General features: G+C 40.7%; 1 long non-coding RNA gene across 1 annotated transcript; it reads right to left on the reverse strand.

The window, feature by feature from the left end:
* Positions 1-36,905: 36,905 nt before the first annotated feature.
* On the reverse strand, positions 36,906-45,491 carry LOC143844206 (uncharacterized). The gene is made up of 3 exons (XR_013233859.1): positions 45,347-45,491; positions 42,877-42,971; positions 36,906-36,970 (listed from the first exon to the last, which is right to left on the reverse strand). It is a non-coding gene; the product is annotated as an uncharacterized LOC143844206 (long non-coding RNA).
* Positions 45,492-72,089: the final 26,598 nt, after the last annotated feature.

A 72,089-nucleotide genomic window follows, 5' to 3' on the forward strand; every position in this document is an offset into this window, starting at 1 on the left:
TCTGTCCAGCTTCTGCTTAAAGACCACCGGTAAGGGGAGCTCACCATCTCCTAAGGTAGCCGATTCTTCTGCTGAATTATTTGGCTGTGAACATTGTTCCCTATCTAGCCGGTACCATTCTACATGTAGTTTAAACCTATTACTGTGGGTCCTATCCTCTGCCCTCTTTGAAATACTTATAGACCCTTTACGCACTGGGAACTTCACTGCCCCAGCTCGTGTGCAGGAGCACAAATCAGGGGGTGGATGAGGTAAAGGTAAAGGTATCCCCTGTGCAAGCACCGAGTCATGTCTGACCCTTGGGGTGACGCCCTCTAGCGTTTTCATGGCAGACTCAATACGGGGTGGTTTGCCAGTGCCTTCCCCAGTCATGACCGTTTACCCCCCAGCAAGCTGGGTACTCATTTTACCGACCTCGGAAGGATGGAAGGCTGAGTCAACCTTGAGCCGGCTGCTGGGATTGAACTCCCAGCCTCATGGGCAAAGCTTTCAGACGGCTGCCTTACCACTCTGCGCCACAAGAGGCCCTTGTGGATGAGGTGCACCAGGCCAAATGCTCCCCCACATGGATGCAGGAAGAGGTGGGGCAACCTGCCACGACTAAAACTCTATACTCCAGTGTGTAAACAGTCAGATCGAGTCATCACGTCCCCCTCAACCTCCTCTTTTCCAGGACAAACATTCCCAAGTACTTCATTCTTTCAGCATTGGGTTTGGTACCCAGGTCCCAGATCATCCTTGTGGCTCTTATCTGTACCGTCTCAATTTTGTCCACATGCTGTTTGAAGTGAGACCTCCAGAACTGCACACAGTACTCCAGGTGCAGTCTGACCAATGAAGTATTCAGCAGGACAATAGGAAATCTTGGGATTTCAATGTGATGCCTCTGTTGATACAGTCCCAGACTGCATTCACCTTTTTTACTGCTGCATCTCAGATTTAGCTTAAAGTCCACAAGTATCCCCAAAATCTCATTCACACAGACTTCTGCTCCTCAGAAGTGTATTTCCCACCTAGGATGGATGCTTCTTGTTTTTGTGATCCAGTGGTGAACTCTGCACTTATCCTTATTGGATTGCATCTTGTTCTCATTTGCCCACTATTCCACTGTGCGTAGATGTCAACGAACACTCTCTCTGTCTTCTGGGGTACTCACTACTCTTCCCACTTTGGTGTCATCTGCAAATTTATTGAGGAGTCCCTCCATTTCCTCATCCAGGTCATTGATAAAAATGTTGAAAAGTACCAGACTCCATACCAAGCCCTCCAGTGTTGTTGTTGTTGTTTTACTTCCCTCAACGTTTCTTCTACATTTATTTGAGGAGGACTATCCATATTCACCTCCCAATCTATATTTGGCCACTTGTAATTCGATTCCATATATAGCCATGTTTGCTCCAAGTTGTCGCAGTCTACCACTGCCTGCTGTCAGGGTTCTTCTCATCTTGTAGGAAAACATGGGAAATCTAAAGCCAACAGGAGGTGGTAGAGGAGGAGGAGGAGGAGGCAGATCAGTAGAACTGGTAGCAGTACTTCAATTTTTCTCCTCAGGGGGGGAAAAACATTTGAAGTATCCATATTCAGTTACTAACACAATTTAAAAAATGCCAGCAACTCTGCATTTTGTTTCACATTAAAAGTATGTTCTCCTGTTATTGCCTTTTTTAAAAGTATCTCTCATGGAACACTCGGAATGCCGATTAGCTCCCTTTACGTATTATTTATGACCATTTCACTTGCCTGAAAGTAGAAACAGCAAGCACTTTGATAAATGAATTGCAAGTAGGTTTTGGTTTACTGTTGACGCTTCCCTAAGTGACTTAGCACTCTCTCTTGTAGCACACACAAAAATAAGAAGCGCTGGGACTGAACCTGAATAATAAATGTTTTGCAAAGGGGCTTTCCAACACCCACCCGCTTGCCCTTCCCTCAGTCATCCACAGACCTCAGGTTGCTGGTCCTCACCATCCCCCTGGGGGAAAGGGGGGGTTTGTATAGAGCCAGGGGGATTTAATGGGAATAGGGGGGGGAGATGTTTTTTTTTTAAATGATATTTGTATTGTTTTTAATTGTTGTAAATCATGGCGAGCCAGCAGAGCTGGGAATTGTGATAAATAAATGTAATTAATAAATACACTGTGTAATTGTGGTAAATCAATGTAATTAATAAATACACTGTGTAATATATACATGTGCATATTTAAGTTTTATACAAACATGCATCCTTCAAATGATGTTTGACTGACTAAAAACCAGATGGGGAAATTGAGATATTTTACCATACTGTATCGTTTGCTCTTTATAAGCACAAGTTATGATTCTTGTCTCAATATCTTGTACCATACAAACAGTTGTCAAAGACTTGCTGCCTGTGCTCTTGGTTTGCAGTTGAATGCGCACAGTGCTATGCATGTAGAACTACATGCATGTTTATTAACTCCCAGACCCAGCCAGCTCGTGGTGGTTTGCATAAAAATCTTTTAAAAACCCATATAAAACACAAAACAGTGGCAAAATTTCAAACTGCAGAATATCCCTCCACTCTCCCACCCCCACCCGCCATTCGCAACAGCCATCGTGAATGTGGATATGTCCATCTGATCAGCATACCTGTAAAAGGCAAGGTCCTTGCCTGGACCAACGGAGTGTATGTCTATATACCTGTGATCAGATAAAACATGTTCAGCTGAAATTATACCAATCAAGGAGACAGCCTGCCACTGTAACCTTGCCGTGTCTCTCTAAATAATCAGTATTTGATTAATTTCCAAGCAAATAGGGCTCCATTTGGTTGTTTTATCTTAGATTATCCCTAATGCTTTCAGCATGCTGCAGATAAAACTGTTCATGTAGTATACAGCACTTGAAAAAAAAAATCTATTTAGCCATATTAGTTTGTGTTTTTATTGAAGTATTTTATAATTTTAATGTTTTTAATTGTTGTTTTATGTATGCTATCTTGGGGACACTGATAAGGTGGAAAGGTGGCATGACAATGCTTTAAATAAATAAAATAAACTGTCAATAACGATAATAATAATAATGATTATGATTATGATCATTGTTGTTGTTGTTAGTTGTGAAGTTGTGTCCAATCCATTGCGACCCCATGGACAATGATCCTCCAGGCCTTCCTGTCCTCCACCATTCCCTGGAGTTCCTTTTAAGCTCGCACCGACTGCTTCAGTGACCCCATCCAGCCACCTCATTCTCTGTCATCCCCTTCTTCTTTTGTCCTCAATCGCTCCCAGAATTAGGCTCTTCTCCAGGGAGTCCTTCCTTCTCATGAGGTGGCCAAAGTATTTTGAGTTTTATCTTCAGGATCTGACCTTCTAAAGAGCAGTCAGGGCTGATCTCCTCTAGAACTGACCGATTTGTTTGCCTTGCAGTTCAAGGGACTCGTACGAGTCTTCTCCAGCACCAGAGTTCAGAAGCCTCAGCACCAGAGTTCAGAAGCCTCAATTCTTTGACGCTCGGCCTTCCTTAAAGTCCAACTTTCACAGCCATACATTGCAACTGGGAAGACTATAGCCTTGACCAGACACACTTTGGCTGGCAGGGTGATGTCTCTGCTTTTTAGAAGAAGAAGAAGAAGAGTTGGTTCTTATATACTGCTTTTTAGGATGCTGTCATAGCTTTCCTCCCCAGGAGCAAGTGTCTTTTAATTTCTTTGCTGCAGTCCCCATCTGCAGTGATTTTGGAGCCCAGGAAAATAAAAGCTGTCACTACCTCCATTTCTTCCCCATCTATTTGCCTGGAATTGAGAGGGCTGGATGCCATGATCTTCGTTTTCTTGATGTTGAGTTTCAAGCCAACCTTTGCACTCTCCTCTCTCACCCCATCAAAAGGCTCTTAAGTTCCTCTTTGCTTTCTGCCATTAGAGTGGTATCGTCTGCATATCTGAGGCTGTTGATATTTCTCCCTGCAATTTTAATCCCAATTTGTGACTCATCTAACCCCGCCTTTCTCATGATGTGCTCTGCATACAAGTTAAATAGGCAAGGTGACAGTATACAGCCTTGCCAAATTTCTTCTCAATTTTGAACCAATCGGTGATTCCATGCCCGGTTCTCACTGTTCCTTCTTGACCTGCATATAGGTTTCTCAAGAGACAGATAAGATGCTCTGGTATTCCCATCTCTTTGGGAATACCCAAAGAGAACTTGCCACAATTTGTTGTGCTCCACACAATCAAAGGCTTTAGCATAGTCAATGAAGCAGAAGTAGATGTTCTTCTGGAACTCCCTAACTTTCTCCATGATCCAACGTATGTTGGCAATTTGATCTCTAGTTCCTCTGCCTCTTCGAAATCCTGCCTTTACTTCTGGAAGTTCTCAGTCCATATATTGCTGGAGCCTAGCTTGTAGGATTTTGATGATGATAGTAATAATAAATGATGATGATGATAGTAATAATAAATTGGAATGTAAACTCTTCCAAAGTATATCTACCATATAATCATATCTCCAGCAGGCAGTTATAATTGTTAAAGTAGGCCTGCCCAATTTATAACCCACTAAACTGAATGCATTCTTTAGGGAAGGCATGTTGACTCTTCTTCCTATGATACAATCTTGCTTCCCTCTTTATGTACATTGAGTGGTCTGGGCATAAATGACTCACCAGGACTGGAATCCAAATGGTATCTGAGGCTATCAAGCTTCTGCTACATTCAATAAATGTTTGGCAATGTGTTGTGGAATATGTGTAGTTTTAGGATTTAGCAATGCTATAATCTCATTTTAATAAACCATGTATTTTCCATGGTTCCTCACATTTAAAAAAAGTTAAAAATCAAATAAACTATAGTACATCAATCAACAAGGCTATATATGTAGCATTCATGTGAACAGAAAACAGGTACATAAATGCAATTATTAGAGAGTGTTTAGATATACATAATAGAAAATGTACTCTGCTGAGTATTTTAAAATATTTTCATTAATGTTAAATGGGAAAATGTAACTGTATTTAGCTGAAATTCTGTATAATTGGTATTTGCGGCAACAGAGATAATAGGGGTACATGAGCAAATGGAAAGCAAGGATTCTCTTGATAGCTTTTATGTTTGCTGAAAGTAGGCAAGGTATGTTTATTTGCTCACAGAATTAGTATTTTTAGAAACTGCTAATGAAGGATAAGGACTTTAAGCCACACTCATTAGTAGCTTACAAAGTCAACATTATTTGTTTTCAGTTACTGTCATTCAAGGTTTTATGTTTTCTGTTGTAAGTGGCCACAGTCCACCAGAAATCCAGATGAATGGGATCTTGGCAAGAGCAACCATTCATTTGAATAAGCTTGCCTAGAAGAACTCCCAAGCAGACTGGGCCCATTAAGAGATTTTTAGAAAGAAATTTCACATCTCAACTAGCATTGTCAGTGAGCCATATCAATTTATGTCTGTAAAAAAGAATTGCCAGTTTATTCTCTATAGCCCTTTGTAGAGAAATAAACAGTTTAACAGCATCGTTCATTTTAATCTGAAATGTTGTAGTCACCATGCCAGGAATTTAACTCTGATTGGAATTCTCCAGTGTGCCTGATGGTACACAGGGCAAAATGCCAAGAAAATGAAGCGTAGGAGAAGAACTCTTTGAGGAAAACTGTGCTAAAGACCATAATAGGTCATGGGGACACTCTGGGCATTTTAAAGAAACCCAACCATTTCCTTACATCTGTGAACTGTTGCAAGATGTTTCATAAAGATGATCTGTGGATGCAAATAATAGATTCTGCGTAAGAATCAAGAACTATTAGAAGTGGAAAAGAAGACTATGGTAATGGATAGAGATATGCACTAAAACAAGTTGTCCCCAACCCCCGGTCTGAGGACCGGTCCTGGTCCGTGGATCAGTCGGTACTGGTCCGTAGCTCCTCCTCGTCCTCCTCCCCGGCTTCTGCCTCGCGGGCTCCCCTGCCACTCTGCCAACAGCTCACTTTTGGTGCTCTCCGGTGGCCGCCATGGCTGGGGTTCCCCCATGGCATGGCACTGCACAGCTACTGCTGGCAGCGCCCCCAGTGGGTGGCAGGAAGTCAGGGATGCCAGTGAGAAAGCTAGTGGAGCCGGGGCTCAGGTGGCAGTGGCGACATCCCTTGGCAAAAGACTACCCCACCCTCGGGCCTCAGTAAAATTGTCAAGCGTTGACCGGTTCCCAGTGATAAAAAGGTTGGGGACCACTGCACTAAAACAGCTGTATTTATTTTTGCTTAATTTTGATCTCTTATAATTTTATTTAGTTTCTCTTTTTTACTATAATTTTTTTGTTTTCTAAAAAATATTTATGATTCATTTAAATGGGAAACATGTTTCTAGCCAGCTTGGTGTAGTGGTCAGGAGCATGGACTTCTGTTCTGGCGAGCCAAATTCAATTCTGCACTCTGCCACATGCATCCAGCTGGGTGACCTTGGGCTCGCCACAGCACCGATAAAGCTGTTCTGACTGAGCAGCGATATCGGGGGTCTCTCAGCCTCACCTACCTCACAGGGTGTCTGTTGTGGGGAGAGGAAAGGGAAAGCGACCGTAAGCTGCTTTGAGACTCATTCAGGTAGAGAAAAGCGGCATATAAGAACTAGCTCTTCTTCTTCTTCTTCTTCTTCTTCTTCTTCTTCTTTGTCTATTAAACTGGAATGAAATTCTTAGGACTTATTCCCTCACCAAAGGGATGCCTTTTGCCAAATTTCTGACTGACAGAATATTCATTTAATACTTAAAATTTTACCAGCAACCACATGTAGGAATTTAGCAGTCACAAAAAACCTTGCTTGAACTCCCTAGAAAAGATAGCATTATAAGCATGCATAACCAAATGGCCAAGCTGAAAATATACACAGCTTTGATCTACTACCATTGTTTTCTGGGATGGTAACAAAAAGCTGAGGTTCTTAGGTAACAAAATTTCCCTCCCCTAAACAAGGTATGTTGTTTTTCATCTTCAGGTGCTGCTGGCTAGTTACAGCATGTGCTTGTATTTTTCTTTGAGTCTCTTTGTTTCCTGAGCAACGATGTATCTTCTTTTCAGTTGGATCTTTGCAAGGCAATCACACAGAGCACTTCCAGCTAATCATCTCTAGAGATAAGCCACAGAGAACTGCAGTTTTCTTTCCCTTTCTGCTTTGGGAAGGGTGGAGCCCTTTTATTCTTTGCAACTAAGTATGGCTGGAAAAATAAAGAGCTGGGATAACTTTTTTCAGCTGTTTCTGGAATTCCTCTCCTTGTCCCAATTTGCTTGAAATGTAGATGTAATTCACAGGACAGGCACTGCATTTTTTTTGTCATTTTGGTGAAAAACATCCACTACAGCCCTCACCTCAAAGTCCCCTATTAAAAAATTATATATGTGCAATTACAGTGGCTTGGGGCATCTTGTTCATGGGTTCATAGAATTCCTTCCCTTGGCCCAGTTTGCTTGAAACTCAGCAATGATTTTAATACCACTGAATGCCACACCCTCTGTCTGGTCTGATGAATCCTAAGAAAATTCTGTATGCCTGATTCTTTGGTGGTGGGAAATGCCATCAAGTCACAGCTGACCTGTAGGGTTTTTCAAGGAAAGATACAGTGCGGGGCAGTTTGCCATTGTGACACCTCATCACTACCCTGGTATTCCCTGGAGGTCTCCCTACCAAATCCTAGCCAGGGCAGACCCTGTCTAGCTTCCAAGATCTGACAAGATTGGGCTAGCCTGGGCGTTTTGCTGCCCCCCTCCCCCCAAATAAATTAAGCCCCGGTTAGTTCAATAAGTGTATTGAAGAATAAAAAGGATTCAGTTTGAATTTTGGTTTGTTTCTGTAGCTTTTAAATTCAGGCAGTGCAGTATGATTTTCAATTAGGAAAATGGACAGAAGTGCCCCTAGCATGCTGTAGAGAAGGGCAGAGCACCTGCTACGCATGCAGAAGGCCCCAGGTTCAATCCCTGGCATCTCCAGTTAAAATGACCAAGTAGTCAGTGATTTGATATGAGCTCTACCTGAGACCCTACAGAGCCACTGCCAGCTTCGCATATGTTAAAAATGTTAATCTCCAACATCACATCCCTAATAATAAGGATTTGTAACATATTTCCTTATTTACTTTCATCCCTTTATTTTATTATTTATTACTAAAGCAGAAGTAGAGAGATGACAATTATTTAGAATTATTTGTACTCCTGCATGGCAGAATTTTGATTCTGCAACTAAAGATGGTGCTTTTTGTTGGTAATTCTTTTTTAGTCACTCATTGTACTCTTCATTCTGTATTAGGCACTTGGATCGACATCTTAGATGATGCTATCATTCAAGTTCCAGATAATTAATCAACTTTTTCTTTTATTTTTGTTTACTGCCCTAGTCTTACTGTGTCTACAGAACATCTTGGCTTACAGCTTTTAAAGATTCTTGCTGGGAAGTTGCTCCCCAGAAGATTTTAATCAAATGATCGGCCACTCTGGAAGCACTTTCTTTTTCTTCATTTGTAAACATTTATATTGTGGTTTTATCTGCCAGTCATGGTTTTAAGACCTTTCCAACTGTGCTGTTATAGCTTGAACCAGAGATGTGAGAGGGAAGAGACTGCAAAACTAGAAAGGACAGAAGGTTGCAGGACCTGTAAACGTGTCAGACTGCTCTAATAATATAACAAAAAGTAGCCACAAATATTTGTTCACATGAAAATATGCATATTAACTCTGGGAGCACCAGTGACCCTTTTAATTTAGTATCGGGATCAGGGAATATCCATGCAATTAAAAATTAGAAGCCTAATAAGTTGAATGCTTGTAGCTGCTGAATATTTTTGCTATTACTCTAGAATCCATTGCATTAAAATGTAGTTAACATTTTGAACCAATTTTCAATATACTTTTCATAGATGCAGGTCATTTGCAAATCATTGTACCCTGCAATGGCTTCTGTGTTAACACTTCTCTCTATGCTTGTGAACTGTATTTTTTTTTCCTTTTTGTAATGAAGAGACTTCAAGATCTCTCTGGGCTAATTAGCTTGTTAGTGCATACTTGCAGAGCTAGAATTCTGCTTGTGGATTTGAACTCTGATAATGTGCTTGGAGAAGAGTAGTGACATTCTAAGATCCTCTATTCATATTTCCTCTATCCATGTGTAGCCTTAAGATCCAGCTGTGCAAGAGATGCCTAGTTTCTTTCATATACATATAGCAAATAGATATAGAAAGACTTTCATGCCTCATTAAGAGTATGTCAAGCCATACAGAGCAGAAGGTCAAGCCACTGATGGATAGCAGTGAATGACCCAATGTGATGAATTTAACACTTTAGTAAATATAATCCACCTGTCCAGCAGGTAAGAAGAAGAGGAAGACTGGTTATATGTGTTGGTGTTTTTTAGATTCTGCTAGTGGGTTGATGGAAGTCACTTTTCTGACAGCTGTAAGTATAGTTGTCCCTAGGAGGGGAACATGGAACATGTCTAGACCTATTTTGTAAAAAATTGAGCCTTTTGTTTTTTGCACTGCATATGGAATAAATGTATATAAAACTTTTGACATACAGACAGGATTAATTTCTAATTATGCTTTTTTCACATTAAGTTTTTGCTTGTCCAAAGGAGGATGGTTTCTGTCAATTCCCCCTTCCCACTGAGTGTGGTGATTTAGTTTCAATGTGGAAAGTTTAGTGCTAAATGCTCAAACATTCAATGCCTGCACATCACTGCCAGGTAAGACTATATATTACCTGGCACACATTCATATTGCCTCATGTGATTGCAAGAATGGACCACATCGGTTTTCCAGATAAGGTAAAGTGATTTTGTCAACCAACCAGTGGAATTAGTTGTTTTCAGGAGTCTTCTAACACTTGACTATATATGATGAGGCTAACTTGTGATTTCCTGTCTTGAAATGGATTATAGGATACATGATTGGCAGTAATGATAACTAGCTATGTGATCCACTCCATCCAAAATTTCACCAATATGTTCAGAACCCAAGTTACCAAATTAAATCATGTATATATTAAAAAGGTAAAGGTATCCCCTGTGCAAGCACCGAGTCATGTCTGACCCTTGGGGTGATGCCCTCTAGCGTTTTCATGGCAAACTCAATACGGGGTGGTTTGCCAGTGCCTTCCCCACTCATTACCGTTTACCCCCCAGCAAGCTGGATACTCATTACCGACCTTGTAAGGATGGAAGGCTGAGCCAACCTTGAGCCGGCTGCTGGGATTGAACTTCCAGCCTCATGGGCAGAGCTTTCAGACTGCATGTCTGCTGCCTTACCACTCTGCCCCCCAAAAAACTATGCCAAATTACGGAAGTTACTAAAAGGTGGAATTTATAGTAAAATCATGACTTGCAATAGAGAATAGAGCCTCTCTTCAAATGGAAGGGAGACTTAGTTTGACTATAAGAAATTATACAAGTAATAAAAAATTCATTGTTGGGGGATTTGTTAAAACCAGATCATGGATCTCAGCTTTAAGTAAATTTATTTTAAACCTTCTGAAGCAGACATTGCAAAACTTCACATTCTAATGAGAGGGCTAAAAACATATATTTCAAAGAAAACAGTACTCATAAATTACTTTTATGACACATGAGGTTATTGACTGCTGTGCAGGGAGCACAGAGTAATGGTGCTAATATGCACTCTAGCTTGATTTTCTCAGTTCCCAACATGCTCTAATTCCACACTACAAATCTTTAAATGGCAGTTATATTTTAATTAATGTGATTATGTGCTGCCATTAGCAAACCCTGCCCCAGCACATTTCTCCTGCCAAACCCATGGATGCCAGTAAACCATTAACATAAAAGGGCTGTTTGCTTATTAAATTTGTCCTCATAAATAGGCAACGGTTACAATTGTTGATTTTCCAGTGGAAAAAAAAACACCCCTGAAAGAACACAAGCACGGTGCGCATGAGCCATTGGTTGCAATTATCTTGTGTAATTAAGTCTAATTTATAAGCATCCCCCCCAAAATAGGAAAGTAACAATTTTCGTTAATTAACAAGAGCATTTGTAAAGCTCATTAACTGCATCATTCACCATCCTTGTGGAGAGATTGGTCCATCCGGTTATTATGATGGGACACGTTGCATATGTGTATTTGCTCAATAATCAATGTGGAAGGCCTAATGATTGAAATGGGAGATAGAAATGGATGTTATATTACAGTAAAAAGAAGATCTACTGTTTTCATTTATCTTTACAGCAATGTAAGTGCTTTGTCATTATCTTGCACATACGGTTTCATTATTCTGATACAGCACTCTGTTACATTGCCTCATACCATCATCCCTACAAGCCTGCAGGGTACAAGAGCACTTATCTTTCCTGATGACTGTTGAATCATTTAAAACAAGTTATTAGTGAAACAATTAAAATGGTATTGGTTCACAATTGTATTTATAGCTGGCAGGCATAATGAAACATTCTGAATAGGAGTATGTAGGGGGGTTACTTCACTGAATAGGTATGAAATGCTGTTAATCAGAGACAAGAGAAGCCTCTAAAGAAAAACTAAATTGCAAGAGCACATTAATTGTATCTGCACATTTCATTTAATTGAGAAGAAAGGGAAGGTAAAAATCATATTATCAATGTTTTATGAACACGACAAAATAGGGAAATTACTGTGTCATTTGTCACATATCTTCAGTCGGAAATAAAAATTAAAAAGGTAGCATTTAACTTTAACAGGAACAGGCCAAATTTATCATGTTACTTGTGCTAAATTCAAGCAATAAAGCAAAAAATGGAAGAAGACGCTATCATGAGTCTCTGGACAAGCATTTTCCAGGGCAATAACCTGTTATTCTGTGCTAAACATATGATTTAAAAATGAATGACAGAGTGAATGAGAGCTAAGACATGATATCCTATATGGTATGATATATAGTATATTACCCAGTTTTACCATTCTTTAATTAAGTAGAATCTGTGGATGTTTAACTTAGATTTTGGTACTTCGTTTTCCCACGTAAAGAGTTTGTTCCACTTCCTGCTTGGCACATTTTTTCTCACATTATCAGCTACCCAAATTCATTAGAATGTCTCAATATTTAAATACCGTATTTGCCGGCGTATAAGACGACTGGGCGTATAAGACGACCCCCCAACATTTCCACTCAAAATATAGAGCTTGTTACATTACATTCCAGTACTATGGGCCACTATGGGCAGCTATGTCTATCCCAACTGAAGTGCACCCAGCGTATAGGACGACCCCCCCACTTGGAGGCATGGTTTTCAGGGGGGAAAAGTAGTCTTATACGCCAGCAAATACTGTATTATTTATAAAATGGCTGTGTGATGGGTTTTCTTGATTTCAGTGTTTGTCAACTAGTTGTATAAATCTGAAAAATTGGGGAGGGGGGCAAATGATTGAAACTATGGGTTGCCAGCAATGAGTCCCAATATTGGCCCCTATGGTAGTGTAGCCAGACTTTGTAGCATGCAGTCACCGTGAAGGTGGCATACAAGTAACACACAAACACACAAACAATGGATTTAGACACGGTAGGCTATGGCAGTATGGTAGCCCTGAAAAACAGTATAACAGATTGTAATGGTAATATATGTGTGCTCAGGCTGAGTTGTTTAATTTCCACATCAGTACCCGTGGCTCCCATGAACATATGGGTAAGGCTAAAGGTATATATATCAGTGCAAATTGTCCCTTCAATCTCAGTAGATTCCTAATTTCCCTAATTACTTCTTCTGCCTAAAGGTTTTGAATGAACACATAAATTTTCAGTTGTTTGGGGGTTCATTAATGTTCAAGGAGCCCTGTTTCATCCCTTCCTTAGGACTTTCCCCAAAATCATCATTTGGTTGCTCTCCTAAATATTATTCCTCCTATTTTAAGGCATGGCGCTTCTTTAGTTGATTGCAACTGTTCCTGATATGCAGATTGCATTGCATACTTACCACAAACAAGATCCTAAAGAAAGAATGTTGATACCGGTTTATTCTTGGTCTTTCCAATAAACAGTGCAGTTTAAAATAGAGTTCAAAAGCCTCAATTCTTTGACACTCAGCCTTCCTTATGGTTAAGGTGACCAGATTTTAACATTGGTAAAGCAGGACGCCATTAACCGGGGGGGGGGGTCTTGATTAAATATTTGGTCTATATGGAGCAACAAAACGTTTCATAGAATGCAAAAATAGTATTGTAATATATATATTTTAATTTCAACATAAGTACAATTTGCCAGGTGCCCCCAGATGTCCCTCCAAAAGTGGGAAAATCTGGTCACCTTACTTATGGTCCAACTTTCACAACCATAAATTGCAACTGGGAAGACCATAGCCTTGACTAGACTCACTTTATTGGCAGGGTGTTTTGGGATAGGAGATAATTAATCTGAGCATTACAGCTACCAGACTCTCATTACAGAAAGTGCTCCTAGAAAGTACACATAAGCGAATGAAACTGGTTGCTAGTATATCTATGTATCATAGTATATCTATGATATTGATTCATTAATAGTTCTGTACCTTCCATAAACAATAGGAAGAAACCATTCAATACCCACAAACAGAACCAGCTATTAAAATTAATTTAAAACTGCTATGACGTGGGTTATACAAATACATGATTTTTTAAAATGTTGTTCCAAAGAAAAAACAGTAATGAAAAGCATTTTTTTCTTTAAAAAGGAGAATTGTGCATTACAAGTAAGATCACCATGTCAAAAGAATGTAATAAAATATTGCCTTGCAGGTGAATACCTGTCGCCACAAAGACACACAGACACTGTTCCTTGGCATTTAAATAGGCCGCAACTTTATTGTAACACATAACCAAGCATTGGAGAGCATGGGGGTGAAGGAACCAGCCGTCTCGTGGCCCACCTGCCACGAGGAAGCCAATCATTACTCCAACAGGCATGCCCGGGGCCCTCCGGCATCCTGACGGGCTCCCCGAGCCCCCAATGGCCTGTTGGGTGTCCAGGGAGGTGACCCCCATTTTGAGAACTCGTTGAGGCATGAACCTCTGCCGAGTTCCCTAGTCACCCGGAAATGCGGGTTTTGCCGGCAAGGCTCCTCCTCCATGAGGGATGGCCACCCAGCACCGCTTACACACAGCCTCTTATGGAGGCCCCCTTTCTATAGGAGGCCCGTACGCAGGCTAGGCCTGCTCCCATATGGTTCCTCCCCCATGCCCAAATCCCGCAAGTTGTGACAATTAATCCAACTGAACAAATTGTTAATTCATTCTTATTTTTGATCTTACTTTAACAACATTGCAATTACAAACTTTTCCAATACCATTATTCTTATTATTTTTTGACAATCGTAGTAATAGGGAGGGAGGGTGGGCAACCTCAATGGCAGGGAAGAGTGAAAGAGACGCGCGCCTCTTTTCCCTCTCCCTAAATGGGCAACGAAGGGGAGCCTGGGAGGAGAGGCTTGAAATCCCTCCCAAGCCTTCCCCGGCCCCCCGGCCCCCAAAGGATCATGGGACTTGAAGTCCCAGGCAGCCTCTTCATGGTGAAGGCTTCCCCGCGGCAGCAAATGCGCCCGAGGTAAGTCCCGATCGCCCTTAACTTAAAGTGTAAATAGAGACCAAAAGGCTAAGAAGAAGAGGACATTTCAAATATTCTAGGAATGGTAAGAAAAATACGCATACACTTGACAGTGGTGTGCAAAGATATGTATCCTTTAGCAATACAGCAGCTCAGCCTGTAAATACAGCATCTTTGTTATCACAGCAACTTCTTTTGTGTGGCTCTTATATGTGAAAAAAGAAACTTGCCATTTGCCCATACAAACTAAGGGAATGGCTTGAGGGAATTTCAAATTTATTTTCTGCAACCAAAATTATTCTTACATTGGCTCTTGTTCACGTCAGAAGCCTTTCTTTGATCCAAGATACTTTCATCCAATGGAAAGAGCCCTTCTCATCGGATGAAGACCCATTTCTCTGGGCTCCTTGGATGGAGGAAGGCTTCAGATAGAGCTGAACACAGTAGGAAGGATACAAGCCATTACTTCTTGTTAATGTCCCTGCAGACATTTGTTATGGTTGCATAGAAATCTAGATGTGAACACCACTTGGCAGAGTTTAAAAGGTTTGTCTAACCTGAATTAGCTCCCAAAGCCTAGCAGAGGAAGTATACTGTCTAGCCTGATACACAGTGACACCAATACACTGTTCCCTAAATCACCCCTGCTCTGATCTAACTTCTCTGCTGGAATGACTTGATGGGAACTTAAATCCATGTGTGCTGCTGCTGGATGTTGTTTAACAGGAAAAAGCGAACTTGCAACCACCACTGGGAATCATTCTTTGCTTATATGGGAAGGACTCCCAGCCACTGACTTTAACTCCCATGACCTTATTCTCCCGCTCTTAAGGCTTTAAGGAACTTGGCTAGTCAGGGGGGAAATCCCTCCAGAGTCCTGAATTTAGGTTGGCAAGGCTGTCAGCTACTGAGAGCGTATGAGACCTAGGGCAGAAGGCCAATTAGGATCGGAGAGGCACATTTTTTTAAACTTCTCTGTAAATATCAGACTTCCACTCCAACATGTGTTCTTTGTCAAGCTCTTTCTGCTGCTGCTAGGTACACCTGCTCAAAAAACACTCCCTTTTGCTCCTCTCTCTGGTGAAACCCCCAATGCGTGGAGTGTTTAGCTCTACCTTTTCCCCTCAATTAGAAGTGCAGCGTACTTAACAAAGCTGCTGCTACCCTTCTCTCTGATTCAAACCTTTTTCTCTTACAACTCCCTGTCCACTGAGGGGCAAGTTCAGAAGATTAAAGAGGGTGTGCTTCGTGCTGGCGTGAAGAGCATTCCTTCAAAGCTCTTTTCATTCAGCGTGTTGGTCTGTTACATTTATGCCCTGTTAACCTTGTATAAAAAGAGCATTTCTTAACCTTTGGCTGGGATACTAAGAAAAACAGCAGCCTCTAGTGTTTTGATAGGAAGGGCCTGTTCAAATGATTTTTGGAGGCTTGCATTCATTGTATTAAGAGGAGGCATTTCTTTAATTCATGCTGTCTCCCAAGTCAATCTGGCGAGTGGATTTCAGCTCTCTCACATGCTGTATACTCAACTGTGTTACCACGAGAACCCCCCCCCAGTTTATCATGCAATTGTTTTTTTTATTTCAGATTTATAGCAAATAGCATGATGCAGCTGACTCATATGGATGACAATATGTTATGAAACAAAAGGATAATAAATGTTCATATGCTGGTACCAATATACCACCTTACACTTTCCATTCCGGCTAGTATTAATCATGGGATTCTTTCAAACACATCCACCTTGTTTATATTTTCATTTCTACTCACAGAAGGAATAAAAATTTGATTGCTGGAACAACACAATATAGCAATAAGCACTGTAAGGCCAAAAATAAAGGTGGGGGAGAGAATTGGCTTAGGATGCAATATGCTCTTTCCTTGCATATAAATCTTACACGGATGTGGATTGTTTGATTTACTTTCCATATCAAAAGCAATATCTTTCTATGCAAATAGTTTTGAATGACAGAACAGAGTATAACGTGATCACTACTTTAAACAGGTATGTAATGTTTTTAAAACTAAAATCTCTTATATTTAAAATCGACATGAACTTGAACGGAAAGTTCGACTGGGTCAGAACAAGGGTTGAAATGTGGTGCAATTCTGCACATGCTTGATTGGGAGTAAATTTATTCAGTTCAACAGGGCTCACTTTTAGATAAAGAAGGCTTTTCTGGTAGTGGTAGTCACCAGTCCTGACTACCTGCACTTTTGGAGGGGAGGGGGCTTTTCCAAGTCATTAGAGCAGGGGTAGTCAAACTGCAGCCCTCCAGATGTCCATGGACTACAATTCCCATGAGCCCTGACAGCGTTTGCTGGTGGGCCGCAGTTTGACTGCCCCTGCATTAGAGAATAGCCCTGGAAATCAGTGTACTGATCCTCTGGGGAAGGGCAGAGTATAAATGAGCTTTGGGCTGATCCTGCGTTGAGCAGGGGGTTGGACTAGATGACCTGTATGGCCCCTTCAAACTCTATGATTTTATGATTCTAAATACTAAAATTAATAAATAAAAATAAAATGAGTAATGGCATTGTTTTTGTGGGATATATTTTTACCAAAAGTCGTAAGAGGCAGGATATAAATCCAAGTATAAATCCAAAAGACTCACTGGAAATACATATTCATAGAACTGCAGCCCTTCTCTAGTGTTATGTTTCCAGCAGGTGTCAAATAAATACCTCCAAGAATGCTGTAAGGCAGTGGTCCCCAACCTTTTTATCACCGGGGACCACTCAATGCTTGACAATTTTACTGAGGCCCGGTGGGGGGGGGTAGTTTACTCCTCTACTCTCAACCACTGCCCTAACGCTCTCTGATCGCCATGGTAATGTTTAAACATCCCTTCAAAATAAGATACAGACACGCCACAACAATGAACATAAGGAACATTTTATTTTCATGGAAATTTTAACTCATAACAATGACAAATCAATGGGAACCCTGAGCTTGTTTCTCTGCAACGAGATAGTCCCATCTGGGAGTGATAGGAGACAACCGAAGTGTGTTGTAAAGAGCCGGGGGGGGGGGAGAAGGCGTCCTTCGCGGTCCACCTCCAATTAGTCGACAGACCACATGTGGTCTGCGGACCACAGGTTGGGGATCGCTACTGTAAGGGGTATCTGAAGGCAAAAGACCTCTCCTATAATTAATCTCTGGCATTCAGTGTAGAATGGTGTACTGCCTCTATACCTGGAGTCTCTACCTAGCTAACATGACTATGTTATTGGTGGATTTGGAAGCAACATGCATAGATTTCATCACTTGAATACAGAGTCAAAGAAGTTTATGGCAGAATAGTGATGAAGGATTAATACCTTTAAATGAACAATCCACAACTTTGTAGGCTCAATTGCAGTTTATCTTGTTAAAGATAGTCCATGTTAGTATTCAGAGATCCTTCTTACACTTGCCAGGGTCTCTTGGCCTTATTAATTCAAATCTTACTTTCAATGTATGCATGTAGCCAAGATAATTATTAGAAGGAGACATCAAAGCAGGCATATTATAGTCCTATTCCATTTTCTGCTGATGTGAGTGATCTGCCTCTTCTTTGATGTTGTATGCTTCTACAGTGAAAGTACAGAGGATAAAAATACTACACCATGTAATCTGGCATTTATCCCATGAGAGCAAAATTCCAAATTGTGACACAAGTCAAGAAGTAAGGGGGGGGGGAAACAACTTAAAAGAACCCCATGCTTTATAAAGTGACACACTTTGCATTTAAATACCATCAAACATCATTTTCCATTATAAATTTAGTCCCTGATAGAACATTCAAAGAATTCCTGTAAGTTTAATTCAAAGAATATAACAGCAATTCTTTATAAAATAAAAAAGCCATGTTTACTGGTAGTTACATTAAGAATGTGTCTTAGCCAATGCATACCAAATTCTTTCTTTAAGACAAAACAACACAAAATAAATTATTTAAGTTATATGGGCAGGTTGTTTCAGTTGCTGCCAGGTTGCTTTAAACCACATTGGTATGTGACAAACCTTATATCAACTTAAGAAAACATTAAGAGACATTTCTAGTTATTATAAATGGGGATACTATGCATTAGCATACCAGCATGGCATGGATTCATATGGATGTAAGAAAAGCCATCCTACATTTCTTTGACTAAAATGTGAAATAGCCATTCTCTCTTTCTCTCTCTCTCTCCATCTATGCTAGTGCAGGAGTTTATTATTTCCTTTTTGAAGGAATTACAAAGAATGTTTTGTTAAATGTGACATAATATCTGTCCTTTCTTACTATAGTGGACAATAGAAAGACTTTCCCAGGGCCACTGAAGTTACTTAGAATGCTGCTAGGGTTAAAGATTTGGGTTAAAGATTTGACTGCTGTGTGTTCCAGGCCTTTTGTATAGACAGGTGAACTAGTTCAAATGAAATTAAGGATGATTTAGAAATTCTCATCCCTAATGGGATGACCAGAAAACACCTCATTACGTCTCATGCAAAAGTACACCAATCCTTTAATCTTGTATGCATTATTCAATGTCATATACACAGATCTATAACATAAATTTTATATATAAGGCAGGCAAACCACAGTCCCATTTTTTGAGGGGGGGGCTTTCATCATTCCTAATAATTCTGTGTCAAACTTCTTCCTTGCATCATGATAATCCCCCCTGGAGGGAGCCACAGAAGACCCAGTTTCCTTAATGCAGGCCTTCTGAGGGCCTGGGTCAGGCCAGGGCTTGGCGACACCAGGGATGGTGGTGATGGTGGGCATAATCGGGGATTTTCCCCAAAGCCCTGTCACCTCCATCACGGGCATTCTACCCCATGCATAATCAGTCCATGGGGCTATGCTACCCATAAACAGGGCTACAAGTCTTGGGCTCTGTTTTGTTCAATTCTAAACAAATCCAAGATATGCACCAACTTATGCATAGCAATCCAAATATATGGATATGGATGTGTTCATAGAAGGGGAAAGCTACTAGAAAGATATTCTGTAAATCCTCTCAAAATGGTTCTTGAGGTGTTCCAAATGTTGTTGCAATAGCCAAACCAAAAAACTGTACTAGCAATTTCTGAACTGCTGGAAATCAATGGCAGAACACCTCTGTTTCATAAAGATGGTCCAGAGTTCAATTTCTGGTGTCACCAGTTAAATGATCTCAGTTAGCAAGTCTTGAGAAAGATCTTTTTCTGTAAGTGACCCGAGAGTTTCTGTTAGTCAAAAGCTCGAGCTTGAAGTTCTAATGCTCGGACTTGATACAAGAAAGCTTTTGTGTGTTCATGTTCAGTTAGGATTGCCAGGCCAAGGCTGGAGATATTGTCAGAAACTCTATGATTTCTGGTAATTTCTAAAGCTCTGTGAATTGTACCCAGTACTGTCATAGAAAATATTGAATTTTTTCCCCTTCCTGTCACCACTTGGCGCAGTGGCAGGCAATGGCAGCAATTGGGAGTCTCTCATTGTATCAAAACTGAGCCTCTTGTGGTGCAGAGTGGTAAGGCAGCAGAAATGCTGTCTGAAGCTGTCTGCCCATGGGGCTGGGAGTTCAATCCCAGCAGCCAGCTCAAGGTTGACTCAGCCTTCCATCCTTCCGAGGTCGGTAAATTGAATACTCAGCTTGCTGGGGGGTAAAACGGTAATGACTGGTGAAGGCACTGGAAAACCACCCCGTATTAAGTCTGCCATGGAAACACTAGAGGGCGTCACCCCAAGAGTCAGACATGACTCAGTGCTTGCACAGGGGATACCTTTACCTTTACCTTTACACTTTATCAAAAGGCCTGGCAACCCTAAATCCAATTGTGAAATTCATAGAGTTCTGGTTACTTCTATACAAACAAATGGATATGTTTTTTTTTAAGTTTACCTCAAAATCTAATACAACTGGTCTACAGGCTCTTCCAATAGTGGAGGCTTGGAAATGCACATAGGTGACCAACATTCTTTTCACGTTTATGATATCTCCATTTTACTGCATCTCTAGACATATACCCAAAGTCAGAATTAGGCTAAAGCACATCCAATATTTTGGTTTTATTTCTAAATACTAATGTGTGTATTATGAATGTTATGATCTATTATTATTCTAGGTAAAGCTATCTTGAAAGCCCCTGCTAGGTTAAGAGTTAAATCCTTATAGACTTGACAAAGAAAGCCTAGGAACACACTTAACAATAAAAATATGTATTTCTCCCCCTCCCCCTGCTTTTTGAGTAAACTCTATGGAAACCTACATAAATGGCATATAAAGCTTTCATGAATCAGGCCTGAGGCTACACATTTAAGTGGTCCCCACTGCATTTGCACACACAAACAGTTGCACCGTATATTAAGAACTGCAATAATAGGCAAATAGCTGTAAAATATTAGCATGATTTCATTTTCACTTGAAATGTTTCCTTGGCTAGCCCGACAACCGATTTTGAAGAAATAGAGAAAGTGTCAAAAAACTGCTTGTATGTTGGCATGGGGAATGAAGCTTGGGGGGGGGGGGTGATAAGAAGGGAGAAAGCTGTTTTGCATAGGATTATTTTTTAAATACATGTCGAAATAAAGCCGCTGAGAGAGAAAAAGTCTAGCTGGCTGCTTATGCGGAATATTCCACGCAGAATCCTGCTTGTTATCAATTAATTCAACTGACTCCCTCATCAGTTCCCCCTCCCCTTCCTGATGGTTTTATGACCTAGACCCAGGCGATCCCCTTAGGCAGTCCATCTGATAATTGACACATTTTCTAACTCAGGATAGTGATGCCCAAGTCACTGCTTTCAGGCCGTGACTCCAGCTTATTGGAGTCTGCAGCAGGGGCTCCTTTTATCCCTCATACATCAGAATACACTGACAGCTCTCCCAAGCAGGGACGAAGCGGATCTCTCCCTCAGGAAAATGTATGCAAACACCTCCAGAAAATTGTACTGGTTGCCAGGCATCACAATGGTGACATCTTTATGATAAACACGGTATGCAGAAGAAGGCCTAATAAAAGAATAACAAATTATTACATCCAGAGGGCAATTTTACAAGATTAACTGGTGTAATAAATTACTGCCTGAGTCAGAATGCTGTGCTACCTTTTAAGGTATTTCACAGTGCTGAAGAAATTTGCTGGCTTATAAAACACACACACATACACAGAGAATGCAGAGCAGAAAATAGTAAACCAATTCTTGCATTTTTCTAAGGCCAGTCATGAGAACAGTGTGTGGTATTTGGCTGTCTGCATGCAAAGACTTGCTATAAAATAGAGCTATGCATACAGCATCATGCCAAGATGACTATGTTTGTCATATTTTTTTTTATATGGCTACTGGACATTCAGTACTGGTACAATCTACATAATATCAATTCGAACAAAAAAGCCTGTAGCACTTTATTCCTAAAACTATTTTCTTACATTAAAAATTACAAAGAACTGCCAGGAGCCAAATATCTTTCATTCTAATTATCAAATATTTTGATTCCTTACCCCTGCGTGTGCTTTCAAGAAAACACAAAAGCCTAACCTCCCAATTTCCCCCCAGTCCCCTTTCTTTCCTGCTCTATTTAACTGCCAGCAGTCCCTTTTTTCCTCTCTTTAGAAAAGAAATGCAGATTGTTATTCCTTTCATTTTAATTTTTCCAAGAATCTGTTTTCAAAAAAAGGTCCTCTTTGTGTTTGTCTTTTTATTTTTGTCTTTAAAACAACATGAAAAAAGAACATTACATTCTGAACATAAGGGACTATATGTGTGCTATTTTTACACATGCAGCAATGAGAGCTCAGATTTGCATTTCAACTGTAAATGAAGGAGATATATTTAGGTTCCCCCCCCCCCGGTTATTCCAGTCACAATCCCAAGATTTCCCACAAACCATAAAAGACAGAGCCTGCATTTGAAGTTCAAAGGTCATGGCTGTTTTGCAGTTTATCATAAGTTCCCATGTGCTACTCAGGCATAACACATTAAGAGGAGAACATAGCTGCAAACCCATAAGCCATAGTCCTTTACTAGTGGTTATGGTGTCCTATTAATTCAGTATTCCCAGCTAGGTATGAAATTACTTCTCTATGACAGCTAGTCAGTTTCTTTGCCTAGGAGAGGGCATGAACTGGGGGTGATTCGTGCATTACCAATTGCAAGGATACTTGCAAGGTATCACTAGAGTACAGAACTCACTATTTCACCTTAGGAACCCTCTCAATACAGAAATAATCAGTTATGCAGGATGAAAGAGGAAGCAGATCTTTCTTTAAACGGAATATCATACAATTTTAGGTCAATGCATAAGCCTGCTATGATGAGGAACCTAAGAACCATCCTTTATGTTACTTTGGACTAAGTTTCTCAGATTTTCAATAGTCGTACCAGTCCTGAAGTTATTGTGTTATCAGCTTGAAGGTTGTATTCACACATTGTGTGAATAATTTGCAACGTGACTTGTCCATGCAAGAAAATCCCATTGGGAATTATGGCTCTTGTGCGCCAACAGCAAAATATTCAACAATATGTGGAAGCAACCATGGAATACTAAGGATACTGATGAATTATATCTCAGTGGGCAGAATGAAATCTGAATCCACAACACTGTGATTGTGATGGAATGATGAATTCCAAGTCCAATATGCAGAACTATTTCTTGGCCTGTATGTGATTGCTTTAGCCTCTCAAGTAATCGCACAAATCATGACAGCCAATTGTACATTGGCTAGAGGGAAGTAGTCATTCAGACTGCTGGTGTCTCCATGCAATCTTGGCTTGATTACAAGTCTTCTGACAGCAGTACAGACTGAGAAGCACTGAGTCGCCGATGGCTGGACCTGCAGCTTGATGCTCTTCAGATTTCTTTGCTACATGGCTAGATGTCGGGTCAGTTGGTGATCAATTTACTAATTTATCAGCTGCATAAAGTAAAATGGGTGGGGGGAGATGTCATGTATAAACCTTTATGGCTTCCCAATTTCAGACAAAGAAATACCTTCTAACCAGTATTTGAGTGCAAGGTGAAAAGTTTGTGTTAGATAAATGAAAGCTTTCCCTATGTTTTTTTTTCTTTTGACCAACTGAAGAGCATCAAGTTCAAAACTAATGATACTCCTGAAGTCTGTAAGTACTAGGTTCAGTTTGCAAAGCTCATGTGACTTTTAATGCTGCCCTTCAAGTCAAGGCAAACATTCTAGTCCCAAGTATTTCTGGCTCAGCTGATAATGTAAATTGGATATGAATTCTTCCCAGTCTTCCTCCTTCTATCCTTGTTACAACAGTGGCAACAATTTAGGTCTCTCTGGAGGTTTTCAGTAAGACCCTCTTTTTGATGTCCTTCCAGTATAGCAGCACCCCAGGCACCAAGGACCCTGAGTCCTTCATCCAGAAGTTAGGTATTTTAAAACCCTTACAATTTCTGTGATTCCTGCACCAAGGTCACTATCCTAATGCTCTGAATTTTGGAACAGGACTGTGGAAAAGAGTTATTTTCCCATAGTAGGGGAAAAAGTGCTCAGTTTGTGAAACTCATTTCAGAATCATCATTTAAAATGCACAGGACAATGTCTTTAATACATTACTGACATCATCAAAAACACATGAGTAGCTCATTCTGTCAACAATGCAAAAATCAAATCTACAATTTTGTGAGAAAGGTTCATACAGATTCAAGTTGCATACAATTTTAGTTAGTTTTTAAAATAACTCCCAGACACAAATATCAACTCTGTATATTGACCTTGAATGATACTATTCCTGAATGATGCTATTCTCACATCAGAAAATGAGAAGCTTTTCAACTTATCAATAATGATAACAACCAATTTTCTGCCAATAAAATATATATGTATGTAATTAATTAACTTTGGTCTAAAAAGACCATACTAAGACTTAATTCTTAATGAACAGCACTCCTTGCAACTCTGCACACATGTGAACACAGTCCAACCCCCAAAGATAACCCCTATTAAATGTGCTGTTTCATGCTATACTGGATTCATGCATTTTACCTATTTCCAATGCAAACTTACTGCAAGAATAAATCATTCATATGGGAAAAAGCTACTGGAGAGGGCAACAAATTGACATTTGCATATCAAAGTCCTGTGCATATTAGGCAAATGTACCTTCTTACTAAATACATAGTGCTTGGCAAATAGATCTAAGGAGATACTTGCAGAAGACCTTTGTATCACAAATATAAAGGAAAGGAAATGCCTCCCAATCAATGACCATTCACAAGAAAATTGCACTCAGGGAAAAAGGTAGCTCATCAGCAGATTTCTTATCAACTTCACAGGCAGTTCCTATAAACCCTGCTGTAGCTGCAAAGGCAAATAAGAAACTGGGGAAATGCCAGTGACTAGACTACTATAGATAGCTGCTTGGGGAGAATGGGAGATGTGCTGGAATTTTTTAAATGTAGCCCAGAATAGTCAAATGTGGCCTACAATCAAGCAAGACAAAGAAGCAGTGCCTGAAGTTATGTCTGCCCAAGACAACTGCACATAAATGTGATTATATACCTGAATTTTACCATTAGAGGATGGTTTAGCAGTGACTCACACAAAGATAAAGTACATCACCTATTCTGAGCAGATCTCAAAGAAGCAAGGGAGGCTGTCTTTCAGTCATAACCATGAGAATATGCTCTATAAGGAGAGAATAGGACTAGCTCTATAAGACTCAGAGTCCAATAAACTAGAATACTTAATAGACTTGCTCACAAAATCACTATAGAGGGAAATGGGAGGTCTGAATAGGGATAGACGGTTGCATGCCTGGCAAAAATTCTGATGGTGATTCTGAAGTGAAAAAATAAGGACTGCAATGAGAGAAAGAAAAAGAATAACTGGATCCACAAACATTAGTAGATTCTGAGCAAATCTGTTTAGAATTCCACTGTGCAGCATACGAAAGAGACATAATCCCTAAATTCTGTCAATAATGCTGTTTTGGTCTGACTAGTCTTGAAGCAGGCCACAGGGGAAGTGACCATGGCCTTGGATCCCGAATGATCCTTTGGCTCTGGTGTGTACAAAGGAAATGTTGTGGTACCCATTTGAAAACTACCATAAAGCTATTAAATACAGTATTTGTATGAATGGAGAGTTGCAACAAAGTCCAACATTACTTCAAAAAAATTAAAGTTTTACTCAAAGGGAGACGGAAAAATGTCAAATCTCTTCAGGATGCTTTGAAATTATAAAAATCCACAGTAATGGAATCTCAGACAGAATGCAAACCTCAGTTTATAAAAGTTACCACTAAATCTAAGAAGATGCCAATATGAACAGAAGGCACAGACAGCTGTAAAAGACAAGGTGGTTTCCATTAGAAATCTTCTCCATATGACGTATCCAAAAATAAGCAAAACAAATATAAGTTGATCATAAGGGAGGTGAAAAGTGAATATGAAGAGCACAAAGAAAGCAATTATAATTTCTTCAAGTACATCATAACTAGAAAACCAACCAAAGAGATAGTAGGGCCCTTGGACAACAAATAAGTTTGTAAAGATACTAAAGAAAGATAGGGAGATGACTGGGAAAGAAAACAAATTATTTGAAGTTGTTTTCACTGCACAAAATGCAAAGCAGTTACCCTTGCTGGAGATGTTGTTTTCTAGGAGGCTATCAAAAGGTGATGAGACATGCAGTTATATGGCTAATGAACAAATTGAAAACTAACAAGTCACTGGGTCTAGATGACATACCCCAAGGGTTTTTTTCAGGAACCAGAATGTTAAATTGTTGATCTCCAGAAGATTAGAAGGTAGCAATTACAGATCTTAACATTCTTTGTGGATAACTTTGCAAAAAAATTGCATTACAGATACAGGAAAAGGACCTAGTGAGGAAGAATCAGTAAGGCAGCCCTGTTCTAGCAACAGGGATGGCCCAAGGGTTTTGCTGTCTCTCATTCACCAAAGTTGCTAGCACATCCATGTGGAAGTATCAGGGCTTCATTTTACCACTAATATACAAGGTCCTAGCCCATCCTGACAAAAAATAACTGGAAGACTGTAATTTCAGGCAAATCTTAAAGGAGTCTGCTTTGAAGGAAATATTCATGAGTCTACCCTTAAAGAAATCGTCTTGAGATATGGACAATGGTTTCATCTCTTGGTTCAATAGTAAAGCATCCAAAGCAGGCTGAAAACCAAATCCTGTGAGTGTTCAGGGCAAGAAACTCCTGTGGTGGCTCAATTCCAGATGGAAGATGCTCTCTATGTCTGTTTTAATCCAACCTCCAGCCCTGATTTGACCCATAACTTGTCTTCCTTGCCTTTTTAGGTATTAGCAGTTTTCTAAAAAGGTAAAGGTAAAGGTATCCCCTGTGCAAGCACCAAGTCATGTCAGACCCTTGGGGTGATGCCCTCTAGTGTTTTCATGGCAGACTCAATACGGAGTGGTTTGCCAGTGCCTTACCCAGTCATTACCGTTTACCCCCCAGCAAGCTGGTTACTCATTTTACCGACCTTGGAAGGATGGAAGGCTGAGTCAACCTTGAGCCGGCTGCTGGGACTGAACTCCCATCCTCATGGGCAAAGCTTTCAGACTGCATGACTTTCAGACTGCATGTGCCACAAGAGGCTCTTGAGCAGTTTTCTATAGTATCAACCATAGTATTCTTCTGATTGCCTATTTGGGTTGGAGGCTGAAAAGACCATTCCCTAATCATTTCACAGAAATCTATCAGGAAAGGTTTTGGAAAGTACTTAATTCTTCATGATTTGTGACCAACGTTCTGTTCTGTGTATTCTCTCCTTAAGAAGTTAGGCAGGTGGTTACAGGGAACAGTTTTTTTTCCTTTGGTGTCACACTATTTATGGACTATTTTCAAAGACACTCATAAAATGCCATGGGTGTTGGCTTTTATGAGCAAGATAAAGAATGAGCCACCCTCTCATGCCTTTTGGAGATGGTTAAATCTTTTACTGTTGTTTTAATTTTTGGAATTTTTTTGTATATTGTTTGCCTACTTTATAGATTTTGTTTTATTGATAGATTTTAGTGAGTTTTTTAACAATTGTAAGCCATCTTGAAAGTTTTTAAGTGAAAAGATGGACTATAAAAATTCAAATAAATATACACTCTAGTTCATTGCCCTCGGTAACTTTTTTACTTTTCAAGAGCCACTGACAGTGACCATGTCTTATCCAAAACATCTGTAAAAATTCATACTGCAGATCCAAAAGATGTTATTATTGCATCTACATCTGTGTTCTGTCTAAAGTTATTCTAATTCTTTGGGGATGAATTATTTTCACCTTTAAAAAAATACCTAGCTCCATCATTCATTTTCTCTTTTTAGTGGTTTTCCATACAAAAGGTTTGCACAACACATCTGGTTTCAGACATGCTATCAGGCTTGATAGTTCTGTAAAAAGTATCTATAGCAAATTATTTCCAGGACTTTCTTTCAAGGTCAGCCCTTAGCAAATGGTTTTTAAAACTTGATTAAAACATTCTATTTTCCAATTGGCCTAAGGGTAATAAATGGAAGTGTCTGTGCATAGTATATTTCTCCTCCAGAAATTCTTGAGAATCTGTACCTGTGGGATCTATGCTCTGATCTCCCAGAAAAGTGAAACCTGCTAACAAGAATTAAACAGCAATTGTGAAAGTTAAAAAAAAATTGGTAAATTCAGACATTAAAAAGCAGTGTGAAAAAATCTGTTTGCTAACAAAACTAGATAGTTACATCAAAATTATGTTTCTAATTTGCTTTGTTTTTAAAGATTATAGTAAAATATCAGTTGTTTTTCTTTTCTTTTTTCTTTATTTATATAGCTGCTTGTAGTTATGTAATGAGCACTAAAACATAATTTGTTCTGAGAAATCTCAAACCTTTATATAACTTCCTTGTGATTTTATTATTATTCAGTTGTCAAAATTCCTAGGGATTAGACATGTGTTATTCTCACGATGCTACATTATGTATATTTGAAATAAATTAATATTAGTTCTATTTGTATTTCTCCATACACATTTGTACTGCACAGTTTTTATACTTAAGTTGAAGTTTTAAAAATGGTGTTTTCAGGGGCTTTTTGTTTCCAGAAGTGCTCTCAATGGAGCCTCTCAATTCTATATTAGATTCGAAATCTGCATTTCTGTTGATTTATTCATTTTGCAACATATCTCACTTTTCTTCCTACTGATATCCCTTGCCTTTCCTCACAATGGGAACCCAGCTTTCATCTTTCTCCTTTCCTTACAACAACCTGTAACATCAGTTAAGCTGAGACTGTGTGACTGGTCCCAAGGTCACCTCCTCTGTTCAAAGATCTTCTAGGACTTTGCTCAGATGAAATTACCTGTCCATTACAACCCTGTTCTGTGGATACCACCACCAACAAAGTCATTGAATCAAGTTAATGGTTTATTTCTTGGTGAAATATGTCCAGACTAACAGTGGTGAGCAGGTCTTTGAAGAAGCATCATTAATTTTCAAAAAAATGTTACGTGAAAGCAAGGTGAAACTAGTATTTTTTGAAGACAGTTGGGGATAGTAGTAGGCTATCAGGGGGATATACTTCAGACTAGTTTCCATAATTCCTTATGGATCAGACTTAAAGGGTCACTGTTGGAGAACAGTTGTCATCTGCATGGGATTTGTCCTGTGGATTTCCATATTCAACTGTTATATCAAGCACTTAAGAGAAATCATTTGTAACCATCTTGGAACAGATTCCTCCTGAATTTAGCCAGGAATCATAGGATTCCAACTTGGGAACCCACAGTGCCAACAATAAAGAAGGACAATGGTGGCACTGACTCATCAAGGCTGCATGTTGACTGGGCTGAGGATCTGGGGCACAGAGGGGACACTCCTGGACCTGTGTGCCTAATAGCGCACAGTGGCATGCTGGCTTGATGATGCAATGAGTCATCATGGAGGCGAGGGTAGCACAGGCTATAAAAGGCACCACACGTACCTGCCCAGCCTGTTCACCTGACACTGATGGAAGACAGCTTCCCTCCCACTTTCTTGTTATGGTTAAGTTCATTGGAATTCTATTGTTTTGTTTGAATGTGTTCATGGTGTTTTTGTGTTAATATTGTCACAGTTGGTGGTAGCATAGAATCGAGCCTGGTTTGTAGGGTGAGTCAAGTCTGTATGCCAGACTCCCCAGGTTAGGGGCCTCCTTAAGGGAGTGGCAAGTTGTGAGCAAGTAAAACCCATAGTATAGTCCTACTTATAGCAAGTTATACACAGCAGTACAGACTGTGTGTAATTTGATGTTCATCTTACCCTTGCCGACTCACTTAAGAGTTATAGTGGCCCAATTACTGACAACTTCATTTCCCAGAAAGTAGAAGGGGCAACCTGGGGGACTACTGTTTTAGACTTGAATCCAATGGTCAGAAATACTTAAGAAGATGGAAGTCCAAGAAGGTTGGGAGATTCTCAAAAGTGGGTGGGCAGGTAGTTCTGAGTTCCTGCATTGTATAGTGGGTTGGACTAGATGACCCTGGAGACCCCTTCCAACTTTATGATTCTTTGTTTCTCTATAGTTCTGGGAGAGAAGCCCCAGAGAAGTAGCTGCCATGTCATTGCATTAACAAGTCAGCTGCATTTAAGCATCTGATTCAATATTAACATGACTTTCTGTATATTGATTCCTTCCCAACTTCATTAATTATGAACCCTGATATCTAAGGCCCAATGCTCTGTGTCCAATTGACTACAGATGTGCATATGCATCTGATAGTGGCTCAACGCAAACAAGTATATTTCAAATATACATGTGATTTCTGCCATGTAATAGTCATGAACATTTAGTCAAGCTATTCCAGAAGGACTGTTTTGTTGTTGTTGTAAAATAAGGGGGTGTCAGAAAGCACTGTACAAAATGGCTGGCTCCACTAAATATATTAGTTGCAATGGACTCTCCTCTCTCAGTGAGGTAACTAGACTTGTTTTTTGCAGGACTTGTAGCCTGCTGGGGTTTCTTTCAAAGCAGTTCTTTTTTCCGTTTCATTGTTGTAATTTTGTTTTACTATTATCCCTTTATTTTTGATAAATTCTTCAGCCAAACGTGGTGTGACCATTCTCCTCCCACCAGAACATCTCTCCCCATTTTGATTAGAAATGCACTGGGCCTAATTAGAAACGTGAAATGGGGGGATGGGGAATGGCAACCCTAGACCTTCACTTCAAACACAGTTACTGGCATTTCAAGAAGAGGTCAAAGAAATAAACTACCATTCATTAGCCTGAGGCTATGAATGATCTACCAACCATACAGAAAATTGGCAGCCCCTCTGCCTTTCGTCCTCAAGGAGCCTGTGTATTAAACTAATTGTTAAATATAGCAAGCAGATTGACAGCAGGAGAAGAGAGTACTTTGGCATATGTAAAATAATGGGCTCTACGAGGAGTTTATTGAAATCCAACTCTTACAATCCCCTCACTGTGTACAGACATTTACATGCTTCATTAAAAAAATATTCCAGTTCCTAGATAATGTAGATTTTTATAGGGTGCCTCACGGCAAGCTTGCTAATTGGGACAATGCATATCAATTCCATTTTGAAGGTGGCTGAGCCAAAAAGTATCTAAAACACACGTGCTGATTTTCATATACTTTGGATGATTTTAACTTGAATGACATAAGCATCATTTGTTACTTGCCCAGTGAATGCATTGCTAAGCAACACACTTTTAATGGAGAATTCAGGGGAAAAGTCAAGTTTTGTTTCATTGTCAAGGCTCCCCCCATTGTTCCCACAAATTATAGAAGCACTCTCTTTTTAGAGAAAAACCTGAAATCCAGGATAGTCTATTGTATGCAAAAAAACAAATAAAGGCTTTATCATAGCATTTAAGTGTGAATCTAGGCAGAGGGGACCATATATGCTGGATAACTAGGACTGGGGAAACATGAATCCAAAGCCCCAGGGCAATGAAGCTCACAGAACAATCTTGGATAGATTCAAATGCGTAGCCATGTTGGTCTAAAGAAGTACAATAAAATCAGAGTTCAGTAGCACATTTAAGCCCAACAAAGATTTATTCAAGGCAAGCACTCTGAAGAGTGCTTGCACTCGAAAGCTCATGCCTTGAATAAATCTTTGTTGGTCTTAAAGGTGCTACTGGATTCTGATTTTATAGGATAATCTTGGGCCTTTCTCAGCCTTACCTATTGTATTGGGGTGTTAGGGTTATAATGGAGGAGGAGAGAACCCTGAGCTCCTTACGGGAAGGATTGGCTAAAGATCTATGATAGGATGGATCAATGGGATGGCAGGCCCTCTTCCATCATGCCTGGATTCAGTTTAGACTGTGCCTTCTAGCCTCCAACTACCTTAGATAAAGTCATCAGTAAGGGCAGAAAGCAGCCTGTCATACTTTACCATGCCATAATCCAACTTCCGCTGATGGAACTGAACCTTCCAGCCTCCATCTATCATTGATGAAGCAGCTCCATCATACCCTGTATAATATTATACTTTATTTTTGAAATACTGCTGAGGGTCAGTTTATTCTAGATTGTGATGCTGATATGGTACTTTGTGTTGAAGATTCACATTGCTCTCATATGGTGTTATTTCTGCTAATATGGTTTAATATTGTTTGTTTCAGCAGCCTTGAAGATGATCCTGGATCAAAACATATTGGGCAATATTAAATTTGCAATACGTTCAGGTCCTGCCTGTCTTTTCAGTCTTCTTATAGCTATTAGTGTTTTCTCACTTTTGTTTTTAGTGCTAAACCTTTAAAAACAGACTAAAAGGAGAACTCACCCTTTGAAAAGTACAGAGGCTGATGGGATCAGATCTCTGTTGTGAGTATCTGCCAGTTCTTCATTTAATGCTCATATTAAGACAGATCAAGAAGTTGAGTGATTGCTAGCCTTAATCATTTAGCATGCTTTATAGTTTTTCATAAACTGAACAAGCAGATGTTATAAGGTCATAGAAAACCAACTGGCAAGGGGAAATTATAAACCTTAATGGAGCTTAATGGAACTTATCACAATTCAAGTTTTGTTGTACTCAACGTTAGAAGACTCAAATCACAATATAGCAATATGTTTTGACTTGCCTTTAGGGAAATCTCTATCCTAAAAATACTGTTATTCACCCAGATGTATTCTAGCAGATTCACCTGCTAGAATGGGTCCATGATGGTAGTTGTTCTATACCACTGAAGTTCTGTTATAGCTTACTTTTATTTTCTGTTTTAAATGTATCGTTAATAGGCCAGTTAAAGAAAGCAGAAGCTATCAATATTGTCACTCTGAACTGATTTTGTGAAAGCAGCTTTTAGCCAATCAAACTGAATTTTGTTACAAAATTATAAAGCTGATTCAGAGAAGGGTGTTAAAGCATTTGCTCTTACTCAGAAGCGATTCTAGGTTGCCAGGTAATCATGGCTGTTCTGCACTGAATTTCCCCCCCCCCCAAAAAAAAAGCAACAGGAAAAGGTGCCACATTCTATGAGCCACCAACAAGACTGTAGATGTCTTTTGCCCAGCCTCAACTAGATTCCAGGGGGGGGGGGTCTGAGAGGGCTCTAGGAATCACAGCTGGTCTCCAGACTACAGAAACCAGTTTTTCTGGACAAAATAGCAGTTCTGGAGGAGGAACACTATGGCATCAAAATCCTGGCGATGATTCCTCTCTTCCCCAGGCTCTGCTCCAAATCTCTAGGAATTCCCACCCTACTGTTGGCAATCCAGATGCTGATCATAGACACTGAGGCCTTTACATACAAAGCTTCACATTTATCCAACAGATAATGAGCTAGGATATCTACACCTGCCCAGTCATATTAATGAAGGAGAATTTCAGAGTATAAAAGAAGATTCTTCTTCATCATGATTACCTAGGCACAGTTCAAATTGTAAAAAGATAGCACAAAATTATTCAGCCAGGTTCTGAATTCAGTCGAAAAGGAAAAATGCAAAATAACTCGATTACAGTGGCCTGAATCCAGTTCCCTCCCTCAGCCCTGTCCCAATTCAGAGAACTCTTTAATGGCTGAAACCAGTATAGCCTTCCAGACAGCAAGAGGATCCCTCCCCCTCCATGTCAGGGCAAACAGCTGAGGAAATGGCTTTATACACACTGGTACTATTAAGTAGTTTGCTTCTCATTTTACCCAGCTCCTTCCCTGAGTGCACAATAGAGACAATTAACCGGATTTCGATTAACTGCTTGAAAAATCACCAGCTGCTTTTTTCCCCCTTTCAGAGTCACTTAGACCTTTTATTTCTGACCTAGATTTAGCAAGTGCGACAGGAAAACTAGGCTAGATTTGTCACACTGAAAGTGAACCTGTAGCAAATTAATAGCACAGAAAGCCAAGTACCTGTTGAAAACCGCTTCCAATCGGTCAGCTGTTGCCTGTATTAGGATTTCTTCTGTAGATCTTGGCACCCAACAACACACATAATTCAATGGGTTGCATTGTTTTACCACAAACCTTTGAACGAGTAATGGCTGCTTTGCATGGAATCTGTGGGCCCATGTGTTACTCCTTGATGACAGATGGTACTTCACATTTACCTATCAAATACCTCCTTGCTGCATCAGTGACTTTAGCAGTGAAATGGTACATCTCAGTGCAGACTCATGGCTGAGAATCTTCTTGACATAGGCTTGTCTTGTACTCTGTAAAGCACTATACACACTGGTGGTACACCGATAATAATTAGGAACCTAAAGGTTGAGCTGCACATTTTTTTTTAATTTTCAAATATTTATTACATAAAGTGCACTAATTCAACATATTAAAATATAGTCATCATGATTTAAAAGCATAACATTTGTAACTACACATGGAAGAGAAAAAGCTTTTTTCCTGACACACGTGGGAATGCACTGGTAACTGAGACTTGGGCAAAAGCAGAGAGTGGTGGCCTCTACAAGTGCATATTTTAGAAGGCGGGCTCCAAATCACATACCTTTACATTAGAAAGACTAGTTGGAGAAGCACCTAACAGATTTTTCTTTGCCATCCAGCAATCCTTTTGATTTTATACATGCATGCATGCATTCCTCACAATAATTTGGCCACCGTGGAAGACCCCTCGGGGTCGAAACGCATTTGGTCCATTCTATGTTGGTCTATTCCATGTGTAGTTAGAAATGTTAGTTTGGGTTTTGGTTTCCCTTTTTGGTTTTACACCGAGAATAACAATAACAATAAGTGTCTACCACCACCCAGCAAAATGGAGCCAAAACTAAATTGTTTAGATACACTGCAGCCTTTCTGTTTGGGGAATATTAGAAAAAACTAGGTCAACTCAGGATATTGAAGAGATGAAAAGGGTGATAACAGGAAAAGTCACTGTGCCTTTGAAATGTCCCCTCTTTTTTTGCCTATTAAATCTATGAAACTTACCTGGGGATCTCCCTAGATAGATCCCTCCCCTCTTTTTAGGTATCTGTTTAGCAAAGGACCTCAAAATAGGACTCTGTAGATTATATTCATACCTCTTCTGTATAATTAGTGGTTTATGCCCAGAGCTAAGATTGGATGTTTTTTTATGACATTAAATTGCTCTCATGAAGTTTATATCAATAAGCAGCAATCCTCCTGATTAGTAATAATGCGTGCTGGTCACATGATGCTTTTGTGCACTGACTGATCATGTGAGTCAACTCACATGACTGCATAGAAGCTTGATTCCTATTTCATTACACAGTATCGCATAAATAGCATAGCACTGTCTTCCCCACCTTAAAAGAAAGACATAAACATCAAGATTGGATTAAACTGAGGGTTTGGGGATTATTGAACAGGCTCAGCTTCATTTGGCAAATGATTTACCTTCTTAGCACAGGCATCTTAAGAGACTTCCCATTGGGTTTGCCAGTGTTTGGGCAATCTCACCCTGGTTCCATTATACAGCTGCTCTTTGCTTATTCTTGCCTGCAACTGAGACATGCTGCCAGCCAAAAAGTAATTTCCCCTGGTACTTGGATTGGGAGCCTTATACCTCAAGGGGTTTGTAAATCTCACATAAGATGCAACATACCAGAGCCAACACTCCCAGACTGCTAAAAAATCTGACATAACCAATCTTTCTATTATGCTTTTCATTAGTTCATTTAGTAAATGCTTAGTCTATCATCTCATCAAGATTTGGGCTGAATCCACACATTGTTGGATATTGCATGACAACTGCATTACAATAATCATTCACAAGTGCACATCCACACAGGGTAGTCCAGTTGCTTGTACTTTTGGGTATAAATATATCTCCTGTGGATTTAAAGTCAAGGTATACAATGAAGTGAATGACTCATAAAAGTTTATGCTGAAATAAATGTTGCTAGTTTTGGAGGTGTCACTGGTTTTCTGTTTAATTTTGCTGCAGCAGACTCCTCTAGCTCCAATTGTGTATGATCAATATCATGTAATAATAGCATCCCATGATTTGTGTGAATGAAGGCTCTCAGAAAGTCTAAATCTGTGCAAAAAATCAGATTAAGTCACATGGGTCAATAATTTGGGTTCTGAACCAGAAAGATCTCAGAATCCTCTCTTGCTATCTGTCTCACTGAAGGAATCTCCCTGACACTCATGTCAGATTCATTGGAACTGCCAATCATGGTGGAGGAAGCGTGTTCATCAGCATCTTGAAAATCTGAGGAATATAGAGTGCTTTAGATGGACTGAGGGACAGAACAGGTTGCCTGTTAGAGGAAGGCAATGGAAGTAGAATGGCAGTAAATATAGAAAAAACAGACAGCTGAGAGAGGAAAGGAGACAAATTGTAGAGTGGGGAGAGACTGAAGGAAAGGAATGTAGAAAAATGAAGAAGAATTTAAACAGCTAATCCAATTGCTAGTATGGTATACACTAATACGTCATAGTGTCAAATAGATGATTGTGCTGGATTTGGATAGGAAAATCATTTTCACATAGAGCGATGGACTCCATTTTGTGCCATACTACCTTCCCCCACATTTTTACAAGGCATTATTTCAAAGTACATGAATATTTAATGCATTGCGTCTCACCATCATGGATCAGATAGATATAAAACAATTGTAGATTATAAATGTATACACTGATAATAAAGTAAGCACTCTACTAATGTAACATTAAAATACAATACTTGCAGAAGCCAGTCGATGCGAGGTCAGTGTTTTAATGACAGCCTCTCCCCCCCCCCCCCTTTGTATAACCATGTAACAATAAATATGTTACCGGAACAACTGTATTTCAATCTAACAATGTATGATGGTGCCAAATATTCCTAGATAACTTCATGGCTATAAAGAAGTGGCACGATGAACATCAAATATGAGTTAGGGGTGACAGCATCTTCTCTGTGCACATGGGACCTTACAAGATGAAGCACTAAACTGGGCCATTTTCAGAATGACATTAGCTGTTTATAGTAATGCTGCATCACATTGTCATGTGGTTTGATTCTGATGTTGTCACTTGAGAGAGAAAGGATAGAATCTACCAAAAAACAAAAACAAACCCTTACCTTCCCTGTATTTCATATATATTTTTGTTGTCTCATCAACTTCAAGAGAAGTTTTTCACCAAAATCTGTTAAAAAATATTTAACACACATAGACCATTACCACACTGGGAACTTTGTTCCCCTGGCTTTTTTTCTGACACACATGAGATACACTCTCAGCACAGAATTATATAATAGCGAGGAATGGTGAGCCTAGGCATATGTCATAGAAGGTGGTCTCCAAAAAGTCTAAAATTTACATATATTGGTTGGAGCCATAATTTACAGATCCCATTCAACCACTCAGCTACACTTTATAATGAGTTTAATATAAATATTTTATATAGAACTGTGATATATTTTATATATCACAGTTCTGACCACTGAGGAAGACCCAGTAGGGTCAAAACGCATTTGGTCTTATGTGCTGTTAGTTCTGTATAGTTTTTATGAAGGTTTTATTCCGTTTTTAATTATGCACGATGATAAATAATCAACATTTTTACATTATTTTATTGTACAGCTTAGTTTCTGAGTTCCTATCTGTTAAAGTTGGGTTGTGTTCCTTTTTTGGTTTTGGTTTTGCACAGGAAAATAGAGCCAGAGAGGAGGAGGAGGAGGAGGAGGAGGAGGAGGAGGAGAAGAAGAAGAAGTTTACACTCCCTTCCTCTCCCCACAAAAGACATCCTGTAATGTAGGTGAAGCTGAGAGAGTTCTAGAACTGTTCTGTGTGAAGAGTCCTAAGAGAACTGTGACTAGCCCAGGGTCACCTAGCTGGGTCCATGGGGAGGAGGGAGAATCAAACCCATTTTTCCTGATGAAAAGACACTTCTTTTAACCACTGTACCACACTGGCAGTTTATTTTGAGAACTGCCACAGTTAAATATAAAGCTAGCATTGTAACAAGGAGATGGCATAGAACTAAAATACCTGGACAGATTCACAGTGCTACATGGCATTGTATAGATTTTGTCCCACCTTCCAGCAAAATAAAACACCCCCAATACCCCTCCCCCACATAACAGAACCTACTGCCGCCACTGTGTTTCCCAGAGGGACTCATTTCAGCGCTGGAAATGATCTGGTGCCGAAATGTGTGGTGCTGCTGGTGTGGAATCGACCCCAAGCCATGAAGAACTTTAACTGCCCTTTCCCACACATGAAGCCTCTATTAAAAGTGCAGGCCATTTTCCTCAAGGCCAAGTGGCAACCATACTCTACACTCACTTGGGAAAGCTGTTTTCCACATGCTCTGCTTGTGAGCTTCCAAAAGAAATCTGGTTACCCATTGCTGGAAACAGAATGCTGAACTGGATGGTGAGCGGCAGACGGATTTTGGTTCGGATTATACCACTCTTTTTGGGTTCTTATATTCACACCATTGTAACATGTGTACTACTTACTACTACAACGTGAGGAGCTTTAGATCAGGATATTTGTGAGATAGATATGTATAGCTAGCAGTTACTCCCTGAAATTGCAAGTAAAATAATATTAAAAGTCTATGTGGGGGAAAATCCTTTGAAAGTCAGTAGTGCTCTAAGGAGGCAGGCTTATTATACAACACATTATCTCCCAGAAGTACCTCTGCTGAGTGCACATTTAGTAACACATGCTACCAAGCCAGCTGCCTAATTTGGGTTTCAGATGGAGAAGATATTATTACAAATACAGTGTTATGTATTTTCAGCACATGCTACTGAACCAAGTGAAGGAAGCTCTTCTAAGATTATATCTAGTTAGGAAAAGGAAAGCTAACTTGTGAATAATCATAATATTGAAATTGGGTTCAAATCAAACTTGAGCTTAGGTAAACCCAGGAAGTTATCCAGTTTCAAAGCCTCACTGTTTCAGAACTCTAAAATCCCTGCTTCTTTTCTCCTTCTCCTGTGTGCAAATCAAACCTGTGAGCCTTTAGTTCACAACATGTTCAGTGTTCTCATGGGTAATTTTTTCTAACATATGCCATTATTGTTTCTGTTACATATAAATGATGTAAAACCCCAGTGAAAATGGCAGGACAGAAATAAGTACATTAGGAACAGAATTAAACAAATAGCTAGGACAAAGAAAAAACACCTCGCAAACACAATATACAAAGAAAAATATTAAATAGTTATGTTGCCAAAAATCCAGAAATAGCTGCTTTTTTCCAAACCCTATTCCAAAGTTTTGAAAGTCCAGGGAACCCCCCATGACACCTCCAGGGGTATCATAGGTTAGCCACTATTTCTCCCTCTAGTCTCTCCCCAAGCAACCCCAACAGTAGTCAAATACTGCCCAAGAAATCCAATGAGGCATTATTCCAATTTAATTCAATTGACTTTATTTATGCATGTATGCATTTGTTTCTTTAATTTATACCCCATCTTAAATCATTCTCCTCTTTTCTGATTTATCCTTGTTACAAAACTGTGAGGTAGGTTAGGCTAAGAACGTGTCACTCAGCAAGTTTCTATGGCCATTTTAACCTGCGTTTGAAAGATCCTAAACAGGCTCCTGAGTAGGGCTAAGACAGGAATAATTCCACATAAGATTGCACTGTATCTAAAGTCAATCTGGACACACTCCTTAGGGGCTACCAAGGGAGTGTGTTGAGGGGAGTGCCTTTCTTCTTCCCTACACTGGCTGGCTGGCCATTGTTGCTGCTTACCAAAGCAGCATCAGTAGTTGCTAGGTAAGTATGGTTGGGAGGATAAGGAGGGAGGAGAGACAGGAAGAGCAGCGAGGCAAAGGGAAAGTGATGCCCCCAGCTCAGATATGTCATCCAAGGTGTAAAAAAGCACAGGGTCACAGTGCTTACAATTGAATTGAAAATAAGTTGTTCAGGTTCCTATTCAGAACATGGGAACTTTGGTGGCAAAGCTACTACCCAATTAGGACCTCAAATTAGTCTAGTAGATTTTCTTCAAGAATGATCAAGTGCCCTTAAGGAAATCCATAAAGTATTTCTGAAGTTGACAGAGCTTACATGACATACAGGAGGTGTTCCCTAGTCAGAGCAGTCAGTTAGTTCTTGGCTTACGTTTTTTATCCCTGTTAATGTTTTTATATAAATATAATCCTGATTTAATGTAACTTCAGAGGTTTCCATATAAATGTCTTATCCATTCTGCAAACCTGCTAAGCTCTCGGTCTTAATCATACCTTGACACCATGAGTTCCACAGGTTAATTATGCATACTGTTAAAAGCATTTCCTCTTCTTATTTCCCCAATAAAACATCTTCTTTAAGCCTGAGAAAGCTGCTAAATTTGGGGAGGCTCTATTAGATTATGAAGAAATGTAATTGACCATTACTTGCAAGATGATATTGTTTGATCAGAAACTTCAATAGTGCTTATTGTTTTCCATAATAACAAAAGATTTAATTTTTCTTTTAAGCTTTTGTGAAATGTGACTTTTTTTTGTCCAGTGGCGACATGGATTTGCAGAAGATTTTGTTTTGAGCACGAAGGATTCCGATTCCCAGATAGTTTCCTACCTGCTAAGTCAATTGCTAAAATGCCAAACTCATGAGGCTGAATGATAGGTTCAAGTGCAGTAGGACATTGTCCTTACAACATGTCCTATATTAATGCAATATATTGAACAATTGTTTAAATAAGTTGAAGGGACTTTGAAAAAAGCACTGTTAGTTTGTTTTGTTTTTTCATCAATGGCTTTCTACAACCAGCATTCTAGTCATTAATTCCTAGAGTGACTTTCTGCTAAGAAAACTGACATCCCTGGAATCAACTGTAACTTGATCCTATAGTTACCTGCAAGGGATTGCTGCTGCGACAGCCCCTGATCTGGTGTATTCCATTTCTCACTTTAGGAGGCTTGTTTCAGACACATTAATAGGTTATAAATGTAGTAAATAAATGAGAATGTCTGTTAAAACTCTATGTGATATGGGCCTTGATACTCAGCCCTCATTATTTTGACTTATTACTAATGTTTTGTGTTTACAATTTTGCACTGGTACAACAGGGCCAGGGCCACCACAACACCACATGATCTGTGTCAGATAACTACAGACAACTACAACATGGACTTTTCACACAATCATGCATTCATTGAGGTGGTCCCATTTTCATGTACTTTTCTGTATCCCAAAAGTGTCCAGCTGGATTCAGACCCTAAATGATCATAAGCAGCAACCAAAAGTCAGAAGGAGGTCATGTAACCTGAGACAGGCAAGATACCTTTCATCCAGCCCAGGTACCTTATCCATCCATGTTCTGGCTGCTGTGGGACAGAAGAATCTACACATTTTTTCACAGTCAGTGTAGTTCAACAGTGGAACCAATTACCTAAGGAGGTGGTGAGCTCCTGCTCAAGCAGTGGCTGTACAGATACCCGGGATGCTTTAGGCTGATCCTGCAATGAGCAGGGGATTGGTCTAGATGGCCTGTATGCCCCTTTCCAACTCTATGATTCTTGGTCTTCCAGTTCTTAGTTCAGCAATCTAACCAGTATACTACATTTACATCTCTGAAAGATGGGATAAGCAGTATTTGCTGATTTTATCCACAAAATTCTGCTATTCTTATATGGATGAGATGTATTCAGTTCTCTCCAAAACATCTGCCTAAATTCTCCTGTTAATATAGTCCATTAAAGATTTTCACTTTATCAAGTGAAAGGTCTCTTCTGATGCTGGCAACGGCTACAGCCATGTCACAGTTAATTATTTATGCCCTCCTGAAAACAATGAAATTCAAGCAGTCTTGTGTATAAGGATTGCAATTTAGAAGAAGAAGAAGAGTTGGTTCTTATATGCCACTTTTCTCCACCTGAAGGAATCTCAAAGTGGCTTACAATCACCTTCCTTTCCTCTCCTCACAACAGACACCCTGTAAGGTAGGTGAGGCTGAGATAACCCTGATATTAGTGCTCAGTCAGAACAGCTTTATCGGTGCTCTGGCAAGGCCAGGGTCACCCAGCTGGTTGCATGTGGGGGAGTGCGGAATCAAACTCAGATCAACAGATTAGAAGTTCACGTTCCTAACCACTACAATAAACTGGCTCTTATGTTGAGTTCCAGTCCCCTGAGTCAAATGTAAACATGGGATACTTAAAAGAGAACAGATTCAAATGGGTAGCCGTGTTGGTCTGAAGTAGCACAATAAAATCAGAATCCAATACCACCTTTAAGACCAACAAAGATTTATTCAGGGTGTGAGCTAGAGTGCTTGCACTCAAAAGCTCACACCTTGAATACATCTTTGTTGGTCTGAAAGGTGCTACTGGACTCTGATTTTAAAAGACAAGCAAGCAAGAGTCAAGAAGCTGAAATCCTTAATCCACGGGAGGTACTCCTGATGGAACCTGGTGGAATGAGCTCCCAGAAGAGCTGAGGGCCCTGATGGAGTTCAACAGGACCTGCAAGATTAAACCTTTCCACCAGGTATTGGGTTGAAGCCAGGGTAAGGGAGATTGTGGCCCCTCCTTGAAATGGCCAGAACTACTGGCCACCCCATTTATATTAGTATCCCACTATACTGAATAGTTGAGGTCTGCTGAGTGAGGGTGGGTGGCATTGGTAGTTTATTTGCTGCCTGTGAATTATTTTTATGATTATAATTTAAATCGGAGAGTCAGTTTGGTGTAGTGGTTAGGAGTGCGGACTTCTAATCTGGCATGCCAGGTTCAATTCTGCGCTCTCCCACATGCAACCAGCTGGGTGACCTTGGGCTTGCCACGGCACTGATAAAACTGTTCTGACCAAGCAGTGATATCAGGGCTCTCTCAGCCTCACCCACCCCACAGGGTGTCTGTTGTGGGAAGAGAAATGGGAAGGTGACCGTAAGCCGCATTTAGCCTCCTTCGGGTAGTGAAACACAGCATATAAGAACCAACTCCTCGTCCTCCTCCTCCTCTTCTTCCTCTTCTTCTTCTTAATTGTTTTAAATCGGGGTTGTAGTCTGTAACCTGCCGTGAACCAGCTGGCCTGGGAGTGAAGAGTAACAAATGCACTCACTCAATCAATAAAAGCAAACCCACCTGTATAGCTTCTCTTAATGAATGGTGCAAAAGTGAAAGATGACAGTCTCATATATCCAATAATAAAATAGCATGAAGTCTTCTGAAGCAACCGCCTGTAAAAAAAATCAAATTTTACTTTATATCACCATCAGGCAATCATAGAAATCACATCACTTAGACATTTACATGCCCAGTCCTTGCAAGCTTTCCAGAACCTACTGGGTACGCATCTGTTTGTGAATTTATACATATAATTACAATAAATTACCACTCAGTTCCATTCCTTATGCTTTCTCTCTAGTTCTTAGACCAAAGAAAGACAAAATGTTAGCAGACAGAAGGCAGAGAGCTGGAAAGAAATAATCTCTGTGTGCTTTTTACATTAGATTGAAAGATGTGATCCAAGGGTCATGAGGTACTTTAAATAATGTGTTAATTCACCTCATTCCCTGTACATACAGATGGTTGACAAGAGATTTGGTCACTTCCGTAATATAATCAATGCAAACATGTGTGAAGATATGGCCACCTCTACTCAAGGAGCAGGCATGGATTTTTAAGAAGCAAATGGCTTGGGAAATGTCATAAGGACACAGTATGATGGACGTGAATTATATCACTATGACAATAATCCCCCCCTAAATATGGCAGGTTGGTAATGCTCATCAGTAGAGAAATGTCTTGAAGAGTTTTTGCTTGCATTTTATTTCTGATCATGTAAAAGAAACTGCTTCATAATTTTTAAAAGCTATGATAGAATCAACATCCTTACACACTCCCTGCAAAGTTTTAATGGTCCTTTCTCATGCTACTTTCAGGGAACCCGAGTTGCTGCAGCATAGGGCTTCTGTATGATTCTGTAGTGACATCAGGTGCTCTCTCTGGGCCATGTGAGAGAAGCTCTTTCAGTGACTGTCATTTGTCAAGGTTATGTATAACAGCTGAAACTGGAGAAAGCAGGCAGTGCTATGAAATTGTATGCTTAGGCTATGGCTGTGCCTTTAAACTGTTGTAATAAGCAGCTTGCAGACTTACCTGACCAGCTGTTTTCATGTCTGTAGCTGATACCGTGTGGCATAGTAGTCTGAAGTATATTCCCCCAAAAAGCTTGCCACACTTTCAGGTAATTCAGGAAGTGGCTATGGTGCTATTTCCTCTCTTTAAAAAGTATCTGGGACTGTTTCTGCACTAGCGATATCATTTGGATTTTTAAAGAATCAACTTTTTCATCTGTTTCCATGCTGAAATCCACTGTTTCAGTTACAGACCCGAATTGCCCCCTCACTTGCACTGAAGCAAAGAAATCTCCAGAAAACCCAATTTCATCTTTTCAAGTGGGGTCTAAGAGGGTCTAATTCAGGGCTGTTCAGGGTGGAAATGCGTGCATTCATGTTTTTCGCTGCATCCACCATTTTGAGTCATTTGGGTATGCTCCTTTCCTCATCGCCTTCCTCTCTCCCTCCTCCCTTCCGAAAAATCTGCCTTAAAAAAAGGGGGGGGGGTCACATTACAGTGCTCTTTCTAAGTTTTAAAAAAGCATTCTTGCACAGCAGCATTATAACATTATAACCCAATGGTTTTTTTTTTAAATACATTCCAGAGACATCAAAGAAAAGAGGAGCAGATGATTAAGGGCACAGAATGGTGGTGCAACCAAAACAAAGGTGGCACCATTTTGCCAAAATTATTTTTTTTAAAGGGGAAGGCAGCAGAGCTATAAGGGAGGATGGGAGGCTGAATGTATATTGCAAATTGCAGCCTGGGAAATGAGGGGAGGGAAGCCCAAATGCATGAACACTAGAATCAACTTGCAGCATCCAAAAGAATTCCAAAGTGAGGCTGAAACAAGGTATTCAAAAACAGTCCAGGAGAAAGAACCTAGGCCCTACTGTGTTTGGCAGAGCTGATGAGGGTGGAGAGGATGCATTCTCCTTCCATAAGGGGCTCTGTTTGGGTGCTGAAGTGATTTATGTACACTGTCCTTGAACGAGGGTTAACAAACTGATCTGCTCAACAAAGTATAGCTTCTGGTTGATTCTGCTGGCTTTCTCCCACAGATTTAACTGAGAACAGTATTTAATGGAAAGGCTGGTCTACAGCAATTAACTTGCTCTCTACTATGGGCAAATTCCCAATTGACATATTGTTTCTCAGAGATTTTTGAAGAAGGATAAGTGTTAGCTGTCCTACTCTTCACTTCCTTCATTGCTGCATCTTGAGAAAAGGCCTGTGTTGTTTTTTCTAATTGTAAATTACATTTATAATACAGAGGTATTATTTACTTGATTTATAGATTTGTTGGCAAGGTTACTAAAACCAAAGTACTGTAATTTAAACATATAGAATATACTAAGTATAAGCAAGGTCCTGTGGGAGGGGGGTTTCACATTTTTCCTCCACTATTTACTTTTTCCCTTCCCTGAAAACTCCTATAGAGTCTCCCCTTTTCCTGCTTCCTTCTTTTCTTCCCACCCACCAACCAACCTACCTTTATGTATCCAGTTCTCCCTCTGACAGTTTATTCGCCATGTGTGACTGTCCCAAGTTGATCCAGAGAGCACCATGATGACAGAGTGGAGATTTGGGCCTGGGTTTCCATGATCCTAATATGAAATTATAACCATACACCAGTGGCTTCTGTGTGGTGGTTGATGTTGACCAATAGGAAGCAGCTGGGCTTAGGAGTCATGCTAGTAAGAACCAAGACTTAAATGCTGAAACTGTTGGTGTGGTAACATAGCAATGGCTATGAAGGCATTTGTTTTTAAAGGTACAGACAATGCTTCTATTATTAGGGAGGGGGGTTAATCCCTTAATATATTTTTTTAATTCAGATTTTCCTGGAAACCTAGAGCTCTTTTCTCAGAGTATTTTGTGTGCAGTTTAATGTTGTACTTCAAGCAAATATATTACATGTTTTTTCAGGAAAGTCTTAACTTACTATTTGAGAGGATAATCTAGAACACCGGTACCTTTCACATAGAAAAATCCATGATATGTGAAGATATGTAACCAAAATTTATGCACTGAATGTGAAATAAGAAAAGCAGGGCTCATGGGATCCTCTTATCGCAGAATATAAGACTCCCTTGAACTGTATGTGTTTCTGTTACCATTATTGCAAGCTCACTGTGGTTATCGCAAGTGAAGTGAGAGAGTCTAGGGAGAAGGATAGTTCCCATTTTCACTTTTATGCAACAACTGTAGCTGATTAATCCAAGTCAATAGAAACATCAGCCAAGAGCATAACTGCCTAAATGAGACATTTTCTTCTTTCTCTGTTTTGCCTTGGCTATTTTCTTTAAGGTATGGTATTGCTGCAGTGTAGAATATTGATACTTCCTGCTTTTTATTGTGGTTATACATCATGGAACCATGCAGCTGAGCTGCTATAAAGCTAAGTATGCTATTTTGCAGAAATAAAAATATATTAAATCAGCCCAATATTTGTTTTAAGGACAGATGGCTCTTCTAAGAGACAAATCAAAGCTCACCCTTTCTAAATACATTAGTGACAGCTGATGCATTTGAAATTGTGGCAAGCTAAAATGGCAAATGGATCACAGTCTCAAAATGTCCATTGTCTTTGCTTTACTAGAAACCTTTGGTAAACCACCTCTTTTCCCTGTGGCAAGGTCATGACAAACTTGTTTCTCTTTCTATCAGATAAGCTTGTTTCAAACTTATTTTTATCTGCTCTTTAAGCTTCTAATCCTCCTGTTTCTTCTCATCTTTGAATCAGACCTAAGTCTTCAGATACACTGGAACCAAACTTTAAATGTTTGTATGACCCTTTAATATCCTTTACAGAGGGCTTTTTTGGTACAATTAAAGTCCAACAAAGATACAGAAAGTGGCAGAAGAGGTTCAACTTCAGATTTTGCTTTCTTAAAACAAATAATTGGATGAAATAGGAAACTTTTCCCCAATGCCATTTGAAGTAACCTCTGTTGTATAGCATTTGGAGATGAATAGTAAAACGTAAGAAGCAGCCCTTTATTGAATTCACCCATTGGTCCCTCTATGTCAGTACAGTCTGCGTTGACTGGCAGCTGCTGCTTGAATTCTTTTAAACTGAGATTCTTGAGAATGGCAAGGATTCATGAGTGTCCACAAGGAATATGTTAAGAAGCTCCTGAGCCCAGATGCAAAGTAGCTGTGAGTTTGCAATCCTTCAGTTTAACAAACCAAGCTGAAAAAGGTGCCCATACCTGACTGATCTAAAGCGTCATGTCCTCTCCAAGCCCTTATGAATTGCTGATAGCAATTGCATCTTAAGTCTTTCATCTGGCACATTTATTATACATAGCACTGGAGATATGCCTAATTATTATTATTATTTAAATCTTGTTTAAGTGTGTTTGTGTCCTGAACTGAACAACAGAACTTGAACTGTCAAGGCCAATTCTTGTTGGGTTTCTTTTTTAATGGTGAAGTGATGTTTGTTGTTGAATTCTGCATTCAATTTCCTGTTAAGACTGCTGTATTTACATTTCTGTTTCCATAAGAATGGTGAGTGTTAGAGATGGGCATGAGCCAACCCATGGGTCTCCATGAAGCCATGAAATTGAGTAGTTGTGAGTTGAAAACCAGACTTGTATGGCCATGCCCTCAATGACTGCACACAATCACATATGGGTCTTACCCCCCTGTATGTGCTTGTGGGCTTTTGGGGGAGCGGAGTTTCTTCCCTTGGCGCATGTGCGTGAGCATGTGAAGCGAACAGAAATCTCTCTTCTGTCATAGAGAGGGCTTGCGAGGGTTATCTTTTGGTTTCCGTAGCTATTCCAATGATTACCTGTTTAGCTCGATTGGCATCCTTGTAAGCCAAGAGCAGTACTCTATTTGGTTTCAATGGGAAAGACTTGGCATATATACTCCCTGAGAGCTCACTGCATTATTTTCATCTTGGTGGGAGTCGGTGAAAGAGAGAGGGAGACATGTGTAGCTATTTGGAGGGAGAGAATTTTGCAGGATAGATGGAGGGTTTAGAGAGAAGGAGGACCTTCAGCATTAGCTGTGGGTCTTCAGCTGCTCATTTCTGGCTGGCATTCAACCATACTCCCAAGAGGATTATTGCCTGTCAATTGGAGCCTTGCTGAGTGTAGGCCAATGTCTTTTATTTTTTGTCTTTGAAGAGGCTTTCTGGGAGTGGGGTATTTCTTGGAAACATTTTCTGGGTTAACTCTCCTAATTTTCTTTCTAGAAGTGGGGTGAAGGATCACAAATAAATCCTGATCTCTACTTTAATTTTCTACAAAGTGCTTTTGGGAGGGTGTGGGTAAAAGCCAAATCTCGATGGTTTCAAATGGACCCTCATGAATTCATGTGTTTTTACATTGAAATGAAATAAAACTACCTTCAGTCTGTAGCCTATAGGCAGCACCATAAAAACCATGTATCCACAGCATCGTGATGCCACAGTGGGGCAAAATTGTGGTCATGGATCCGCATGGATGCTCATGATTTTTGCACTGGGTCACCCCAAACTCGCCATAATATGACTTCTTCTATTGATAGATTACATCTACATCACAAAAATCACAGATCCACACCTTCATGGTGATACCACAGGGCCAAAACATGATTCCAAAAGTTGGATCCTCACGGATCCTCATGGTTTTTACATCCAGTCACCTCGAACTCAATGGAAGATCATCTATTCTATCAATAGCCACAGAATACAACACAAAAATCACAGGTCCCTGTCTTCCTGGCCATGCCATGGGGCAAAAACATGATTCCAAATGCTCTGCCATGATGCTGAGATTTGATCCGTAGTATCCTCATGGATCCTCAGAACTTCTGCATCGCATCACCTAAAACACAACTCCACATATTGTTTTCTTTGCCTCATATCCACTGCCTTGTGCTTTTGCCATTGTGGAAATCCATGTTTTCAAAGCATGGATCCTAAGGATTTTTGTATTGGTTCAGCCAAGACTCACAATCACTTATCATCTCCATTCAAACATAGGACAACACAGAAATCATTAATCCATTGCTTCTTGGTTTCATCACATTCAATATACTATCTAATTGCCTTTAGAGGACATTCATTGCACTGTCCTCCTTACTCCCTATCTGCATGCTCATTGCCCCTTTTGACATTCTGTAGTCTGACAGTGAGCCCAGTCATAGGTGTCAAAGGGTAATTTGGGAGGTGTTTGGGAGAAGATCTAGTTTGCCACTTTCCCTTCCCTTCTAGGGTCATTTACCTGAGTAATCCCACTCTGTGGCTTTCCTGTGACTTGGGAATTTTCCTTTACATTCAATGACACTTGAGGCATAACTTTCTTCCTTTCCCAGTAGGGGTGGTTAGTGACTCATAAGAAGAGCCCTAATGTGTTTACTCCTCTCCCCAAAAGATTTATAGATCTCATGCCAACATGCACCTATCCACCAGGTCTGCATTTTGAGTTGGCAAGTGACTGCTCTCTCTTCCATAGGCCAAACTCCTTCTGTTTTCTCCCAAACAAGATAGTTGGTGGGCACAAATGCGGGGTCCAGCTCAAATGAGGGGCAGGGTGCACATGAGGAGTCCACATTGTGCAATGCAGTGGCCCACCCATTCTATTATGATGCAAAGACTCATCCCATTGGAGGCCAGCCTGCCAACAGAAGAGAAGACGAACCCTCCTGTAGAGTATTTTCCCCCAACAGTCCCATGAGTTCCAATTTGGGTGGTGTGGCAGGCAAGGATGCAGAAAGCTGCTCCTCAATGCAGATTCACAGTCTTTATCCAGACTCCGAACAAGAGCAATTCCTTGCACCGCCCAAAGAGCAGCATTTGATTATGCTCTTTTTGGAGGAGGAACCTGAGTCTGCAGAACTGGAGAATGGGGACTGGAGAACATCTAGCCCCTCCACATCACCAGCCACTGTGTCTGCATCTGCCTCAAACACACCCTTGGGCCCATCCTCGAGTACTAGCGGTGGACCTGATTTACAGCCTCTTAGACTGTCTTGTAGTCCCATATTGGGTCCCAGATTTCAGCCAGAGCTTTGGAACCACTTCCAAACAATTCCCAGTGATCCCTGTGTTGTGAAGTGCAGGATTTGCAAGACCCACATACGCTGTGGTACAGACCCAGGCCAACTTTCTTCCTCCATTCTCTGCCAGCACCTGCAGCATATGCACTCTACTGTGATGACAACTGGCCCATAGTTCCCCATCTAGTAAGAAGGTCCCCCAACAACTCCCACACCAAGGGCCAAGTTTACATTCTTTATCCAGGCGTACTTCCCTTCTCTTCAGGGCCCCATGCCAAATACTTCTGAATTTCTGTCTTTCTCCATGCTACCCTATGTTGAAGTCCAATGTCTTCCTCTAAGTAAATTCATCAGAAATAAGTCTTTCATTGCCAAGGGGTGTCCTTACAGATCTCTTCTTGTACTGTTCGATGATCTACGCCACATTCCCATTGACTGTCTCTCGTGTTCTCTGACCATGCCTTGGTCTTCTGCTTTTGCATGGAGTGGGTAAAGGGGAAGGAGGCTGGTGGGAATTGACCCACTTTGGGGCTCAAAATGTCATTGTTTTGGGACATGGGATGAAAACAGTCCTGTTTACCCATCAGAGCTTGGGACTTACCAAGGATGGAGCCTCCACTTGAGGTTCTGCATATTCTGGCAGGAGCCTACCTGTCAGGGTGGGCGGGTACAGATAGCATTGGCAAGTGGCTGTGGTGATCCAGACAGAGGCTAACACTCAATGTTCTGTCTGGGTGACCGCAATCCAGGTGGAATTAACAGCAGGGAGGAGAACCATGGCCCTGTCAAGGGACAGTGCTCCCTCCCACGGAAGAGCATCCTTTGCTACCCAACACTCCCAATGGAGAAATAAGTCTACAGTGGTCGTGTTCAAGATAGAGTGTTGGGACTAGAGAGTGGAGCTGTAGGATGCGATGGGAAGTTTGGCCACAAACGTCCATGAACAATGGTTTGCGACCTCTAGTGCGGATTAAACCTCTGGAGATGCTGCATGAAAGGGAAGTATAAGTGGTGGGGTGGTGTTATGGTTGAGCCATGGCTGCCTCCTTCCACAAGAGGGAGAGGCTTAAAACATACCCAGCCATGCCTCAGCACCTGGAGATGGTCAGGCATCCCTGCCTTTGCTGTGTCCTCTTCACAATGGATTTGGAGTGTGTGCCTGCAGAGCAGGGGATGACCAGGAGGGTCCACAAGCTTGGAGGGTCCTGGATGTGCTGTAGCTGTCACCACACTCCCTGGGCCCTGTGTTAGATAGGCACATGTTAGATAGGAGGTTGAATGGTGATGTAGGTGGGAAAGTAGATAGATGATTAGGTAGGCAGGTAGACAGTTAGTTATGTAGATGGGTAGGTAGATAGCTGGTTAGGTAGACAGGTAGGTAGACATTTCATTAGGTAGGTAGTTAGATAGTTTGGTAGGTAGGTAAGTAGACAGTTGGTTAGATAGATAGGTAGATAGTTGGGTAGGTAGGCAAGTAAAAAGTTGGTTAGGTTGGTAGGTAGATAGGTGGGAAGTCAGAGCACCTGATCTAGGACCCAGTGAGCATGTTGGGAGCTACACCTCATCTAGGCCCCTCCAAGCTTGTGGACCCTCCTGGTCATATGTATCGGCACCCGTTGGGACTTCCAATGCCCATTTCAGTCATCATCCATTAAATTCATAGGAAACCGTGCTCCTCTTTAAAACTTTGACATGGGAAGGTAGGTGGGTGGGTGACCACCTTCCAGGGCCAAAGGGGAGAAGGGTGGACACTGGACAACTCCCAGAAACCATGTCCACAATGAGGCAATACAGTCAGGGTGTTCCACAGTGAATTTCACATCTATAGCACCCCAGGAAACAGTTAAACAATTAACAAACTCAAGTGAACTCAACTATTTATGACATTCGTGATGTCCTCCCACAACCCCCCACAAATTCAACAAACTTCCATTTTACAGGTTTGTGCCCACCTCTAGTGAGTGTTGTCACAACAGTCATAAGGGAGCAGAGTGACTCAGTGGAAATATACCTGATAGCACCCTTGTCCAACTAGTATGTTTAGTCTATGTTCATGTTGCACAGCTTTTTCCTAGCTGACTATAAGGGAGTTCCTCGTGAGTGGATGATGGGATCCATGAGAAGTTAATCTCTTTTGTTTTTATAGGTGGGAATGTGAAACCAATATAATTGTCACAAGAGTTATGACAGAAATTGTAAAGATGTGTCATAATTGATAATAATTTTTGAAAAAAAAATAATGATTTGAATTTAACAGTTTTAATGAAGAAAATGAACTTAACTCGAACAAAATTTGTCTACCCATGTAGGTGCTGGCATTGTACAATTATTATCAATGAGGGTTATAGCAATAAACTTCCTGAATCCCTCAGTATCTTTTCCCTTTTATCAGTTTTGCTCCATCACAATTTACTTTTCCTCCAAAATGGTATCTACTCTACCAGTTATGTAAGGGACAAGACATAATGGGCAGGGAGAAGGGGGAAATTGTGTTCAGTGGCATGCATCTAGTCTTCTAGTTTCAAAAACTTGAGAGCATTTAAGTGTTTGGTAGAAAGGGTGGCAATTTCCATTAGTTCTTCCTTCTTGTTACAGGTCCCCGGCCCCGCTCTATCCCTATAGTGTTCCTGAAATTTAACTCAGTGGGCTGCAGCAGGAGGGAAAGCAAAAAAGTCCAGGTAATTGGGTAAATGCCTATGACCATTAGGTACAATAATTGAAAAAAGGTGTGAAACTCTAATATCTGTTATAGCTAATAATGTCCAAGGCTTCATAATATAATAAAGTTGGTCATTACTAGCTTTGTGTGTTTGTGTATGTGGTGTGCTTAAAATGAAAAGCATTGAATGCTGACCCTGATAGTGCAAATGAAAACATGCTTTAAAAGGGTGAATAAAAGCACTTCAGTAATTTTTAATTCAATATTTGAAAACTGAATATTGTAAATACTAATGGAGTAGTGCATCAATCAGATGATAGTGTTTGGACTATGGGTAATAATGTCTATTTGTAGTTTAATGCTAGCAAAAATATTGACTATGTTAATACATAATAAAAGGTGCCTTCTTATCCTTGAATCATGTTTTCAAGTAAGACATGCTGGAGTTTTAAAAATTCCAATATGTGGATCTGAAGGCCAGAAGTGATGATTCAATGAACTAACAAGCTATGTTGTTTGCCGAGTGTTTAAACTGACTGCAGAGTTTTTTTTTCAACTATATTTACTTAATGGATTTTTCCTGAATCTGACATGCCCATTGCCTACAGCTGATTCCTTACCTTTGATATCATTATATTTGGGTTATGCTGTTCTTTAATATTTATATTCTAAATAAAAATTATTCTTTCCATATGGACACTCTATTTTTTATTTACTAGGTAGGGGCCAAGCCTGTTGCATTCAGGAATACAATGGGTGCTAGATTGGGGGGGGGGGGCTGGAGTGGAAGAACTCTGCGGATGGCCTCCCCCTCCCCCCAGGACCTAGAAAGGTTGCAGGCAGCTGTTATGGAACTCATCAGCAGGGGCAGCTTTCACGCAGCAGGAATCTGCAGCCTCCAAGCCTCAGAGGGAAGTGAAAGGCAGAGGGGATGGGTTGTTGAGAGGATTATCCAATTGTCTCAGGATGAGGGAGCATTTAATGGCCAAGACTTTCTTTTATGTAAATTAATTGCATCACTCCTGTGATAGAAATTATCTTAGATGAGACTGTCCTCACATAGAGCCAAAATTGAACCCTTTCTAATATGCAAACATTTCTGGGTAAGCTCCCTGGCTTAACCATAAATGTATAAGTGTACCAGAAATATTAATAAATGGAGGTTTGCAGCCACATTCCTCCTGTGTACAGCAAAGGGGTCCTAACAGGAACTGGAATGAGTTGAATGATACCCAAAATGTGGACAATCTCTTGCTTAAATAGGACTATCAACCTCCAGCTGGGTCCTGGAATTGTCCCAGTACTACAACTGAACTATAGACTAGACAGATCAATTCCCCTGGGGGAAATGCCTGCTTTGGAGTGTAGACTTTATGGCATCATATACTTGCTGAGCCTCCCTTTCCTCCCAAAGGCTCTGTCCCCAAATCTCCAGGAATTTCCCAGCCTGGAGAAGGCAACTCAGTACTCAACTGTACAAAAACATGAATAAATCTGTTGAACCCATGTATTTGTTGGGAAGATGAAGAAGAAGAAGAAGAGTTGGTTCTTATATGCCGCTTTTCCCTACCCAAAGGAGGCTCAAAGTGGCTTACAGTCGCCTTCCCATTCCTCTCCCCACAACAGACACCCTGTGGGGTGGGTGAGGCTGAGAAAGCGCTGATATCACTGAACAGTTTTATCAGTGCCGTGGCGAGCCCAAGGTCACCCAGCTGGTTGCAAGTGGGGGAGCGCAGAATCGAACCTGGCATGCCAGTTTAGAAGTCCGCACTCCTAACCACTACACCAAACTGGCTCTGTGAATGTGGATGAAAAGTCACATGTGCACATTAGATTATTGAATCTGGAGCTACATGAGCAAGAAGGTATTGTTCATGCACACCTTCTGGCTGGCTGGATGCAGGAATCAGGGTTGTTTGCATAGTGTATTTATTTGTTTGAATCCTGTCCCACCTTTCCAGTAATATGCTTAAGGAAGGTGAACACAAATCCAAGTTGCTTTAGAACAACTTTGTTTAGAAACCTGAGGGATGACATTCCTTCCCATTTGCAAGCAGTTGACATTCGGGTGGTTGCAAACTTGAGCTTGGGTGATTGCAAGATTATGCTTGAGCTCTTCCTGTACTGTGGCATTTATTGTTTATTCTATCATCATTAGGTTTGGCAAAACCTTTGATGAGGTAGTTGGTGGCTTCCCTGCCACCAGCCTGGATGGCTAATGGAGAATAGCAGTTGGTGTTCCTTAAGTCTCACTGTATTAGGAACTTGTATGTTTACTGCATGGTGATGTTCCTGCTGGGCTATCACCAGCTGTTTGTCCCAGCTCTTCCCAGGTCCAGATGGGGGAGCATTTTCCCTGCTGGACCTAGTCCACTCCCTGAGACAGCCTGCAGGAGGTATTGGGGGCCATTTTTTCCTGTCTAGGTAACAATGCTTGCTACATTCCTAAGCAAAAAAAAAAAAATGTCCAGCACCACAGAGCTACATAGAGCAATTTGTGTCCCTTCTGGGATACCATAGTTGGCCCAGGGCAGGGGGAGGAGATGGACCTAGATGGCCCGACTATTCCCTGCCAGACAGGCCTGGCCTGATAAAGGCCCTGATGGCACCTGCAGCATGGAAGGGAATGCAGAAGAATCCACATTCTCTTGCAACGGGGGTCTGAATCTTGCCAGCCCTGGGACGGTCCCAGGCCAGTGCCAATGTCATCTGGAAGTGGGGATTAGCCCCGCAGCCAGAGGAGCACCAGCCCAAGCAGAATTCCCCATGCACAAAAGGTGTAGATTTGTGCCGTTTGCTAGTGCTAACAGTGATAGAAATCAAGAAGAGTTTGTTTTATATAGTTTGGCTATATTGTACAGATTAACAGTAATGCATGCATAGGAGGATGAAAAGTTCTGCACAGAGGTGGTGCTAAAGTTGCATTGCCTTTCAGGTGATAAAATGTCCCCACTTATGAGAAATGAAAACTTTAACTTATTTTTCTTCTTTGGGAAATTGTATATTATAATAATACAGCATTTTAAATATTTTGAATAATTCAGAAGGTAACCACTGCTGGTTGTTTGGATCAGCAACAGGTAAAAATAGAAGTGGAAATACTAATGTAACCAAAGTGGGAAGGTAGCTGAAGTTTGTGCCTGACCAGACCTGGAAAATCTTTGACATCTTTGACAGATTTGAATGGAAGAAACACTTTTCAGGCATCATGTTTTTGCCACTCCTATCTCAGGTACCAGGAGAGCACTTATACACAATCCTATCAGTCTGCACTTTTTTGTGTCAAAAGCACAACATCATGTTTTGCAACTTCCATAAATGCACATATGCAAATTTATTTGGAACATAAATGCATTGCACATTTCCTACAAAATGGCAATTGGTGCATATCATGTTTTTCCAGCAAGAACATTATATATGTAACACCTGAAAAAGTCTACTGTCCTTCTGAAAGCCACCTTGGTGTAGTGGTTAGGAGCACGGACTTCTAAACTGGCAAGCCAGGTTTGATTTCCAATTCCCCCACATGAAGCCAGATGGGTGACCTTGGGTTCACCAAATCACTGATAAAGCTGTTCTGACTGAGCAGTAATATCAGGGCTCTCTCAGCCTCACCTACCTTACAAGGTGTCTGTTGTTGGGGAGAGGAAAGGGGAGGCAATTGTAAGCTGCTTTGAGATTCCTTCTGGTAGAGAAAAGTGGCATATAAGAACCAACTTCTTCTTCTTCTTCTTCTTCTTCTTCTTTACTTCCTTATCAGATATCATAAGTGAGATCAAGACATAGACACCCTCACCCCCTTCTTTCACATTACTCCTCTTACACTCCTTCTATATATAACCAATGTCCCATAATTGCAGCATGCAGGGTGTGTGGTTTAAACTTCCTGCCTTCAGGGCGAATTCTCTAACCTTCAGTGGATCAGTAAAAATGACTGAGGAGGCCAAGATTATGGAGTTGAGTGCCAATCTGCATTGTTCCATCACCATTCCTGGATAAAGGTTAGCATCTCTTTTACCTGCTGCCATTTCCCTCCAGATAGCTGTGCTGACCCTCCTTCCAAACAGTGCCTTTGGTCCAGGTCCTAAATTTCACAATCTCTGTATCTGCCTTGTGTTTTTCTTCCTTCCATGAAAGCCTATTCTTAGCTTCTCTAAGGGGCTGGAGGTGCCTAAGCTTATAAACCTGTGGCAGCAGTAACAGTCTTGAAGAGGATTCAATAACTACTGTACATCAGCTACAATGTTCTTAAGCATTTGCTGCAAGCTGGCTTAAGCCCCCCTCCTTCCCCCCTTTTTTGTGTAAAAGCTACCTGTTACAATGCACCTAATTAGCTTACTGGCTATTTGGAGACAGCTTCCGTGGGCTTTCTATCATCCAGTCTTTATTAAGTGAGCTGTTGCTGAGACGAATAGGGTTCTTTATAATGATGAAGTCCTTCTTACGCTTATTAGACCTTAAAGCAAGCCTCTTCTTATAGAACAAAGTTGCCTTTTTTACCCCTTCAAACTTACAGTGGGAACAAGCAAAGCGGCTTTTTTCCCTCCCCCTCCTGTGCTGAAGTATTTTATTAAAAGTTTTAGTGGCTCCACTAAGAGCAAGGTGCCTATGCCTTTAATCATTTTCATCTTTAAAACAGAACCTTATATTTTTCACATCTTCAGCTGTCCCAGAGGGCAGCTAGGCCATCTTTAACAACATTAATTTCTCTTTATGACAGGAGTAGTGCTGCCCCAGGTCTTCAGAACTGCCTAAAATGTCTGGAAAAGTAGATAATGAAGAGGATATTAGAATTGTAAACAAGAACAATTTGGTAATAAAAAACATATATTTTCTCAGTAGGACTTTGGACGTAATACCGCCGCAGCAAAAGTGTCACGAGTAGTAATTTGTTGATGGCCACCGAACATTATTTACTTTAGAAGCACGGGCGCAAAGAGCAAGGTCTACCAGCATTGTATGAAAAAAGATCTAAGAAGGATAATTTTAATTTGCTCATTTACATGCTCCTCTTTTGTTTGTTTTTAATCGCCCCCTCACCCCATAAATGGCAGCAATGACTTTCACGGTTACTAATGTGGGTGCGCTTCTAATATACAAGATGTTAACTTGGAGGCGTGTGCAAACAGAGAGTCCTTGGAAACAATGGATCTCTGGGAATGTAAGAACTCCTCCTTATCTCTACCAAATACATGGAAGAAAGGTCTTAAGAAAGGAAGAAAAGCATGTGTTTGTGTGTGTGGGAATATCCAGGTGTATTTGCAAGGATGTAGTTTTACTAGCTCTACATTTCTGCCTCTCTCTTTCTAGCCATTTATCCTCTGGACAGGGTTTACAACTTCAGTAACCATGAATCTGTAGCTTTTTTTATTTTCCAAGAAAGAGAATGCAGTTTTTGTATGCTAAGAATATGGGAGGGAAAGTATATAGTGATAAGCATTGTAATCTAAAGATGACATAAACAGGGCTATCTCTCCATCTGCACTTAACCTCCTGCCCTCCACTGATCTCTTTTTGCTATTGTTGTTGCCGGGTCTGAGATTCCAGTGATTAAATCCAAAAGCTACATCTTTATGTTACATTATAATTTCCAGCTTTTGTTTTCCTCTGTAGCTCATATCTTATATTATTTCACCCGGGGGCTGGCTCATGTTTAACGATCTTAGCTATCCAGTTTTACATCAAGAGGATTAAATAAAAGGGCGCTTCAAGACTAAAAGTGACTAGATTTTAACGAAACATTTCAATGGGGGTTATAAACATAGTGTTCTCTCTCTCTCTCTCTCTCTCTCTCTCTCTCTCTCTCTCTCTCTCTCTGTGGCTCACATGTGAATATGCAGTCACATGTAATGTGTAGCACAGTGGATCTGGACATATATGAACAAGCATCAAAGTCTGTAACTGCAAAGGTGTTTCTAACTATATCCATACTTCTGATTTACAACGTTTTATATACTTCATAAGTCTTTTTACTGTTAAAGTTCCTAATGCTCACAAAACCGTTCTCTGACAGAAGAGAAAAGATGCACTTCTGAACACGAAGACCGGCACCCTCCTTCACTGTTTGCAACCTTCAGAGCCCAATTATTTCCGGAGCAAGTGCTCGCATCTAAATGGCCATGAAGCAAAACAGCCATGGGCTTCGAGTGTACAAAGGAAATGGTTTTAATTGTTTCAAAATATCTGGATTCCTGTGAGCGTGTATGTAGTGCTCTGTGCCCATTCAGAACTATAGCAATTATTTGTTCTATGACCAGCTCTTATCAGATTCTGTTATTGGTAAATCCGTTCCATGTCTAATGAATTGCCAGCTGCTGCAGTCTGAGCAAGTGTTTCCTGTGAAGATGAAGTTGGGGACATAGATATCACTAAAGCTTGGTGGGATCACTCCCAAGGCAGAACTCGCTCAGCCTTGGTACAAAGTGAAAGGCTCAAATGAGCACTCTTCTATTATTTAGGCACCTGTCTGTAGGTTGGAAGAAATCCCACTTGTGCAGATTTAGCCAAAGAAAGCAGAGATAACCGCCATGCTTTCTGCAGCTAATAAGATGTGAAAGGGAAGAAATAATGACTATTTCACTGTAGGTTTTAGGGTTGTTTTCTCCCCCCTCTTGTTGCTTTGTTCCAGGTTTCTTTTTTTAAAAAATGCACAAGAGAGAAGCAATAGTCTTTGAATGCTAACAGTGATTCTAGTCATTTTCAAATGAAAAGGGCTATTTGTTTCCAAATTACACCAGCCACTGGAATGCATACATCTATAGCTCCCAAATCCTCATTTTGTGAAGTAAAATTACTTTTCAGTAATTTACTCACTGCAGGCTTTTCCTCCCGCTGTCTGGTCAGAAGCTATCAGATAGCTTGCAGCTGCCGGCTGAAGCTGGGCCATTTTTTTTTTTACCAGGACAGGCAGTTAGTTAGTAGAGCCATCAGTGTGGCATCTGTCATCCTGCTAGGCCCAAATTGTTTTCTATGATGGATGTCACAGTCTGTATGATCAAAATAGGAGCCCTGCTGCTTTTAATTGCAAAATCGGAGTACTTGCACATTTGTTATTATGCGGAGGTTATTACCTCACACAAAATGAATTAACAGGTGAAAATAATTGATGAGAGGAGTCCTGGGATTTTTAGCCTCTTCAAAGCGACTTTGTAATTATGGCATAATGAATGTTCTGAGACATATCTGTGGGGGGCAGCATGAGACCACCAAAGAGCTCTTTAGATTGATGATAAATTCTCTGAATTCTACTGTAATACCGCTTAAATTTACTTAGCAATTAGTTTAATAGGCCTACATGATTCATGATAACATAGTGAGAATTTTTAAATAAGTTTGCTCCATCCATCTATAAATTAAGCCGCTTACCTCAGCTTTCTTCCCAAGGTGATAGAATATGTTAACTAATCAGACTTCAGAAACAAAGATGATGTTGGACAGGGATTTGAGTTACTGGAATACATGTCTATTTCACTGTGTTGCAGCCTGCATTTTAAATTTATTAGAGCTGAACAGAATTTTTGTGAGTTTCGATTTTTGTGTTGAAATGTGCATGTTCAATGAAGGAGGCCATTTCAAAGAGCTAAGAAGGCCTGATGAGAAATGAAAGTGTTCCTTCAGTTTCCCCCCGTAGCCTAAACGAAGTTAGAACAGACAGAACTGTCTCCAGGGAACTCTGCAATCCTAGATCTAGACCACAGGTTAGTGGGAGTGCAGGAGAAAGTGTCTGAATCTTAGCTTTGGAAACAATGGAGCGATATTATTCTTGAGTCTGCCTTACTAAGCTTGAGCAATGCCCTGTGTTGCCAGATTTTTTTTTTCTCTAAAAGCTTTCAAGAAAGCCAAACTAACCCGTCTTGCCTTTCTTGCTGAGAGTCAAGGCAGATTACCCAGTGTAACACAATATAGCCCAATAGCATCAGGATTCCACAAACAATGCAATAGGACCAGGATCACAAAAAGTAACTACAGTAGAAACAATGGAAAGAAATATCAGACATGATGTGCTATAAATGGAACTACAAAAATAGAAAACAAAACTGCAAGAGAAATTTAATACATACAATAAACGGAATGACAAAGGTTCAAGGGCCTCCTCCTTCAGGCCACTTCAGCACTATCAGAGAAAGGATATTAGTGGGCAGCTGTCAATCTTCCTCATTTGTAGGGTAGCTGTTTCAGAAGGCTTTGCTCCGATGAGTAAAGCTGTTGTGGAAGAACATAGCAGGCCCTATAGCTATGAAGGACCCAGTCCCCAAAGAGCTTTGTAGGTGATACTGTGCTTTGAACTGTAACTGATAGTAAACACAGCATTGGCATAATATACATACTATGTCTCATTCCCAATAGTAATCTAGCTACAAAATTCTGACCAACTGAAATTCTCAAGCTGATTCCAAGCAAAGACCCATGTAGAGTTCATTATAATAATCTAGTTCTGAAATCATGATGGCCAGATCCATATGGCCAGGTTTGCTGAGTCAAGATGAAGAGCCTTTGGAGGGGGGGGGTTGAAATGAAAACAAAACAAAACATTTTAAAGAAATATTTTGCAGCTGCATTAACTTGCTTCCCCAGCAAAAAAAATACTGGGGCACTATAACTCTGAAGTTAGTCAGCAAGTGTCAGATGAACTCCATCAAACTCCACACAATCTGTACTCCTGTGTAGAGCTTGTTATAAGTAAAAGGTAAAGGTAAAGGTAAAGGTATCCCCTGTGCAAGCACCGAGTCATGTCTGACCCTTGGGGTGACGCCCTCTAGCGTTTTCATGGCAGACTCAATACGGGGTGGTTTGCCAGTGCCTTCCCCAGTCATTACCGTTTACCCCCCAGCAAGCTGGGTACTCATTTTACCGACCTCGGAAGGATGGAAGGCTGAGTCAACCTTGAGCCGGCTGCTGGGACTGAACTCCCAGCCCCATGGGCAAAGCTTTCAGACGGCTGCCTTACCACTCTGCGCCACAAGAAGCTCTTTTGCTATAAGTAGAACAGTACTATGTAATTTTTTTTCATTGTTCAATGCGTCATGTTAATGCTTATGCTCTGCTTACATTTCTGGCTGGTTCCTACAATCTTAATCTTATTGCATTGTTTATTGAATGGCCCCCCAGGGCAGACAAATCAATAAATGTGGGAAGCACAATCCCTTTTAAGATATCAGTTTAGGTTTGCAGAAGAAGACAATAAAATTGGTTTCTAGAGCCCAGTTTTCTCTACTCTAAGGAGTCTCAAAGAAGCTTACAATCACCTTCCTCTTATCACAACAATCCCCTTTATAGGTGGGGCTGAGAGAGGCCTGACAGGTTTCATGTGGAGAATCAAACCCAGTTCCACTACCAGATTAGAGTGTGCCACTATTAACCCCTATACTTTTTTCTCAATAAGGAGCTCATGGACATCCAAGGGAACATGGAGGGGGGCTGAAAGGGGTCCCTGGCATTTCCCCTGCTGCCTAAACTAGGCTTGGGAACTGGCCATCTCCCATGTTCCCGCTTCCCCTCAAGCACGAGTGGTTTAGTCTGCTGAGGGTTTTCCTGGGTGGTAGGATCTGCATACTTATTCCCAACTTAAACTGCCTACTGTCTCTCCTCCAGTCACAGTCCTCGCCAATCTTGCTTGTTAGTATTTATGCTCCTTGGAGAATATTCCTTTCCTGCAGTGCTATTGGGAGGCTATTGGGAAGCTGGCTCTTTAGCCCATAACCCCTCCCCCTGCTTCCTTTCCTGCTGCATGCCTCGATAGCAAGGAAGAAGCCAGTGAGTTCTGGCCCTGCTGGTGGGCCTCCTGATGGTCCTCCTGGCTCTGCTGGTGGTCTTCCTGATGGTTTCAGTCAGACCCCCCCTCAGCTGGCATCTCTATCAATGTGCGATAGTGAAATCTAGGTGAAGTGGGGTGGGTCTAAGAGATATGTCAATTCTGGTGACACAGAAAGTGGTAACCCCACTTCTTGTGATGTGGGAGAGGTCTGTTGATGTCACATCCAGTGGGAGTGTCTGGGTGATGTGAATTCTTGTGGCACATAACTTCCAGGGGTGTGGCCAGCTGATATCACTTCCATGGGTCCTCAAAGCCTGAAGAATACTTCAGGAGGTCCTCCATGGTTGAAAAACACTGTGCTACACCATGATGGTAGCACCTAGTTCCACTTCCTCTCTACCGGGTTTTTCTAGCTCAGTCTAAAGAGGGAGTCCAGCCACCTCCTTACTGCCCTACTTCTAAGCCCCTTATGAAGCTAGGGCAGCAGGCTGCCCATGCTCACTCAATTCTCCTCAAGCCTTGTGACAACTGTACTACTGTACTACTGCTGCTGATGCATTCTTCTTCCTTGTTGCAGTTGTCCTGACAACTGGTGGGGTTGGCTGAGTTGGAGCCATAAATGGCCCATAATATATTCCTGTGGTAGCAGTGTTCTTGTGGTAGCAGTGTTCTCACATGAGGGCATTTTGGGGCTCTAATAAAAACATATTAAGTATGGCCACAGCCTTTATTCCAACCTCCAACCCACAAGGAGTGTTGGCCCACCAGCATAGAAGAGGGAGCCTGGACAGGTGAAACTGGTCACCGACCTGAACCCCAAACTTCCCCCCGGAACTTCCCCCCCCCCATGCCTGGTTCTCAGCCAGGAATTCAGGATTCCTAGCTTTTGGGATTCATACCTCATCTGGCTTACCCCAGGCTACTTGGCAATACAAGCCCCCACCTTCCCAGCCGGATTGGTACCCACTCACAACTTGCCACCCTTAAGGGGAAAAAAGGAATTTATTTCAGGGAATTATTTCTTGAATGTGGATCTCACCCTTTCTGTGTGCTCTACATTTCCTTTGAAAAGGGGTTGTATGGCTGTATTGGCATGTACTTTAGCAGTGATGGAACCTATTTTTTTGTGCATGTGCATAAAGTTATAACACTGTAAAAAAAAAAAAAAAGCCTTGATAGTTGTCCCCTGCTACTCCTTTGTTGCAAGCTCAAGAAATGGCTGGTGGTGATTCCCACAAAATCATACTGAAAATAGCATTCCATTAGCAATTGTCAAACAGCTTACCCAATTCATAATCAGTTCAATAACAGATTGAATATAAATTCAATCATTAAATGTGTGATCGTGTACTCCATCAGTCATGTACTCCATCCTTCTTTTTTGGAGACATCTGTGTTTCCTGTTTTGAGCTCTTGGAGGAAGGGAGGGATAAAAATGCAAGATGGATATATAGAGAACTCATAGGTATAGAGGGCAACTAATACTATACAAGCAGGACAAGAGAAATGTAAAACAGATTTGTTGGCAGCAACAGAACTTCTCATAGCTATGGAGGATTTCTATTTATTTATATAATTTGTTTATGTCTTGCCTTTGTCCCTAATCCTCTTTACAACTCTGTGATGTAGTTTAAGTGGAGAGAGAATGCCAGGCCTAAGTTCACCCAGCAAGCTTCCATACATGAGTGGGGATTCAAACATGGGTCATCCAGACACTAGTCCAACAACTACTACACCACACTGGCTCAGTGTGACATTCAGTTTGGACATGGGCGTGCAAAGCTCTGTGTACTGGAGGTGGAGGGGGTAAGAGTTATCTTAAAGACTGTAACCAGTACAGAGAGGCAGTCTCCACATGACTGAGGAGCTTCTCATCCTGTTTGGAAATCTTTAGAGGAAACAAGGAAAGGACAAGAAAAAGATATTACTTTAAGGTGCAAGGAAAAGATAGAGCAACAGATTACAATAAGTTGTAGGTTGAAATGTTGAGCTACCACATCTGGGAAACCCAGTTATTTGGAAATATACATCAGTTTTCTTCCCAGTCTCATAAATAGAAGAAATTTATAGTGAACAAATTGGCTTTCATTTCTGTGATGCCATGTCCCAGTCAAGGAAAATGAACATGAGCATACAGCTGTGCTGTCTGTCAGAACCTGTTTATCATTATCAAGGACTCCTAAAATATATGAATCCAGGGGTCCAAAATTCTATAAGCACATACAGCAAACATAGGAAAATGCTCTAAATCTGTGGTCTTACTCTGTAGCTTGTGGAGAGCTACGTTTTTAAAATTACCATCAGCCAAAAGAGCCATATTTACTTCCATTCCTGTCAGGAGGCCTGAGCAGTCACAAGATTCAAGCCTCCAAGAGGCTCACAGCTTGCCTGTTCTTCTGAGATAGCTATTTCAAGCACAAACCACACAAAAGTGGTACACACATTCAAAACTGAGCCAATTCTAACTTGTTGGTCAGCTAATATATAGTAATATCTCCATCATAACTGACATCAATCTATTAATTCTACGTAGAGCTTGCAGCATTTGATTCCACTATGATTAAACATTTCATTTCACCTTGGCTTGTGTTAAATGTCCATGGTACAACTATAGATATAGATATAGATACATAGATACATAGATAGATAGATAGATAGATAAGTCTTATGAACAGATATTTAATATTTGATATTTTGTCTTGTCACGAATTGATATTTCAAAACTCATTGCCTATAGATTTTGAAATACATCTTATCCATTTCCAGTTTCAGTATGTACTCGTTACATACTTTCTTCTTGTGTGCCAAATTTTTATCCAGTGGCTAGAATTCTCAAATACATTAGCAGACTTGATATTAAACAAAAATCATTTACCTCAAATCATAGAATAATAGCGTTGGAAGGGACCTCATGGGTCATCTAGTACAACCCCCTGCAGTATGCAGGACCTGAAGTCAAAGTGATATTCGCCCTTCTAACTCCCTTCTCAGCTATTATTGCTGCCACCAATAATTCAATTAATTGAACGCCAATAATTATTGCTGCATTTGTGCTGTCACAACACTGAAAAGAATGATGCTGTCTGGGAACATTACATCCTTGAGCACCAGTTTTCTGAAGGAGTTATGACACTGGGACTTTGGAGGTCAAGTTACAACCTTCTAGATACATCTCTAGAAGTAAATTCAGTCTCCAGACCTCTACCATATTTGTTCAAGGAACCGGTAAAATGTTATAGTATGAATAGTTTGACAGATCTATACAATATTATAGAGAGGTCTTGGTTCATGCTGCCCATTTAAAAATGCAATTCTGTGAGACTGTGGTTACAATAGAGTTCGCTTTACATTCTTCCAAAGATTTGTGTGTATACTCAACAGGACTTTTTGACTTTTTTCATCAAACAACAGCTGCTCTCCATGCTGCATCACAAACTTATTCCCCAAATTGCTTGCTATACTGTGTGTTTTTTTTTTCTCAAAAATTCAAAAACCCAGCTGGAGGCACGGAAACAGTTGTGCAGTTTTTTTTTGTTTTTTTTTTAAGCACAGTAGTCAATATCTTTTAAAATTAGAATCCTCCATTCTATAGAATATATAGATTCCTGTATTAAGGCTGTGATCCTATGTATTTTTACTTGAGAGAGTCCCATTGAACTCAGTGGGATTTACTTCTGAGTAAACATGCCAAGGATTGCACGGCATGAAACTTCTTTTCAGGCTAATTCTGACCACTTAAAAAGAGCATTAAGAATAAAGATATTTGAAACATAGATTAAAAAAAAAAAGAATATCAATTTAATAAATAAAAATGTACTATCTCAGGGGTAGTCAAACTGCGGCCCTCCAGATATCCATGGACTACAATTCCCAGGAGCCCCTGCCAGCATTCGCCAGCGAATGCTGGCAGGGGCTCCTGGGAATTGTAGTCCATGGACATCTGGAGGGCCGCAGTTTGACTACCCCTGATCTAAATGTTCAATTAAACCCGCCCTCCCTTATTTTTTTTTCCTGTTGCACAGCCTGGGCTCAATCCACCTAGCTCAGTGGTTTGCCCTCTCTTGTGTTATTGACATACAGGATGTAGTCAAACATCCCAAGGTTACTCATTAATTTGCAAGACTTGGAATCTAATTTAATTTTGGTTACTGCTGTTATTCTGCGTATCCAGCAGTGCAATCTGTATCAGATCTCTCTTCAGCTCGTACTGTCAGAGAAAAGAATATGAAAGGGAGAGGAGGGAGAGGGGGAGAGAGAAGTTGCTATTAATTAGTAAAGATATATATTTCAAGCACAGCTGATAGTTCACATGGAGTTTTATTGCTAATTTACCACTCTTCTGCAAGTGCTCGCCATACCAAAACCGTATATTATTTATTATCATCATAGAGTCAAGGACTGCATAGAGAAGTTTAGATGTAGCCAGAACAATGCACATTTTTTTAGCTTAAGAAAAAACCCCGTCCAGTCACAAAAGATGACTTTCTGAGATCCTTCCATTTATCAAATAGCATTGGATGGTTTACCAAACATGAGGCGCCCCTCACTGCTGTGCTTAACGTGGTCTGTTTCATTGGGCGACAGCACTGCATATTCAGTTAATTCCTTTTATATTCCTTTCCCTCGTGAACAAACGGTTTCAAAAAACATCTCGCCTTGCCTTTCTGTTTCATCATAGCTACATTTTACATCAAGACTTTTTGTCTCTTTTGCCACATCACACACTCTTTTCAAATTTACTGTCAATGTTTGGTATTAAAAGTATTTAATATCAAAGGGTCTGGGGAGCAAAAAAGAGAAAATACATAGCACAAAAATATAATAAATGCAAGACAAGTAGTGGATTGCCCCACATGTGAAGCGGACTGTGGTAACTCATATCAGCCTTCCTGTCACTTGCTGAGACATTTTTCATAAACCCTCACACGCCTGCATTTATCTTCAGTATAAACCCCAAGATGAATTCTCCAAAGACATTAACAATAGATAAATGCTTATTAAACAAAACAGTCTCTTCCAGAATAACTATAGGATTGGTACTAAAAGCTGTGAGATATCCATGAGCTGAAACTTAAATAGTGTCATTTGGACAGGGCCCCCTTGCTGTTTTTAAATATATGCCTCATTACCTGGTTTTTATAATTAAATAAACATGGAACGTAACACAACACCCAAAAGGTGAACGTTCAATAATATGTGGTGACCTTTGGTGACGATTTTTTTATTCCAAATGTACAGGAGAATGTTTCTGGGCAACTAATTCTTCAGTGTATTAAAATAGAAAGGGGGGCTGTGAATGGGAGGGAGCTGTAGAGCAGGGAGGGGGAGGAAACGGGTGTATTTTATGAAAATGGACATTGTGAAATAATATGCAAAGCCTTTCATCATAAGCATTTCAAAGTGCAGCTCATAAATTAAATCAAAGTACTAAAGAGTGAACAATTTCCATATGATAAACAATCTCCAGCTAATTTTTGCAAACAAGGAAATCTCATGCCTTTTTCTACTTGAAAGCTGCATTCTTTAAACAAATAGCATATGCAGAGGTGCTTGCAGAAGTTGATTGCAAGAGAAGGAACTACTTGCCTCTCTCCCTTTTTTTGCTTCTTTATGCTAAGAGTAAATGCAAATGTTTTGCCAGGTTTCCATCTCCAAGCGAAGAAAGAATATCTCTATAAAAGAAGCCCCACATTTATAGCTACATATTTGATGTGCTGTTTAGCTATCATGGAGAAGGTGAGCTGGACAGAATAAATAGAAGGGCCCTGAATTATTCATAGGGCAGCGTAAAATATTGGGGTGGTTATGGTTTTTGAAACGTTGAAAGGAGCAGGCAATTGCAGCCCCTGGAAATGCTGTGCAAAGTTGCATGGGTAATGTAATGGGGATGCAAATTGCTTTTTTCTCTTCTGGATGATGTAAGCGCTTCTGTATTACGTATCACCTCACTGCAGAGCTGCCCTCATTTTGTAATTAAACCAACTGGAGTCAAGACTGTTGTTCCTTTGTTAGCTCCTGTTTCTAATACCCCACAGGAGCCCCACACATTCTGATGATGTATTAATGTAATACATCATCAGAAGCAGATGTCATTCCAGTGATATATTAGTGTAATACAAGAGAATGGGCCTCTGTGATGATGTATTTAGTTCACACAAGATGGCATTATCCGGGTAAGAGAGGGTTCCCCCCCCCCCAAAAAAAAGATTCATTTGTAATAGCAAAATGAAGTCAGCCAGCATACAGTTAAGTTTTCATTTAAAGGGTTTGGGATTCAGAATAAGAAAACAGGGAACAATTTGCATCCCCTGTATTGTTTTAGGGCTATAAAATTACACATTTATCACCCTAGGTTATAATGGAAGGTTGAAAGATTTAAAATAAAGTCAGTTTTCCTTGTCTGTTGAATGGAACTGAATTGACTTTTGTAGACATTATGGTCCTCTATTTTCAACTAACCTGTAGTTACAGGCATTTCCTTAGTTTCTATTGATGTTACAGAGCACCTATAAGACCCATTATGCACGGGGGAAATAACGCACATTCGGGGTGGAATGGCGGCGACTAAAATCACAGATAACACATGGTGCAGGCTGCAACCGGCCGCAGCTTCAGTGCATGCTGCCGAAAAATCCGCATTAGTGAAACGCGGAAGAAAGCGCAACTTCTGGGTGACCGGGGCGCAACCAGAAGTGGCACCGGGATCGCCGTGTGCATGAACAGTTACTCTGGGTTTTACCGCCATCGCGCCCCATCCTGTGCATAGGCGCTTTGCTTTGCGTCTTCCCCCTCCGCGTTTTCCATGTGACCCGAAGTCGCCGTTTCGGCGGCCGTGCATAATGGGCCTAAGATAGGGCTGCCAGACCTACAAGACATTTCCAGATGACCAAGATCAATTCACCTTGATAAAATGGATATCCCACTAAGGTCCTTTTTCTTCTCAAAATCTGCCCTTCCCAGATTCCACCCCCAAATCTCCAGGAATATCCCAGCCTAAAGTTGGCAACCATACTACAAGTTCTTGGCTCTTACTAAAAACAGATATAATACAGTCCAATTAAAAATGCTACCACATACCTAAATACTATCCTTGTTCTGATGGTGTTCTGTTACAGCTCCGGAGTTACTTCTTCCCCAATGAACTTTTCACAGAGCTTTGTGCTCCTATCTGCTGATAACATTCTTATTATCTAATTCGGAAGTTCTGGCCCCCAGAAAGCATGCTACATACTTCACAGTGTACACATTTGCTGAGAGAATATACATTTTTAGTCAACCACAATCATCTGTGAGCCAGTCCATCCTCACCTCAATGCCATCTGACTTGAGCAGTGTACCAAAAAGCTTTATGCAATGGATGTGGTGGTCTCCTGTGAGTATATACACAAATTCCCAAGCTGAAATATACTGCATTCTGTGTATTTACAGAATTCTTTTAAAAAACACACCATAATCTCAGAATTCTGGCATTTAAAAAAGCATAAAAACTGGGGAGATTAGAGGATCATTCTAAGGGTCTTTAGCTGTTTTTTCCCCCCAGAAAAAAATCCGATCAAAACCAAACGCACCCTTTTGGTCTGACTTTATGGGCCTCTGAACAAGGTACCTTCAGCCTTCCTGGTCTGCATTTTTTCCTATGGGTAGAATAAGGGATCTTTCCAAGGGTCTGGAGCTGATGTTTTCAGAGCAAAGGGGTCCAAGTTCAATTTCCTTATTTTTGCAGCCAATTTTTCATTTTCATAGTTGGGGAAACTGAGGCATCCATAACATTAAAGATGGTTGGGGTCCAGTAGTTAAATTAAATTAGAAGCAGTTACTACTCACATAAAGTTGTGTAAAAAAAACCCCATGTGTGTATGAAATAATGTTAATGAAAGCTTTAGATGAACACCAATAGTAAGATTCTTTTTAAAGAAAGTCTGTTAGAGTCGATTCCTTTTTTATTTAAACAACTGGCTGTGGATCAATAGGCATCAATGGCAAATCTGTGGGCATTTCTACTATACAGTGTGAAAATACCCATGTTAAAAATGCATGTGTGTGATAGATTCTAATTGTACTGTTTGAGCTGTTTAATATGGTGAAATGAATCCAAACAAGCTTGTTGCTCCTGACCTACTAAAAAGTGGTTTCCTGCTCATAAAGAGCAAACAGTATGTGAGCCCAAACTGTCAGATGTTCCAACAATCCTAATCCAGTTAGCAAATTAAATGAATTTTAATTCAATGGAAACTTTGGAGAACCACTAGGTTTTCAGAAAAATTTTGATTCAAACAAACAAAAAGCATTTAGTTTGTGGTAAATCCCTAAACTTTATTTTCTTAGTTATACTGCATCTCTTTCACTAAATTCAATGGATTGTACAATAAAAAAGGTAAAGTTATCCCCTGTGCAAGCACCGGGTCATGTCTGACCCTTGGGGTGACACCCTCTAGCATTTTCATGGCAGAGTCAATACGGGGTGGTTTGCCAGTGCCTTCCCCAGTCATTACTGTTTACCCCCCAGCAAGCTGGGTACTCATTTTACTGACCTCGGAAGGATGGAAGGCTGAGTCAACCTTGAGCCAGCTGCTGTGATCGAACTCCCAACCTCATGGGCAGACAGCTTCAGACAGCATGTCACTGCCTTACCACTCTGCGCCATAAGAGGCTCTGGGTTGCACAATATAAATCAATAAGAGTTCATATGAAGGATTAGACCTCTAAAAAGCACAATGTAGGTCAGGTTTTCTCAACCAGAAGTTTATGAAACTCTGGAGCTTCTTGATGGCCCTGGAATGCTTTCCAGAATGGGTGGGAATTATTTTTTCTTAATTTGTTAAACATTTATCAGGTCATATGGCTATATATGGTCATGTTGACCCACCTAGCCCTCCTAAAATGGATAGACCTGGAGAGGGTGGGAAGGAGAGGAGTCCCAGATGGGTGTATATACAGCTATGCTTTCCAATCATTTTCTTCATGGTTGTGCCATTCCTGGGGTTTCTCGAGGCCTGAAGAATGTTTCAGGGGTTTTTGAATGGTAAAAAAGTTGAGAAAGGCTTATGTAGGTCATATGAAGAGATATCAAATAAGCAATATACTATGGCAAGGATTACATTAATCTAAATAAGCATAATATACTAAATAAGCAACTTTAAACTGCTCTTGTGGAGCAGTATAAATAAAAGCCTAAGGGATAAAGGGGAGGAGAAAGGGAGGGCTCTGTCCATGATAAAAACTCAGAGGGCCCAATCAGGAGCCGTGAAGTGTCACTCCAGGGCCAAGAGGCCAATAGGGAGTCACTCCAGGGCCAAGTGGCCAATAGCCTCCACCCATGCCACCGCCCACCTTCCCGGGGATGGGGGGGGCCGCCTGTTCGCCTGCCACTCTCCGACACTTTCCTAACTTCATGGCCCACCGAGGCAGGCCTGCCTGCCTAGCTGCCGCACACCACAATTGATCGCGCGCACGCCGCTCCGTTCTGCCAACACAATGGGCATTTAGAACCTGCCTTGAGCTTCCTTGTGAAGACTCAGAGAGGTGGCTGCCTGGAGATTTCATGGCACTCTTCCCCACCTTCTTAGACTCCACTTCAAAATCTCCAGGAATTTTCCAACCTGAGGCTGAAACCCTACTGCCAGGGTGAGTCAAACGAGACTGCTGTGGTTAATAGAATGAGGGGGATATGACTATGCCCATGAGGAGGAGGAGGAGAAAGAAAAGTGGTAACAAGTAATTGGAATTTCATTTTCCCACAATTTCTCACACTTCTACCCACTCGTGTGCATATTAATGTGCAGGAAGATACGGCTATGGAGTAGCTAAGGAATCTTTGGTTAGATG

The sequence above is a fragment of the Paroedura picta genome, chromosome 9 (genome assembly GCF_049243985.1).
Source record: "Paroedura picta isolate Pp20150507F chromosome 9, Ppicta_v3.0, whole genome shotgun sequence".
Taxonomy (NCBI): Eukaryota; Metazoa; Chordata; class Lepidosauria; order Squamata; family Gekkonidae; genus Paroedura; species Paroedura picta.